Source organism: Vicugna pacos, chromosome 7, assembly GCF_048564905.1.
Source record: "Vicugna pacos chromosome 7, VicPac4, whole genome shotgun sequence".
Taxonomy (NCBI): domain Eukaryota; kingdom Metazoa; phylum Chordata; class Mammalia; order Artiodactyla; family Camelidae; genus Vicugna; species Vicugna pacos.
In genome coordinates, this window is record NC_132993.1 from 23,935,887 (window position 1) to 24,007,975 (window position 72,089).

At 38.2% G+C, this 72,089-nt stretch overlaps 1 protein-coding gene across 3 annotated transcripts; it reads left to right on the top strand.

The window, feature by feature from the left end:
* Positions 1–4,746: 4,746 nt before the first annotated feature.
* On the top strand, positions 4,747–58,834 carry GPR37 (G protein-coupled receptor 37). 3 transcript variants are annotated; one of them, XM_072964569.1, is made up of 3 exons: positions 4,747–6,832; positions 20,898–21,733; positions 58,802–58,834. In XM_072964569.1, the coding sequence occupies exons 1-2, from the start codon at positions 5,807–5,809 to the stop codon at positions 21,714–21,716; spliced, it is 1,845 nt and encodes a 614-aa protein (XP_072820670.1). In that variant the 5' UTR covers positions 4,747–5,806; the 3' UTR covers positions 21,717–21,733; positions 58,802–58,834. The 3 variants fall into 3 exon arrangements, with proteins under 3 accessions (XP_072820670.1, XP_072820671.1, XP_006202309.2); XM_072964570.1 differs by lacking the exon at positions 58,802–58,834 and adding an exon at positions 24,073–24,092; XM_006202247.4 differs by lacking the exon at positions 58,802–58,834 and having other exon boundaries at positions 20,898–22,233.
* The last annotated feature ends 13,255 nt before the right edge of the window (positions 58,835–72,089 follow it).

Consider the following 72,089-nt stretch of genomic DNA (forward strand, 5'->3'; position numbering starts at 1 on the left):
TCAAGTTTCTCTCTGATCAAAAAAAAAAAAAAAAAGACTTGACTATACAGTATAGTTTCCTAAACATACTTTATGTAGCCTAAAAGCTACATTTTTTTCTGGCATAAATAAAGGACTGTTTTAATTATTGTTGTTTCCTTTAAAAATTTAAATACCTTAGTATTGATATTTGATTTTTAAGATAGACATGATCATGTTGATGTTTCATCCCACACAGTACCATTTTTTCCCATTAATTAATTCTAGCTGGGCTCTCATATGTGGAACAGGGAGGGGATGCAGTAGGGAGTCAATTGAGGCTGCAAACTAACAATTAATAATTTAGGGACAGAGAGAGGTTGCAACCACAAACCTTTTGTAAAAAGGCATAGTTTGAATTTCAGAACATAATAATCTACTGGTTGTATGTTATAATTTTTTTTTATTCTCTGAAGAGAATATTCTTTTGAATTCTCTGAAGCCAAACAAAAGGAATGAAAAATTATTTGAAAAGTGAATTGGGTGCCGAGTAAAACTTCTCCTGTTCAATGATGTATCTTAGAACTTGAAATAGTAATTTCTCTTATTTTGTAATGTGTCTTATTTCAGCACACCAAACATTAAATGAAGTGTAATAGGCTGTATAGAAATGCCAAGACAAGTAATAATTTACATGCTCTCTTTTGTATATAAAACAAGTCTATATTATATATTATAAACCTTGTGGAATCCTGACACAGAAAAATCCATGTTCAAATCAGTTCTTGTACAGATAAACAACCGCTGATGTAAACTAGATGATGATTAGCCAACATCTTTTCTGATCTATCTTCCTGAAGCAGAAACTACTGAAATAGATGAGTTTATTTCCATTTAAAAATTATAGTTAAATATAAGATAATCTTTGAGGAGAGATTTGAAAGGCATTTGTTTTTCTTTTGTGGTGAATGATTTCCAAATTTTCTTATATAATAAGCCTATTACTTTATAATTCTTATTTTTTTATTGAAGTGTAGTTGATTCACAATGTTAGTTTCAGCTGTACAGCAAAGCAATTCAGTTATACATATACATACATATGTATATTTTTTCAGATTCTTTTCTGTTACAGCTCAATATTACTTTAGACTTGCATTTATCAGCATGATCTCCTTCAAGGCTTTTATGTTCTTGATGGCATTTAAATTTTGCTAATAGCAACAAATAGTTGAACCACTAAAAGCAATAACACAAATACTGTACACTTATAAAGTCTTTTCATATCGGCCTAATCATCATAACAACTGGGTGGGCAGAGCTGAGAGCAGGTATGAATATCCCTGTTTTACAGATAAGAAAATTGTGTTTCCCAAAAGATAAATGATTGACATTGTCCCAGGCTCCAACAGGGTGTATGAGTATCTCTATTTTATTCATGGTCACAATAAGCCTTTTACTTAAGGAGTCAAAGCATGGCACATCCAAGTTGGAAGACATCATTGTTCAGGTTAAGGAGAGGGTTACTTATGAATAAGAAAGCATCATTGCAGACAAGCACAGGATTTTCCTAAATCATTCTCCAAGCTGGCTACCTCGGTTCTGTTTTCATTTCACAATGTGTAAGGGAATCAAGAATAAGAGAATAGAAAAATAGATGGGGAACTTTTTTCTTTTATAAGGATGGTCAGTGAAAGCCTTTCTAATAAGGCGATTTTTCAATCCTTACAAACACATGTCCAATAACACCAAAGCAAATCTTGACAAATTGAATTCAGCACCACCTGTTTTCTAAAAAAATAGCATAGCATACAATAGGGCTTGCCTCAGGAATGCTAGAATAACTTAATATTTAGAACATTAAAAAAATAATTTATAATATTGAGATATTTAAGGATAAAGATAAATTTATCTCAACAGATACAGGAGAAACATTTGGTTAAAGGTAATCATCATTCATTATTAAAATTGTTAGTAAACTAAAAATAGAAAAGAGGCTTCCTTAATAAATATTAACTAATAAAATACAACAAATATTAATGTCAAAATATCGAAAGTATTCCCTTTAATATCTAAACAAGACATGGATCACCTCTTATAATCAGCACTGTACTGGACCTACCAATGAAATGAGACAAAAAAGCCACATGGTTGTTGTAAAGAAACCAATGTGGTATTATTTGTTGATTAGTTCAGTCTACACATAAAATTTAAAGTTATTAACAGATTTTATAGCTACTAGATGTACCTTACCAGCTATTAACACTTAAATAACTACAGAAATGAAAACAGCATGATGTTGGTATAGGGACAGCCAAATAGATCAATGATATAGAACAGAAAACAGGAAAGCATACATAAACTTTTGAGGGAATCTGAATAAAGTTAGAGAACTGTCATTACAAATGGTGGGAACGGTTGGGCTAGTCAATAAATGGTACTGAAAAATATTGGCCATCCATACAGGGAAAAATAAAAATATATATCCTTCTTCATAGTATATATAAAACTCACCTCATATTAGGGACCTTAATATGAAAGCTAAATATTTAAAATGTTGAGAAGAATTTTTAGTAAAATGTCATGACATCAGAGTAGGAAGGATTTTGTAAGCACAACTCAAGAAGCAAAAGTATAAAAGACAATAATGAGAAGTATGTCTAAAAGTTGTACATTTCTGACCCATAAGAACACCATCAACAAGCTAAAACTCAAGCCCCATTTTGCAGCAGGCTGTGGCACAGAGGGAGTAGTGAGGTCCGGTGTCCATCTAGGATAGGATCAGGGATGTCACAAAAGAGGAAACCCAGATTTCCAATGAAAAATGTGGAAAGATGCTCAACCTCACTAATAATTGCAGAACTGCTATTATAATAACAAGAAAAGCCATTTCACCTCCGTTAGACTGGCGAAAATTAATGAGAATGACAATACCTGAACAACTGTTTGAAAGAATAGGAAGAAAAGGGGGTTCTCATATTCTGCCCTTGGAGGAGAGAGTAATTTGTCAATACCTTAAAAAGTTGATGGTATTGAACCTGAAATATCGTGCCTAAGCATAAAACCTAGAGGAGTACTTCCACGAGGGCACTAGGAAACTTCTTTGCTTGTTTTTAAGAATAAAAAGAATGGAAGAACAACACAAATGTCAATCAATATAGGAATGCAAAAATTAATTATAGCACATTCACAAAAAGGACAAACCAGACTTACCTGTATCAAAAGGCTGAATCTCAGAATTATAAATGTAAGGGAATAAAATAAAATTCTTAGCTATTCTATGCTACCATTTGTGCAAGTCTTAAAAAGCATCCCAAACAGTATGGTAAGTCATATGATCTATCATAAAAATATAAAATACATGGATGGAAAAAATACACATCAACTTCAGAATATTAGTCACCTCAGATAGAGGGATGGGAATGGGGTGGGAGGAAGCTTCTACTTAACTGTAGTATTTCGTTTAAAAAAAAAAATTCCGGAGTGGGTAATCTGGGCTAGTTGTGAACAAGAAAAAAAAAGTTACCAAAATAAAACCAGAGAGATTGCCTCCCCTCTCATCTCACTAATTTGAAGTTTGGGTTATACATGTGAGCTATTTTTCTATCCGTTCTACTCTAGATAACATTAATGTGTCACTAATTTCTACCTCTGCCCAGAAAGGAATTCAAGCTCAACGGGAAAGTCTCTTTTTGTACTCTTCCCAGAAACTCTATTGTAATTGACAGGTGGCTTACAGTGTCTTAGAAATACAAACAAAAAGTCATTATCTTATTCTGGAGTTCAGAAGCCTAAAATGATCAGGCAGGGCCTCTTCCTTGCCTTTTCCAGTTTCTAGAGATCTCCAGCGCTACTCTAACTCAGGGCCTCACTTCACTCAGACCCTCTTACAAGGATCCTTGTGATTTCAAAGGACTCACTTGGATAATCCATGATACTCTCCATCTCAAGAACTTCAACTGCGTCACATCTGCACAGTCCTTTTTGCCATGCAACGTTTTCACAGGGATTAGTGATTAGGATGCGGACATCTTTGGAAGGAGGCCTTCTGCTTTACCACAGTTGACATTATTTCACATTGTATTTTTGCCTGTCTCTCTAAATGTTCTCTTTTTTCAAAATTTTATTTCTTCCTCTATCACTTGCTCTTTCTTAAACAATTTGTCTGATATTTGTCTGTTGTATTAGCTATACCCTGACAGCTGTGGTCGGAGTGTGGGGACTTTATAATATAAAGGCTGGAAAAAGCCTGGGCAGCCATGCTGGAAGTTCTGCTCAAGTTAATCCCCCCCCCCCCGTCATTTCCCACGATTTCAGCAAATAGAAGTACTTTCATTGTGCTCTGAGTGGTTCTAAAGTAACCCCCAGTAACCCTAGGTAGGATGCCTCCTAACTCCCTAATTCAGTGTGAAAGGCAATGACGCATCCTGAGCATCCTCATTCAGCGTCCCACTCCCGGAACTGCTCGTTCGCTAAGATGCGAAGACTCTGAGCTTCCTTTCTTTCCCGTCCTCAGCTCTTGGACATACCTAAGGAGGTGAGGGCCTCACCTTACCACTCCCTCGGGGATCGGGGGCCTGGGAACGCGCATTGGCCACAGAGGATCTGAAACGAACGCACAGGTCTCTCCCCTTCTCCCCGCAACCCAGCTCTGGGACCGGTCGGGCTGGTTCCGACATCTGGGGAATTAACATGTCCCGCCCATCCCTAGCCTCGAGCCGCGCAGGCTCCGCGCCTCCGCCCTTGTTCCCTCGCCGCTTCCAGCTCCTGACGAGTGAAAGCCGCTACAAAGGGCTTGAATGAAACGTGTGTGGTTTTAGTGAGCCGCGAGCCACCAGGCTACCCCGTCTCCCCATAAACCAGCATCTCTCGCAGGAAGCAGAGGAGAGGGAGGAGGCACGGAGCGGAGCGCTGGCTTTCGCCGGCGCGCACGGCGGCTGGAGTAGCGGGGAGAGGCCGGGCCACCTCCCCCTTCCCGGCCATGCACCGCCTCGCCCGCGGCGGTTCCAGGCACCACACTCTCCGCCCAGGCTGCGCCCGCTGTCGCCACAACAACCTCCTGCGGCTGCCGGCACCGTACACGAAGGAAAAGCGCCAGCTCTACCACCCCACCCCCACCACCGATCCCCTTCTCCGCGGGGACGCGCCGCCCAGCAGCCCGCGCCGCCCCCTGGTCAACTTTGAGCGAGCGGAGAAACAACTTTGGCAGTGGCCGCGGGTTTCGAATCCCGCTTCTCCTCGGCCGCAGTAACCTCGCGAGTCGCTGGGGTTAGGTGGGGCAAGGGTTCCCAGGGCATCCGCGCGGTGTCTGGCGGTTTGCAACCTGTTTCCAGCGAGCGGGAACGGGATTGTGGCTACTAGTCATCTGAAGAAGGGGAACTTGTTTTTCTTTCCCTTGAGCGACCTCGGCTTGCTACTGGATAAAGCAGTATCGAAAGGATGTAAATAGGCAGAGCAACTGTTACCAAGAAGGCAACCACCCAAGGCAGGGAGGAGCGTGGGGCTTCGTCCGGGCTTCTCCCAGTTGCAACATTAATCAACAATCAGGTGTTGGTTGCAAGTTTTCAAGGTCAGCCACCGGGAGCAGCTATTCCCTCTCTGAACCTTGGGGATACGCAGCGCTCGGGTTGGATTTGGCTGAGAAATGCACAGGACGCCAAACGAAGAAGGATTGTAGAAGGGGAGAGTTGTGACCCCAAGACCCATCCCCCAGCCTCCCCGTAATCTTCCGTCCCCCGCTGCCGGGGCGTGGGTTAGTATGTGACATGTGTCTAACTCTCAGCGGCAACTTAGGCAGCAGGTGTCGGTCCTAAGCAGGAGCCGCGGCTTCCGGGTGCGCCCTCGCCCAGCCATGCGGGCCGCGGGCGCACCTCTCGCCCGCACCTCGCGGCTGCTGCTTTTACTACTGCTCAAGGTTTCCGCTTCTCCTGCCCTCGGGTCCGCCCCTGCGCCCAGGAACGAAAACTGCCTGGGGAAAAGCTGTTCATCTACACTGATCCAGCGTCGCAGCAGGGACGCTTGGGGACCGGGAAATTCTGCAGGAGACCTTCTGCCAACCCCTGCGCCCAGGGAGGAGGAGCAGGAGGCAGCGGTGCGCGCGGCGCCCTCATGGGACCTACCGGCGGCCGGGGGCGGTGACCCAGGTGCAGGCAGAGGGGCAGAGGCGTGGGCAGCGGAGCCCTCGGGACCGCCAGCCAGGCCACCTGGCGCCTGGAGGTGGAAAGGTGCCCGTAATCAGGAGCCCCCTGAAACTCTGGGTAGAGGGAGCCCCACGGCTCTCCAACTCTTCCTTCACACCTCAGCGGAGAAGGAGAAGGGTCCCAGAGGCGCTGGCATTTCCGGGCACAGCCAGGAGCAGAGTGTGAGGACAGAAGCCGGAGCCAGCGACCTTTATTACTGGCCAAGGAGAGCCGGGAAACTCCAGGGTTCCCACCACGACCCCCAATCCAAGATGGTCAATGCACCGTCGGGGCACGAAGGGCGGATGATTGCACCCCCTGGCAGGGCGCTGGCCCAGAATGGGTCCTCTCTTGAAGAAGTCCACGAACGCGAGGGTCCCCGCCGGGGAAACAGCACGAACCCGCGCTTGCGACTGAAGAACCCCTTCTATCCATTGACCCAGGAGTCCTACGGAGCCTATGCGGTCATGTGTTTATCCGTGGTGATCTTTGGGACCGGCATCATTGGCAACCTGGCGGTGATGTGCATCGTGTGTCACAACTATTATATGCGGAGTATCTCCAACTCCCTCTTGGCCAACCTGGCCTTCTGGGACTTTCTTATCATCTTCTTCTGCCTTCCCCTCGTCATCTTTCATGAGCTGACCAAGAAGTGGCTGCTGGAGGACTTCTCCTGCAAGATCGTGCCCTATATAGAGGTAATGACTTCCAGGGGGTCTCAAGCTGCTGGCTTTCCCATTTCCGGGATTTATAAGCATCAGAACTGCTGCTCCACGCGCCCACATGGCTGCTGAACCCTTTCACTTTTCTCTAGGTCCCTCCTCCCATTTCTCTTGCCAGTCATTTATATATATTGGCATTTATATATGGGTGCAGGGGTGGACCTGAGCAGCTTTGTCCACTCACCTTCCAACTCATCTGCTCCTGGATTATGAAATAATTTAAGATCTCATAATATATAGGATTGTTTAGATTTTAAATTTCTCTCTCTGAATATGGTGTTATATATATTTCTGATTTGGTACCTATTAGAGATTCTAGGGTTAATAAGTGGCCAGTCCATGATTGTCATTATTAGAACCCAGCAAGGAAAAAAAAAAAAACCTGTAACATTTATCTGATGGATTTCTAGTACTCCAAGATTATTACTTTTTTCCCCTTAAATATCAAAATTGGAGTAATATTCTGTTTAATTGAGGAAATCTACCTTTCCATGTTTGCCACTTGGCCTCGAGATGTATTAGTAACCTCCAAAATTAGTTGTGTCTTTGGCTGCCTGCCACACTATCCCATCTAAATTCTTATGTCATCTCTGTTTCTCTCTGTTTTTTTTCTTCTCGATTTTGTAACAATTTTATTTATTTTGTATGAATGAGCTTAAGCAAAAATAACACTTTGTACATCATAGCACATAATTTAACATTCTTGAAGTATGTAATATGTATTTGTCATTTGTTAGGGTAGAAGAGGTCGGCTATTTTAAGGGGTTGACTCTAAGACTAGAAAATTTCTTAAGATGAAAAGGGCATATAATAGTTTCCAAACTTAGGAAATGAAAATCTTTTTGAGTAAAATTTTGCTGTTACGTACTACAGCTAGTGTCCTTACCATTATTGTGGTAGTTGGAATTTGCTCTTTAAATGGCCTCTCTTTAAACACCAGCTCTTGGAAGGAGCCCAAGTGCTTTGTTGCCAGTTGTGTTTTTAGCCAGCTGGCCCTTGATTTCCTCCATTCAGACTGCCCATTTCATTTATGGAAGCAGAAGAAGGGAAACTGTAAATATCCCAGAGCCCCTGATCCTGTCTGGCACCAGGGCCAGTGACACTATGTTCAACATTGTTCCAGGGCCTAAAGCTAGGAAATGAGTAAACAGCAAATAGTACCTACTTAGAAAGACCAAGGCAAGAGACAGCAAGTAAGACCCTCTGTTTTCCTGGCAGGGATCAGATGCAGGATCATTCCATGCTAACTAAATCAGCTGTTGCTACTTTACCAAGATCTAGGATTTCTCTTCTAGCCAAGCTCCAAGTAGCTCTGAAACATCCAATTTATTTGGTAGACAGTTCACTTTTGAATTGCAGAGAAGGTAGCTGAATTTATGGAAAAAATATCTACCTACCAGTTGCCTTTTCAAGGTCAATTTCAATTCAAGATTTCTCTGATTGAATAAAGGAGAAGAAATTGACATATGCAAGAAAGAGACAAAAATAAACTATAAAGTGAACAGGAGAGTTACCTTCAATTAGAGGGAAGCATATTGGCTTGTCTTAAATATACTGGACAGGATGAAACCTTCGTCCCTTAGAGGGAAAAACAAGAAAGGGGGCAGAAGAAAGAAACTGGGGAAAGAAAAAAATTACCAAAGTTCTTGAAAAACTACTCTAAGAGAATCCCATTCAAAATTGGAAAAGAATCCAAAAACTTGGGTTAGTTTAATGAGACTTAGGAGCTTTGAGTGATGGTATTTATTATGTATGTGTTTTAATTTTCTTCTTAATTCTGAGGATTTAAAAACGTACACTTTCTTTCATTTGTATTTCATTTTTAAATTTAATTATCAGTTCCTTAAGAATATTTTGTTTTACCTCTTATTATTACTAAAATGATTATTTTTTTACTCTTTGTGTTTTCCCCTTTATAACTCTTTCTGTTTTTTAGTTATTGGTACGAGGCTTCTTTTCCCTAGAGAAGGCTTGGAAACAAAGATTCACTCATTTTTTTTTTTTTTTTTTTGCTTGAAAAATTAGACTATCATATATGTTTTTTACTGTTAGAATAATGAGTAAAAACCTTAGGATTTAGTGTTTCTATATTCATACTTAATCCTATTCTTCTGAAATAATTTAATAATGTTTCAGCAGGCTCTGTGAAAATGATTGTGGACAGTAGTACCAGCTCCATACTTCCTGACTGTGAGAGCTGGAAATACAGTTCAAATCTCAAAATTTCTGCCTCCAGGAGGCACTGCTGTTTTCACAGAAGTAAGGTGAATCTAATGCCTATTCCGTGTTGGGTTTCTGGAAAAAAAGATGCTAATGTGGAGATTTGCTTCAGGAAGTTTATTGGGGTGTGAGCTCAGGTTTAACACCTGTTAGGGAATGAGGGATGCAGGACTGGGCAGAGGGAGGAGTTGAACTGTGATGCAGATGCTACAGGACCTCAGCTGACACCACAGGGAGCTCTGGAGCTGGAGTGGTCCTACAAGGATGCCTGAATGGAGCAAGAGGGCCTCGCCTCTATATCCCCTAACCCACCCATCCTTGGATGCTCCGAGGAAGGGGACATAACCTTGAGCTAGGTGGAGCTCTTTGCTCAAGGGCAATTCCTAGAGAGGGATGCAGCTAGGAGCCATCAACCACCGATAGTCCCAGCAGCTGGAAGAATCGGTATTTCATTCGTAAAGGGCTTTAGGGAGGAGGCAATCTGGGTGGGGAACCGCAGCATCCACTATGGGGGCTTTTGAATTGTGTTACATTAGAACCAGGTGGCATTCTAACCCAGCTCTCTCACTTTAAAGATGAAACTTGATGCTCAGAGAAGAGAAATTACCATCCTAAGCGTACACACCTAGTCAATGGCAACCAGACCCTTAGTCTCAACCCTTGATGTTGACGTCTGCTTATTAGGCGCACATCTATGAGGCAAAACAATGTCCGATCAGTGTTTTCTTTTTCTTTCTGCTCCTTGGCATCTTTTAAGAAGATTTTTATATCCACCAGACAGGAGAAAATAAGAAGCCCAGTTAACACCATTTGTTATATGATAAAATTTATAACTTCTTACAGTCTTAAATTTCATCTTGTTTCCCATAAGTTGACAGTAAATTCCACAGCTGGTAGCTCATTAAATTAAAAAAAATGCAATAATGTGGGGCAACTGCCCTTTTTAATGTGCCAAACGTGACTATTTTAATGAAAATAAAGTCATTTGGGTTATATTTCATGCTCTTAAAATTACAAAGTGTTTTATATTGGGGAGGACAATCCAAATGTATTATATCTTTGAAAACTTTCTCTTCAATTTGCCTTCATTCCAAATCTCTATCTTCTTGACCAGACTTCTGAAAATTATTTGACATTTTGTCTCCCTTTACTTTTGCCTTTTCTCTAATTTTTAGCCTCCTGTATTTTATTTGTTGGCTATCCTTCCTTCCACACACCCTCCTATTGATTTATAGTTCGATTTATAATAGATTTATAATTATAATAATTGAATTATATTCAATTTATAATTTACCACTTTTCTTGTCATCTTTTTTGCTTTTTTCAATGTCTTTTAAAAAAATTTTTTCTTATTTAAAAATTTTATTCACAATTGATTTTTATTGATCTTTACAAAGTTTCCCTCCCACCTTCTCTTTTGCCTTCTTTTCCTTTCCAACCCCAGTTCTTTTTTCTACAGCTTGAATTGGAGCATAATCTTAAGGAGATAGTAGAATTTCGGGGAGAGTTGAGTTCAGTGTATGGTGAAGTTTACTGAATTTGTGAAAAAATAGAAGGTGTTTCTTCAGCAGAAATTATGGATCTTTGCAAATTGCTTTCAGCTCTTCTTTTTAATTTCAGTTTATTGACATCAGGTTTAAGGAGAATACCCAGCTTCCAGAGTCTACCTCTAGAAAGGGAGTTTTATTATATTTAATATTGCTGGGAGTGGGGACATAGTGGGAACTCTTGTAGTTGATAATTTCTTTCTTTCTATTCCAGGAGTATGGTGTCTCTGTGGCCTAGTGATAAGTCCCCTAAGGACCAAGAGCAGATGGACTGGTAGGAAAGGGGGATAGGAGAGAAGGAAATCTGGGTGGTTGGTGGCCATCCTAACAGACACATCACTTATACACTGGTTTCTCAGATAGTCACCAGAAAACACTATACCAAAAGAATCAATTGTATGTGGAGGGAGCGTCTATGTGTGGGCTGGATATGGAGGTTGGGGATTCAGTAGGAGAATGGCAGAGGACCCTACCACGCAGTTCCCGTATGGTTCCAACAGATGGTTAAAGCCAAGTAACTCGGGCATTGAACATGGCAACTGGAACAGCTCTTTGCTCATGAATTATGGAAGCCAACCAGAGTCAGTTTCTCATCGGATCCAGATTAACTGCTAAACATTTCTTTCTGTTGGAATATTTATTGAAGTTTTGATATATAGGCTTCTCCTTAGTTTAAAGAACTCATAACTTCATGGTGTGTGGTAGGCAAGAAGGCTTCAAATAGTTCTAAGCTAATCAGCTCTAACTGTATTTTTTTTTTTCTGGGATACAAGATTCCTGCATGAGGATGGAGGGTGGATAAAGGAGTGCATCCCACCAGGGCCTCTGGCCCAGGGATGATTTGTGAATGGTCTAGAACCTTTTGTGATGAAAAGAGCCACATTCTTCAATGGCTTCAGTAATACTAATTTTAAACTCAGGGAAGCAAATGGCTTTTTCATTGCCTCCTAGTGTAGTTGGCACTGACAGGTACAGAAAGACGGTAATGAAGCCGAAGATGATATTAGCATAGAGGCATGCGACTCTACACAGTTTCCCCCAAAACTCCTACATTCAATTACTAGCACATTTGTCACAGCAGGTAGTAAATTTGCCTGAGTGATCGATCAGCCATTAGATATTCTGATGGGCTTTTAAGTCAAAACATACAGTTTTGTGAGCAGTTTGAAAGTTACTGATAATATTCTTAGGGAAAATAGACACACTGTATGACAATGGTGCTTAACAAAGTTTTTTGACTTCCTATTAATCCCTTTATAATAATTTTCCCATTACCGCACAAGTGAAAATATTCAGCCAGTAACTCCAGCAGAAAAGAAAAAAAGGTATGGACTGTGCTCGTATGTATAAACTCTATTCATGAACAGTGTATGGTGAAGTTTACTGAATTTGGGTGCCACAGGAGAAATAAAAGCTTTATGATATTCAAATACGAAATTCTAAAAATTTTCTTAACCATTGATTGTAATAAGAATGTCATCCTCTTTTAAAGCTTGTCAATGAAGTATAAACAGGAGCATGGATTTTTCTTTACTTGTCTTCTAGAGATATTAGCTGGCATTCAGCTTTTAAGGATTATGCATAAAAAAGCAGCACCCAATAACCGAGTAATTCATTATTTTCTATAATCCTTTTCCATATATGTCATCATTCATTCATTTATTCACTATCCACTCATTTATCAGACATTTATTGGGCTTTTATTTTATGCTGGATGCTATGTTAGGAGGGAACAGGAGTGGAAAGAGGAGGGGGAGAGGGGAAAAAGTTTCCAGAGATGGATAATGCAGATTCGTTACTGCTGTTGAAGTTATGATGTGGAGAAATAGGAGCCCTCCTACTTGGGAATGTTGGGAATGTAATTTGGTGCAGCCCCTATGGAAAACAGTATGGAGATTCCTTAAAAAACAAAAATAGAGTTACCATATGGTCAGCAATCCCACTCCTGGGCATATATCTGGAGGGAGCTTTAACTTGAAAAGTTACGTGCACCCTAATGTTCATAGCAGCACTATTTACAATAGCCAAGACATGGAAACAACCTAAATGCCCATTGACAGATGACTGGATAAAGAAGTTGTGGTAAAGTTATAGGCAGGTAAAACCACATTCTACAGTCTGGTGAATACTGTACTAGACATTTATACAAGGTCTTACGGAAGTTCAGGAATGGCCCTGGAATGGGTCAGCTCACAATTATACTTAGTTATGACCCAAGATGGCAAAATTCAAGTGAAAACTATGTTCCCTCCCTTCTTTTTCAATCATATTCTTATAATTAGTTTATTTTTTTTATATAATTAGTTTTTATAAATGTCATACAATCTAGAGACATACTGAAAAGTTGTAACTGTGAATATCTTTTAATTCTTGCTTTCTTGCTTTCTTGTTTTCTCAATTTTTCCTGGGATAGGAGGCCAATAAGATAATTTGACAGATAGGACAGTACTAGAAATTTCATTTAGAATACAGAATTATCAAAATACTATTAAGTATTAAATTATTATTTAGGATACAATGCCTGAGATAACCATTTCTGCTTTGGAATTATTAGTCATAAGGACATTAAGTAAATCAAATTTTAAAATTGTACTTAAATGAATGGTTTATTTAGCAATGTACTAGCAGTATATTAAATTGAGTCCTTTTCTTCCCCAAGTCTCAAAAACATACCTGTTATTTAATTTGATCTTAGAGAACCTAGGAGGAAAGACTGACAAGGGCCATACTTGAGACCCTGTTTAGAGTCAGGCAAAGGGAAGCATAAAGAAAGACTTCCCTGAGAATTGGATTAATCTCCCAAGCCCACAGTCAGAGAGAAGACTCACCCTCACTTCCTGAGGGCTGCCAAGATATCAAAGTACTCAAGGTTATATCAACGAAACATCCTTAAACAGCAAGAAAGAAATACTTCTGTATGAGCAAAATAAACCTGAGTTTATGAGTCTACTGAAGGCTGTGGAGGTGAGGATCCACTTTACCCTTCACCCTTATACTGAATGGGCTTTGACAGAACAATCCTACCTTTAATAGCTTTAAAAGTATCCCACTGGAAGCACGGGTATCTGAGTTTGGGATGTGGACCATGTGGGGAGTGAGATGGACAAGTGCCTATCTGTCCATCTTTGCCTCTGACACTGCACTTCTGCTCCCATCCTCTGGGGATCCTTTGTCATTATTTTTACCAAGAATTGACCTGCCAAGGTCCCATAATTAACTCAACCTTGTTGCCAAGACTAACTCTTAAGTATCCTTATGAAAATGGTATTCTTTGTGCCAGAAGAGATGATCTCATCTGAAATTTCAAGGTGGAGTGGAGAATGGAATTGCTACACCCTCAGACATGGGGTCTTTTTATTTGTGAAGTAGGTAGAGAGACTTTCCATAAAACTCCATAAAAAAGGATATAATCACAGTTCCAGACTTATTCTTGAGACAGAATACTTTCAGTCTGTGAATTTATGTTAGTGTTCAGTGTCATCTGTCAGCACACTTGAATGGTTCATAGCGTTAATGAGGCCAAGGTTGCTGATTTGATCCTGGCCTGGAATGAGTCATTTCCATTAGGTCTATGACTGTACTCAAGGCTGCCATTTTTCACTCCATCCTCATCACTCCCTGTCTTCCGGGACTTTCCTCCTACCTCCACTGTCTTCTCCTTGGTTCAAATTTCTCTTGTATATGAAAAGCGTCTATTAATTAATTCACAATAAGATGTGAGATTTAGAGATAACATGCTTTTCATAAGAGGGATGAATAAAGAAGGAGTACTTCCTTAACCTACCACCAAGAGTAGAATTTGGTTAAAAGTAGAGAAATTTTGTCTTAAAATGTGGTTTCTCAATGTCATTCAAATCATAATTACTCAACCACAAACGGATGAGGCCATCTCTGATTTTGTTTTTAGTTTAGGTCATGCAAATCAATGTCATGAGTCACAAGGAAGAATAAGTGAAAATTTGTTACTGTTCTTTGGAAAGTCACCAGAACCCCTAGGTGAAAATCAGGAAGTCCAATTCATTTTAAGATTGATTTAAAACATCCTAATAATACCAAGGGTTGAAAACTGGACTTCAAGCCTGGGGGAGCTATTACATTTCTAAAAGAATTTCTAATTATTGAGAATAAATATGGAATATATAAATTCCTTAAGACCTGTTGATCCCAATAGTGGCTTCCATTTTAGAACAAATGACGTTAATCTTTCCTCATTTGCATTTTTTATACTCATGAGCATTGACACATTTATAATTAAATTATAACATTTTAGATAAATTATAGTAAAATGATTTTTTTTTTTTTGACTGCAAAGGAATGTACTGTGCTACGGAAGTCAGAGGTTGCAGTTGGTAGGAATGTCAAGGTGAAACTATAAAGATAAAGAAAGATTTATAGGATCAAGACAATTTGGGGAATGATATGTTAGCTTTTAAATAGTCTCCATTGTTTTTAAAATAAGTAAGAGCTTGTTACCAAGTTTTAAAAACAAGGAGGAAAGAAGAGAATGAGGCAATAATGACAGTTGATATCTTCAAATTTTTTTTTCCGGTGACATTGGAAATCATGTATAGAGGAAATAGGCTGCGTATAATTGAGATAAATGAATATTTATAATACGTGGGTGTAGCGGGTTAAAGCTCAGTGATATTGGTAAAGGTAAGAAGACTTCTTTTTGATGCTGGAAGAGTTTCCCTGCAAGGCTCTGTTTCATTTCAGAGACGTGTGCGTGCTTGTGAGGGTTGAGGCACATCTCTGCTACTCACTCCGTTTTGGTTTGGAATCACTAAGGGAAGCGTGTCACTGTCGCAGGACCATGATTTGCCTGCGTTCGGAAACGAAGACCTTTTGATAAAGGCCATCTCATTCACAGCGATCCTATAAACGGTGGCTCTGAGCAACACGCTCTCCCCACTGCTGCTCAAAGAAGTTATCTGTTTGGTGGGGAAGTTGCCCCGAAGTGTTGCAAGGATAAGGATTATGGAAAATGCAAGAGGGGGCCAAAGGCACCCCAGCTCAAGCCATTTAGGGTTTCAAAGGAAACTCTACCCTGTGCTCCTCCTGCTTTTTTCCTGACTGATTGTTAGGTCTGCAACCGCAGACTTATAACAGATTATCATTCATGGCCCAAATGAATGGGTTTTCTTAACAATAATGCCCTTGTTTCGAGGGTTACTTGTATACAGAGGCCAGCACATAAATAGATACACTTAAACATCCTTTGAGGTAAAATATAAGCGAGGCTAGAGCACAGTTGTCGTGACTTTGGTTAGAAATTTTCCTATTTCATAAAAATCAGTGTATCCCCATCACTTCCCTGGACTTAAGCATGTAGATTCGATTTCATATGAAAGAATTTTTGCTTGGAAGCACATCGGTCTTCTCTTTCCCCATCAGTGTCATCGCTAATGTGTGTCAGAAGGCTTAGCAACAGACACTGTTTATTTGGTATGAGTTGTACCTTCGCAGGTGCCCTCGTTCATATGGGTCTCTTACTTGTCTGTCTGCAGTAAGCCTCTGAGAAATGGCGCAGCAGCTACAACGGGATTTCCATAAATTGCTGTTTTTCGTAAAGTATCCATGTGCCCTTTCTGTGCATCATTTTGAACGAACAGGGATTTAATGTAGTACTAAGTGAAGATGGTGGCTTAGATTTCCTCACGGCTGGATGTTTGTATTGAGTTAGAAACTTGAACGAGGTGGTGAATATTTTGGCACCAGAGCTGTCACATTCCCACGTGAGGGTCTTCACTTGCCCTGTGCCTGTCCGGTGCCTTGAAGCAATGTTGCAGGTGACCGCAGGTGACTGCAGCTGCCCACAGTGTCCCCGCTCTGGGTGTTGACTGGGCAGGCCCTGCAGGAGCTTATCTGCTGTTACTCCAAGACACAGAGAAAAGCAGAACATTGCTATTGGAAAAAAAAGATTTTAGAGTTGTTTACTTTGATTATCTGGTGTCTATATTTTGATGCCAGTCCTCTCCAAATGCTCAATATCTTTTTTCCCAAATAGTTAAAGACTTCTGCTTCCAGCTTCTCTCTGATCTTGATTCTCAAAATGAATAGTCTTGTCTATTCGAAGTGTTTACAGTTCTGCTTTTGTTGATGTTAATTATGCCTCTGTTGCAGTTTTAATTAATAAGAGATTGCATCTCACTCATTCCATCTCTCAGGTTGTTGCTTCAAAGAACTACCCATCTAGGCTAACGCTTAACAGCTTTACTCTGAAGAGCATATTTCATAGTGATATTGAATTTTAGCAATCAGATATGGTCATTAAATGCAGAAGATCCAGCCTTCATGATGCAATTTTATAATTGTATATAATTGCACCATTCATCTTGGTAGAATTTCTAATGAGCTGTATGTAAACAAGTATCTTTAAAAATTGTGATAGAAATCTTTTCATGTTACCCCAACGTTTAGCAATTTTAATTCCATGGCTAGCTTCCATATCGGAGTAAGCAGAAATTAGCCCACCATCCATTGTCCAGATGATTTTTATCAATTAGTTCCTGAGATACATATGCTGCTAATTCTTTACAAAGGCTTTCAGCCTTCTATAAATAATCCGGGGAAGTATTGAGCGGGGACCATTTACATTTCTTGCTCTTTCACGTCATAAAATTCAGTGCATGAGTGAGTTTACAGGAAAATATCTGGAGTAAAAACACTGCAGGCAGTGGCAGCAGGAGAGGGTAGCTCTCCAGGACTGGCGTTCGGGCTATGGTTGCTGTTGGCAACTGCGTCGTGAGCGCAGTTAATGCTATCTGCATTTGGGGCAGTGTTTGCCTCAGCGGTTCCTTTAACAACTCTTTCTGTAGCTCTTGTGACCTTCTTGGGCAGTTCACCCTGTTTCAGCTGGATCCTGATTGCAGAGAATCCTATCAGAGACAAGGGTAATTTGAAAATAGGAAACTGGACGCAGAAGCTTCCTGAAATTTGTGTATGACAACTGGGAAGTTTCCCTCAATCTGTGATTCGTCAAGAGGATTACAGGTCAAATGTATTTGAGATCTTCAATACTAAAGCTCTTGGGAATATGGCTGAAGAACTGAGCATCTTCAAATAAGATACAGTATAGAAGGATTCCTGAACGCAAAATTGGAACACATGTAAATCTTGCTTAAAATTTGTCCCGCCTTTTTTTTTAATCTTGTGAGACAAATTATACGGAAGCTAGAAACCATCCCCTGCCCCCCCCTTTTTTTGTTTCTTGCTTTTTGAAGCAGTGAATATCTTCTAATTAAGAGTGGATGTGCAGCACAGTTTATGCTATCTATAGAGTGATGATCTAACACACCTGTCTTAGTACCTGTCCACCCACATTCATTTGCTATTTGCTATTACCTCTCATGAAATGCTTTGTAACAAACTTGGAGATAGGTATGCAAATGCTAGCTCTTGTGATAATTGCCCCAGATTTTAAATCTCTAGATTTAAATTTAGGGAGATTAATTGGGAAGAAGATACTTTCTCCTGAGTGTTGTGTTCTTTGTAAGTAATGATAGAAAATTACCAGGCAGAAAGATGTTCCAAGCCTCTAAGAGATTGCTTCTTCTTGGAGTCTAGTATTTTCATATCACCAAGCTGTCCTTTTAATAGAAATGTTATTCATAATTTAAAAAGAATGCACAGCATAAACCTTTGTAGCTTTGTATTTGTGGCTGACTCAGAATACAAAGTGACAAAAAAATGTGCACAAGATTTGCCTCAGTGAAGATGACACAGAAAGCCTTGCTGAGGTTTTGTGTATATTTGATAGCGTGAGAATTTTTTGTTTGTTTGTTTTACATTCCTATAGAGAAATGAATCAAAGCATTTGAAAAGCTAATATATAAACAAAAACTTTCAAAAATCTGTAAAATAAAAGCAATTTCCAAATAATACTGCTTGATGCAGACCTTTAGAAAATCACAAGTCCTTCTCAGATTTCCATTCAAAGTGTGACATTAAAAAAATTACTGACATTTAAGATAATCTGATTTTAAGACAGTTGCACAGTGTGGACTTCAATTTTAGAATTATTTTGAGTCTTCAGCATAGATGCAAAATCCACTTCTATCAAGGTGAACAACTCATTAAGTTGCAAGTTAAGTTTTAAAAAGATGAATGTAGTGATGACTCTTTTTTATGGTTGTCATATGAGACTGATATTTCTTATCCTGATGTTTATGGGAAACATGATGATGATTTTGTAGAATAAGAATTGTGGTTATAAGTTCAACCACAACCTCTTGATTTTCCCTGATCCAGACTTTATTAGTCATATTTCTTCTTCATTTTTGCTTTTCATACAGTTAACCCCTCATCATATATCATTTTCAGACTGTCTCCTTCAACAGTTATGAGAATAGTCAGGGCATGGATGCGGTGTCCTCATTTTATGCGTGAGAACGAGTAGACACTAACTGATGTGTAGTGTGTAAGAAGAGAGAATATTTGACGCTGAAACTCTCATAGAATCCACAAGGCAAGTTGCTATTGTTCTGGGGAAGAGTGACAGCTTGAATGTAGTAGATAAACAACTAATGTTTTCAGAACTAAAATTGTTATGACAAATGGTTTTCCTTTTGTCAACATGATCTCTCTGAGTTCTAAAAATTTAGACATTAATGTTATCTAGATATGTGTGCTTGTGTTGAACATATGTCTCTGTACCCCATTAGGGTTTGTGTATGATTCTCATAAGATTATTGGATGATAGTATGTTCATATTAAAAATATACATTTATATTCCTGGAACACTCTCTGTGTGAAAAAAATCTGGACACATTTTTGGTTCTTAACCTTTAATTGTTGATTTACTTAGCTGTCTGGACCACATGCATATCTAAGTTTGGATATAGTGCTCTCCGTGGTCAGTATCAAAGAGTTTTCTGATCTGAAATTTTCCTATGGCTGGAATATCCAGACATTCCATTTGGCTCCTTTTTACATATTTTTATGGTTATTTTTTGTATCTTTTATTTTCTTTGACATTCTTTCACTATATGGTATATCTAAATCTGATAAGAATTCTTATTTCATGATAAATATACTGATTTTACGTCCGATTCTATGACATGTTTCCTTTGGAAAATACATTGTGTTTTTAATGTGTTTAAGGATATTGTGATTTTTTAATTCTGAATCATGTTCCCTGGAATTTTATCTTTGGAATTTCTCTGGGGCTTGGTTTTAAAATGCATTCTTCTACGAAGGTTTTGTGATTGCTTCTACTAGGTGCCAAGGATGATTTTAAATGGCATTCAGGGTTTTTCTAAGCCATATAGATGGTATGAATTCTGACACTAGTCCAATGAAAATTCTGGCCTGATTAGAATTTGCTTTCTCTCCCCGCCCTCCACCCCAATATGCTTAGATTCAAATCCTCTAACGCAGATAAATTTCTCCACTATCTCCCTCCATTTTTTCTCTTTATATGCTGAAAGATGTCACTATTTGCAGAGTTCCAAATTTATAAGAGGCTCTTGGAACTAATCCGCACTCACATTGGCCCCTTTGTTTCCTACCTCTGGGTGTCTGGGCACCTGGTACCATCCTTCTAGCTAAAGCCAACTTAGAACCCGCATCAGAATTGGCAGATGCCCCTAGGGCAAATGTGCAGCGTGGAGAGGGAGGGGCCGCTGATCTGTTTGGAATTTGTTTTCTTGTTGATTTTGACCTCTGGAGAATTTCCCTTTCTTGCTTTCCATAAGTGTATGCGTTTGAAAATAATCTTACAATACTTGATTTGGCATGTAGGAGAAATTGGGAGATCTCCACTCATCCAGCTTGTTCAAAACAGTAAGTTCTTGAATGTTTGCTGTGTGTCAGGCATACTGTTGATCCCCACCCTGGAAAACATCACATCCTTTTCAGTAACGGACATGGAGTGCACTCAACTGCCCTTACTCCATATCTAGATCATCTGGTGGCAGACCTTTCCATGGCTATGGAAATTCTTGGGGTCACTGTATTCTCATCTCTAATAAAATGGTATTGGACTAGCTGACATTTATGAATCCCTTCAGCTTTAATATTTTTTGGCTCTATGACCCTGAACCATATTTCTTCTTTCTTCCTTCTATTTCTGCTTTATCCTTACAGTGATTCAGTTGAAGTCACCCACGCAGGTTATCCATGCCTCTTTCCAAGAAATTGTGTGTGTGTGTGTGTGTGCGCACGCGCGCGGGTGTGTGTGTGTTTTGGTACTTTTGCTCCTCTACATTTATTGCCTAATGGTTTGATCTTTCAAGGATCACCCAGGATGAATGTGTCCTGTGTTCCTCCCGTAGGTCGCTTCTCTCGGAGTCACAACCTTCACCTTATGTGCTCTGTGCATAGACCGCTTCCGGGCGGCCACCAACGTACAGATGTACTACGAAATGATAGAGAACTGCTCTTCCACGACCGCCAAACTGGCCGTCATATGGGTCGGCGCGCTGCTGTTAGCACTACCGGAAATCGTTCTCCGCCAGCTGAGCAAGGAGGAGCTGGGCTTTAGCGGGCGAGCCCCTGCGGAGCGCTGCGTTATCAAGATCTCCCCGGACCTACCGGACACCATCTACGTCCTAGCCCTCACCTACGACAGCGCGAGGCTCTGGTGGTACTTCGGCTGCTACTTCTGTCTGCCCACCCTGTTCACCATCACCTGCTCTTTGGTGACTGCAAGGAAAATCCGCAAAGCCGAGAAAGCCTGCACCCGGGGGAATAAGCGGCAGATTCAGCTAGAAAGCCAGATGAACTGCACAGTCGTGGCTTTGACCATCTTATATGGATTTTGCATTATTCCTGAAAATATCTGCAACATTGTAACTGCCTACATGGCCACAGGGGTTTCCCAGCAGACAATGGACCTTCTTAATATCATCAGCCAGTTCCTTTTGTTCTTTAAGTCCTGTGTCACCCCGGTCCTCCTTTTCTGTCTCTGCAAACCATTCAGTCGGGCCTTCATGGAGTGCTGCTGCTGCTGCTGTGATGAGTGCATCCAGAAGTCTTCAACGGTGACCAGCGATGACAATGACAACGAGTACACCACGGAACTGGAGCTCTCGCCTTTCAGTACCATCCGCCGGGAGATGTCCACCTTTGCTTCTGTTGGGACTCACTGCTGAAGAACAAAGAGCCTTTGGTTTGCTTACATTTGTTTATTTGATTTTCATATCCTGTGAAAGTTTTTACTTCATATTTTTCCTTACTGGGAAAAAAATGCAAAAAAAGGAGAGAAATATTAACTACTGTAGAACTGATTTTGCAAATTAATATTTGTGCTTTGAAAAAAAAGTTTATATTTAGTTATTTAAGAAGAATGAAGAGGCCAATAGTTAGATCATTTTATCTGGTATGGTGCTAATATTTTATTTGAAAAAAAGTGACTGCACCTTAACTTAATTGCTAACTTCCTTTCGTTCTTTTAAAAATATAATCACTGTATATTGATAATAGCCATGTGATTCTGTAGGTTATTTTATGTTTGAGTTGTGACTGAAAGTATATTGCATATGGTATCGTGAGATGAGTTGTAGTTAAGAAGCATTCACAAAGTAGCACCAAATAAATGACACTTTATTCTTTACTGTCACTGTCAATCTACTTTTAACCAACATTCAATAAATCTTTTAATTGCCTTAAGTACACAATTACTGATTCTATGCACAATTTAAAATCGTCCTTAGTGTTTTATAATTCTGTTTCCCTTTGAGGCAGGAAATAACTATGTTATAAAGAAGTTTTCCTCACAGTGCTATTTTATATGCATGATTCATAAAACTATATTGTATGTTAAAAATTGTATTTTTAATATTCAGATAGAGATGTAAAGTTACTTCCAAATATTTATAAACTATGAATAAATAGAGTAGGAAGAAACTAACTTTTTTTAAAAAAAATTCATCTCTGAACTAGCATGTAGAGTTACTGGTTTTCCCATTAGGAATTATAAGCAGAACCAAGCACTAAAAAAGCAATGAACTTGTCATCTGATTTCATCTAAACACTGACCTTTGAAGAACCGTGAATTCTATGTGAAGCCCTTTGAATTCAAATTTTTCTCATCTTAAAAAATGAACTTGATTAAATCTGTGTGACTTAAGAAATAAATGACAGTGATGGAATGATAAAATATTTATATTTCTTAATTAGGACACTTGAATATTCAAATACTATCTTTAAATTGATATTCCATAAATTCCTAACAAAAAACTAACCCTCTGCATTTGAATTATATGAATCCCTTAAGGAGTTCGAGTTAAAGTAGTTGTGTAGGAGGCCTGCCATGCAGGACACGTGTTTAAATCAGGCGGCAGAAGCAGTAACCCAAGTGACACAGTGTGGTTGCAATGCTGCTGTCTTAAGAAGAATCATACAGGGGAACCCAATTTTCTGACTGGAAACTGCCCCATGTGTTTTCTGCTTGTCAGTTTCTGTTCTGTTCAGCGTAACCGAGTAGCACCTTCTTTCTTCCAGACTCTAGTGCTAGAAAAATTAAAGGTACTTAGTACAACCACTCGTCTTCTGCATGAAACCCAGATTAACTAAATGACAGTGCCCGGAATATCTCCTTTTCCCCAGTCCAGTACTCTTCAAAGGGATTTTCCCCCTACTCTCTGTATTCTGAGGAATTTGAGAGAGAATAAGAACAAAGCACCATTGTCCTCTGACAGATCCCTGTAGGAGGTCTTTGGAAAACTGAGGATGCCTAAACTAGGTTTTGGCATCAATAATGATAATTCCACAATGTCTCTCATGATATTTGGTTAACTTTGTAAGTCAAAAAACATTGATTCAGCACATGATGTAGGAAAGGTTCTGTGCTATAACCTGCAGTAGATAAAAGTAAATAGACCTTAGTGTCAGAATTTATAAAACCAGGCAGGGGTAGGATGAGAAGAAGGGAATAAAACAAAATACACAAACAACTTCAAATAGGCTGGTACTCATTAGGAAGGTGTAAAGTCCTGTGATAATTCAGAGAGAGCACACCAGGTGAGAGGAAATCATGAAAAGTTTCAGGAGATAACTGGATGGACAGGTCTTCAGAAGGAGTTGATAAAAGAAAGTGTGAGAAGCAGACACTTCAAGAGGAGAGAGATAACCAAAGAAAGAGAGGAAAGCATCACGGGGTGTGACTGAAGAATAAATAAATACTCCAGTTTGGTTCCTATGCTATGTGTGAATAGAAGCCTCATGGAGAATACTGATGATCTATGTGTTGGGACCATGTTATACAGGGGTATAGCTTTATGTCTCTGGCATTCGAAATGTTCTGTGTTCACAGGAGAGGTCCTGCCCTCCCCCCAACCCTGTGCTTTCATACAACGTGTCCCTTAGTAACTTCCCTTCCCTTATATTTACACCTGGTCCTGAACTTAAAAATGGGTTGGTAGGGAGCTTGAATCCTCTAAGAAACGATGAAGATACTTCTACCAAGACATTTTCGTCTCTGATCTTTCCCCATCATTTTAAAAATAGATGCAATTTCCCAAGTCTTCAAGGATTCTCCAGGATAACAGGTGAAGGATTCTTCCTGGTAATTTAAATTCATCTTGCATTTTAAAGTACTCTTCAGTTCCTTTCCATTGGTTTGACTTTCTCTGTTCTCTTTCTAGGCAGCATATTCCCAGTATGTCTGATTCTGGCTAACCCTCTCGTAAAGAAAGAGGAAGGAAAAGCATATTAAAAGTTTCTATAATTTAACTATTATGGTTTATGAGTGTTCTCTCTCTCTATACATGCTATATTTTCATTGTTCCATTCTTTTAGTGAAAGCAATTAAGGAATATTTACTGAAGCCCGGTTTTGCTTTGCTATTTATATTTGTCAGTTTTTGAGCTCAAATCATTCAACGTGGTGCCTGCAATAGGCTGACATTACATTACTTTAGAGCTCAAAGTGATCTCAAAGTCTTCCAGTGCTACTTAACCAGCTCTTTCTTTATTCTTAGGTACAAAACTGATTTTCTGAGAAGTTACCTGAGTTAAACAAGGTCACATAATTTGACCCTGGTGGCATATTGACTTAGTATAAGAATTCTAAGAATAGAAAGTCTCCTTCTAGGGATTATAAATAATAATTCTTTTCTACTTAATCAGTACACCCGCAGCAATGTATGAAATGCTGTCTTGATTAAGATAACACATAGTAGGTGTTCAAAAAATACTTGCTCAGTGAAAGGGTAAACAAGTCTTTCAATGAAAGAACACTCAGGAACTACAGTGTAGCAAAAATACAGATGGAAAACCAGGACCGAGTTAAGAAGCAGTGACGAAAGGAAAAGAAAATAGGGGAGTCCATAAATTAGCAGTCCAGCACTAATCAAATGATGTAAATATCCATGGCCATATCAGGGTGCATATATGTTCTAGAGAAGTTACAAAGACTGGGTGCTACAATGGTATCTTCAGACTTCTCTATCCCAAAGTCACTAGGTCCAAGTCCAGGTCCCTAAAAGCCACTATAATCCTTTGGACATTTTATTTCTTCAGTCATTCACTCCATTCATTCAGTTAAACACCTACTGCCAGCTTTGCTAAATGACAGCATCCTTGCCAGTGAGTTTTATCTGAGGCACGATGACTGCTAACTGTAAACACCTGCATGCCAGACATTGCTAAATCCCGGGGACATGATAGTGAATGGTTTAGATACACTTCAATCCCTTTTGTATTTATTCATTCATTCATTTTTTAGATTCCACATATGAGCGATCTCATACGGTATTTTTCTTTCTCTTTCTGGCTTACTTCACTTAGAATGACATTCTCCAGGACAGTTCAGTCCCTTTTGGAGTTTACATTACGTGCCATGCCTACAGATATTAAACATTATTCCCTCAGTCAAGTATTTAGTGAAAATGTGAGTAGTGCTGAGAAAGAAAAGTTCAGAAAGAAAAATGCTCTGAGAGTCAGTTACAGGGAACCCTGACCTACTGGTGCTGTCAGAGAAAGTTCCCTTGAGGAAGAGCCTGGGTAGGGGAAAGTAGTGTATTACGGTTCTGTGTGGACACAGAGCAAGTTCAGCAACCAAGAAGGACCAAGGAGTTCTCACACGCAAAAAGCAAAGGCAGGCAGGGATGAGCGTGAGACCAGAGTTTGTATGAAACAAATTGCTGTTCATCTACAAAGGGTTTCAGTTCCCTGCAGGTAGAATCACTTCACTTTCTAAATGTGAGACTGCCCTTCTGTGGTTCACGGGAGACTACTTACCATTGTTACTAGAAAACTGACTTCCTTTTATATTTTAATCTAAAAGCCCCACAATTTTGTCTTGATTTTTCATTATATTTTACTGAATTGTGTTTCCACACTTTCACCCCAAATATTGCAATATGAAATAGGATCCTAAGTCATTAATTAAAGAGACTGTGATGATGTAAGTAGAAGATAGTTGTTACTATCAAGTTACGAGATCTCTGATTCCTAGAACTCTGATGCTAAATCAATGTTCCACTGCATTTATAAATTTGTAGAGGATTAGCAGTCTTTTGGCTCAAGTGCTCAGAATTTAAAGATTGATTTAAAAAAATAGTATAGCTTAATCAACCTCAAAGTGGTCATTCTCTTGAATTAGTAATACTTTAATCAATTGCAGGACTGTTAAATGACATTTTCATTTCCTGTTGGTCCAATTATTGTCAATTCCACAAACAATTCAATATTTTTCTTCAATTTTTAAGAGACATAAATAATTTATATGCAGTACATCCTGTGAAATCCATAGAAACCTTCTGAGTTGAATGCCTTGCTATAGAGACAGGCAAGTGATTAGTTTGTTTTAGTCTTTTTATATATATATGCCAAATTTAAGTATTACCATAGACATTATAAAATTTCCTGTTTAATATTTATTTTCCTAAGTTTTAAGGGAAAAAGTCTTTCGCAATTTTATTCCTTTTATCTGTATTTTTATTGCTAATGTATTTAGAAATTTAGGCCTACCAGAATTTCTTTTCCCTAATCAAATAAAGTATCACGAACGTGATAAAATTTGAAATTTTGCCTCAGACAGAATTTGGAAGTTTAAGGGAACAGTGTCTCTGAGGAGAAAAAGAAAGAGCAAGAGAGAGGAGAGGAGTGGACTTTTGGGGTGTCTGGAAGAAGTTGTGATGGTTATGAGGGAAGCTTTCAAAGGAGTTCATAAAAACGACATAATCATATTTTTCTTATACCTTCTTCTTCTACTAGTGACTTTCATTCCTGAATATCTTACTGTTTCTAATTCTATTCACCAAGAAGAGTGGGCTCTGATCACCAGTGCTTTCAAGGCAATGGAAGAGTGACTTAATCATGAAGCATTTTGCTAATGGAGATGTTATTCTGGGAGGTATGACTATATGCTCTAGTTATTCTAAAAACACATCTGTGTTTTTATTGAAAAATGCATTTCAAATATGTAGACACATTTAAAAGCTCTCTACAGCTTGTTTCTGTCACATTGACTCTACAAGTTTCAAGATTTTAAGAACAGTTGATAAAGACAAATATGTTCTTTTGTGAATTATCTGTACATGAACAGGAGAGACATCAAGAATCACATTTAAGTCCCTGAAAGTCATGTGAGTCATGTTTTCTCTGATTTTGAGAAGATGCTCTTGTACCAAATAGTGAGGCTATTGTGGGCAGAGTTCCATTCTATTAAGTTTTAATCTTGCTTTCACTACTCCTAGAAAGAAGAATTTTTGGGGTTTGTTTCTCTGTGTTTGGCTTAGCCTTAGTGACTTGGTGTCGGGGCAGCATTCTGTCCTGATTCACTCTGATTTGAATTCCAAATTGATTGCACAAACCCCATATTAACAGGTTGGCATTATTCTATGGGCATAATACAGTGATTGTTGGCGAAGTGTGGCTTCAAAGTCCACCCAGGGTGTCAGATAGTAAATGGGCCTTTTGTTGGCTTTGGGGGTTGGATTATTTTTCTTTGTCTTGCTGATTTTGAGATTGCTGGACAGAAATATAACTTTTTCTTTTTTTCATTTTGGCAGGAGATTAAAAAATCTCAATAGTAGTTCTTTGAAAGGCTTCAGTGACTTCCATCAAACTTTGTTTCTGAATTAACTTTTATCTCCTGAAAACTGTTGGACAGGACAAGCCAGGCATTTACACGGCATTTGCAACAATTAGAAAGTTCACTGGTTGGGACTGATCTTTGGTCACCGAATTTAAAAAGATTGGATGCTGTAATGCCAACTGATTGTGTGATTGTTTAAACTTCACTTGTAAAGGATTTTAGCTGAAGAGTCTTTGTCTAGAGCAGGCCTGTGAGATCCAGCTGCATTGGTCCCGGAATGAATGCCTTTGTGTAAATGGTCAGCTCCCTCTGATATCTGATCAGCCCCTATTTGTCTGGCAACCTATTTCTACATCAGCAAAGTGTGCGTATAATGATGGGCTTTGTAATCGACTTGAGAAAATGCATGGGTGTTCGGAGATTTCCCCTACACTGTCACCTTTGGATGATTAAGTCTATTGGAAAGAAGTGTTATGTGAATAATTAAAACAACAGAATGACTCATCCAGACAAAGCTGAGTTAGAATCGTAGAACCGTGACTTTGTTTCCAGTGCTGCAATTTCCTGTGGCCAAGGTGAGCTATCTGACTCGGCCATTTTGATCTATCAAATTAACTAGAAAGTGTACGAGATCTTTAGTTCATTTCCTCCAGCCCCAAGGACTATGTCATCAGGCTGCGTTCAGGCTCTCTTGAAGAAGAAGAGAAAATAATTTTTATGGTTAGAGCCTCTTAGAGAGTAAACAAACTCATACAAAGCCAGTTACACACACACACACACACACACACACACAAATACACACTGCTACATACAATGAAACAGAAGTTGAAAGTTAAACTGGTCATACTGTTTCCTGATCTAGCTGTGGTAAATGCACTTAGACCTCCAGTGTCTTGCTGTCTTAAATCATAATTTCCGAAAGTCACCAGCAATCCTTACATCAGAAGAGATTGGGAGTAGTGTTTCTCAACAGAAATAAAACTGACACAGGACAAGACAGTTCTTTGTCCTTGTTGTGTGTGACTTTCCCAATATTGCAGTATGTTTAGTGTACCTGACTCCCTCCGCCCTCCTCCCCCAAGACCTAGATACCAGTAACATCTCCCAGTAGTTGTGACAAGATAAAGCTCCTCCCTTGTCATCCCCACCCCCTATATTTCCAGATGTCCCAGGGAAGCTATGGAGAGGTGGCAGATCAAGCAGATTGAGAACCTGGGTAAGGTATTATTGTTACTGAAATATTTTGAAAAATACAGAGGCATAGCCATTAGCCATGGTAAACTATGTTTCATGAATATAAAAGAAATATTTATTCCTAAAATTGTAGAATACATACAGACAACTCCTGACTTTAGAAATATTATCCCAAGGCAGTTTTTATTTTTTTAACTAGTTATTTGTAAATTTATACACACTTTTCCATAGAAACTGTTAGGCTACATCTCCAAAGTTTATTTAACAAATTGTAGACTCCTTCTGAGTGCCATTAGATACGAGGTCCTACAGAGATGAATGTGCCGAAGTCCAAAGTCTGTCTCATGGCCTTGAACTATTTCAGTATAAATCGAGGGACAATGTTCCCTGGGTTCACAAACTCACCGACTGAGATGGGGTAGGATATCAACTGATTCATATATTTGGGGTGTATACACATTCTCATGTCTTCTATCCACAGTGCTGTGTCCTGCATCAGGGACTTGAGGGTTTGCATTAGTAGTCACCACGTGGTTGCTTGGTGAGTGAAGGGAATGGCAGGTCTGGATGGCTAGTTCCTCTTGGCCATGGCAATATCTGGGCAAAGTCTCTTCATGACTGAGATGCCCATGTCCCTCAGATTCTCTCCTCTGGGAGGCGGCAAATAAGCTGCAAGACTTTACTTCTGTGTTAATTTCACTCATTAAACTGAATGCTGTTTCTAGCTAAGTTTACTGGTCCTACATGTCTAAGAAATGATCTGTTACTTCCTATTTAGGGTTGACATTAATTTTACCTTCAGAGGGAAATAGTCTTCCTCACATCTCCAGGTTCCTCTGGAAGAAACTCAGAGCCATCTCAGATACTGCAGATCCTCATTACAGAGATAAAATATTAAAATAGCATTAACAACAGCACATGTATATATTTACTATATGCCAGGAGTGGAAGCTTAAGGCATACACAAGTTAGAAAACAGGGCTTTGTTAATTCACAAACATTTAAAGAGCTCTTGAAAGACTTCAGTGAACTACAGATTATATAATACAGGTAAACAAGTCGCTGCAATACTTTTTCATGAGTTTATGGCCCTATGTTGTTCTCTCTAGGTAATAAAAACACTGTACCTCCACAAACAGTTGGTCATACTTGCATCTCAGCCTCATTTTTCTTCCACCGAATCATTTTTTCCTCTATTAGGCATCGAGCAAGCAGTTCCCAAGCATTCAACATCACTCACCTCATTTCAGACAGGTCCTGTGACGAATTACAGCCTCCTCAGACATTGAAAATACATTGATCAAGAGAAGTTGTAAGACGCAGAACAAAAATTAATCCATGCCTCTGTTAGAACAGAAGAAATCACATTTCTGAGTAAACTTTGAGCTGGACAGACCCTGGACTCTTAAAAGTATCTGTCAGTTTCATGTCCCATCTGAGGTCAGTGCATTTAATAGTGTGTATTGCAGACGGCCCACCCACATTCTATTCTTTGCAGTGTCAGTCTTGGATCATGTGCCTTGCTTCTCCCAGCTACAAAGGTAGGCTCATTCATTCTTATTCCATCTTTCTCTCCAGAACAGTTTGTTTGGTTACATTACTCATGCCTCAGTCACTAACCAGCTTGTGTCATTTCCCTCGCCACCGGGATGTGTTCCACAGCAGGTTTAAGTTGGTCCAATCCACGTGTCCTAATTCAGTGCGTTAGTATTTCATGGCTATTGTAATGAATTACCATACATTTAATAGCTTAAACAATATGAGTTTATTCTGTTACAGGGTCTGTAAGCCAGAAATCAGACACCTCTGTCACTGGGCTAAGGTCAAAGGGTTGGCAGGGCTGAACTCCTTTCTTGAGATTCTAGGGGAAAATCCCTTTCCTTGCCTTTGCCAGCTTCCTAGAGCCTGATCGCATTCTTTGGCTTGTGGTGGCCCCGCCTCAATCTTCAAAGCCAGGAACCCTGCTTCTCTCTAACTCTTCTCCTGGGGTTATATCTTCCTCTGATGACAGCTGGGAAGGCTTCTCTAGTTTTAAGGACTCTGATTAGATTGGGTCCATTTGAATGATCCACGATAATTTTCCATTTTAACATTCTTAACCTTAATCGCATCTGCAAAGTCTCTCTGCCACAGAAGGTAACATATTCACAGCTTCTAAAGACCAGAACATGAACATGTGTGGAGAGGGTCATTATTTCACCTGTCACATCCAGATTTTGGTTGAATAGCGGGGAAACACTTTGTTCTGGACAGTTTTAATTGTGAGTTATGACCTGAACCTGCCTCAACCATTTTGCTATCCTAAAGAAGGCCAACCTGGATATAAAGTCGGCATGAGACAGCAGCAGAGCAGAGATACAAAGCAGAGAAATTACAAAAGACTCATTTAAGTGCACACTCTTTCTCTAGATTTCGAGTAATGTGAGCCAATATATTTATTTCCCTTTGTGTCTAAGCTGGCTTTTAGTTGAATATTATATTATCTTCACCTGCAGAATCCTAATATATACACACTCCAAGTGGTTCATTTTAGTTCAAGTTATACCATGATTTTTGAAACATGTAGGGAATAAATGAGTTCAACTCTCTAGCAGCAAACTAAAGATTGTCACAAAGGCAAATAAACAGTCGGGTACTGATGCAGCAGAGGAGCATCCCCCTGGCACCGGCCCAGCAGAGACCTTTCCAGGAAGGACAGTCCAGGATTGAACAGGGCAACCTGGACCCAATGAAATCTTCTCTCTGGGCTCTGACCTGCTGGGGAAGCAAATGGATGGCAGATCACTTGAGCTCAGATCACTGCACAAGCTTGCTCTCCATCCTAGTCTTAAAAGTTTTGCAAACATCAGGACCCAGAAAATTTTAGGCCCATGAGGCTATTCTATCTTACTGCAGAACAGGGCATGCCATCAGTTTCCAGACTTGTAGGTGCTCTGTTGAATTTTCTTACTTATAAGTGTAAGGAAACTCACAAACACATTTCTCAAGACTTTCCGTGTAGGTTGAGTTTACTGTTTCTCTTGGTGTGGGCCACACTCAGTGTTCACACTTCTGCATTTCAAAGGGTCCCATTGTTTCTCTCTCTCTCTCTTTAAAGTAGGGGCACTTAAGTCTTTAAGTCGTTCCTGTAATGTAACAAAATTTACATATAATGATGGCTCATGCCTGTGATCATTACGTATAAAACTGGCTTTTGGACTAGGTGGAAGAGTTCTACTAAAAATATTTAACTGCATCTACCACCCTACCCAGCTTTTCTCCTATTTTATTATCTGCAATTTAAAATTTTATAAAACTTAAAAATATAAATCTTAATATGTAGATACTTCTGGGAGAGGTTAATATATGGGATTTAAGGTTATAGATCTTTTCTCAGAAACAGGTTTGGATAGGAGGAGAAATAAAACAATAAAAACACAATGAATTCCCAGATTTAGATATTAGAAGGTTATTTCCAAATGTAAGGAAATGGCACAAAAGGCAAAACACTTTGTTTAAAGCAAAATGCTGCCACGACCAACTCAGAAGAATGAGAGCTCATTGACACTAGTGGTGTCTGTCATATTATACAACCTCAGGTAAAGGGAGATTCTTTTCACCCCTGGCATGAGAACACAAGAAGAGCCCCAGAGAGAACACATCACTAGATTCAAAGGAGAGACAAATGGACATCGAACAAAAGATATTGACATAGACATTTCCCTAAGAATGGCGTTTCTTCTCATGCAGTCATCCCTCAGTATCTGCAGGGGATTGGTTCCAGGAGCCACTGGATGCCAAAATCCCAGGATGCTCAGGTCCCTCATGTAAATACTATACCATTTCATATAAGGGACTATTTGCTTATAACCTGCCCATATCCTGCTGCAGATTTAAAGTCATCTCTACATTACTCATTATACCTAATACAATGTAGATGCTATGTAAATAGCTGTAAATACAGAGTAAATGCTATGTACATAGTTACTAATGCAAGGCAAATTCAAGTTTTGCTTTTTGGAACTGTCTGGAATTAAAAAAAAATTTTTTTTTGATCTGTGGTTCATTGAATTGTGGATGCAAAACTCACAGATAAGGATAGCCCACTGTACAATTTAATTAAAGCAATCAAATAAAGTCTTAGCTATAACATATGAAGAACATAGTGCCAGAGACTGAGCAGTATCAGTGTACTTCCTTCTGATACTTCAGATCACTGGGGAATTTGGTTTTGTTATAATTTGCAAAGTGGGTATCATAAAATTAGGTCAACATCATTTGGAAAAAGAGAAATACAGAATTACACTTTCGAGCTAAATTCTTCCTCCTCTTTGTTTTATTTTCCTTAGGGAAAAATTTTAAACCATCAAAACTGATAATTAACAAGGCAGGGTAAGGAAATAATGAGAGGAAAACATTACTTAGGAGTAAGAGGGATTATTATTAACGTCAGAAATCACTGGTTTTCAACTGTTTTTAATCAAATGAGAGAATAGAAATTACAATCATATGTTAAAAGAATAAAGTAGAAGTGCAGGTATTTTTAAAATCTTTAATAATAAAAGTGTATAATCATCTCCAACATATCTCAGAAAACACACTAGTAAAATATCACCAAAAAAATACTCGTGAGTTTCTGTAATTTTTGTTTCCTCATGCAAATTATTTCTTCATCTAAGATCCCTAATAATTTTCTGTTGACTATGACTTTAAGCTTAATTTTAAGTTATTTTTACTACTTATAATATAACATTGATTTTGTTTCCCCCAAGCTAGCTGAGGAAGATTAAAATAAATTATCAGAAGTTCTACAGGCAGGAGTCTTACCATATGATTCAAACAAAATTTTCAAAAGATTTAAGTCATATAATGCTTAGAGTTAAACTAGGTCTTAACACTTAATACTTTAAAATTCATGCTTCTTCCCTCTTAAAAATAAGTTAAATATATGGTGGTTTAAAAATAAATATCATGAAAATAATGATTGCATAGGCAGGTATTTAAGCCTTGAATCTGTTGTCTAGGAAGACACACTTTTTTATGTTCTCTTAGAATAATATGTCTGCTTTTAATTAAGTATCTGAGAAAAACTGTGTCTTGTTTTGTTCTATTAACAAGAACGTGAACCTTGCCACAATAGTCAATATCAACTATATAGACAAGAATAAACACTGAAACTGTCAAACTGAATAAAAATATTCTCTTCCATAGGAATTCAACATGTTGCTTTAAAAAAAAAAAAAACAGAGATGCAGCCGGGCAACCTCAATATAGAATTTTTATTAAGTTTGGGTAAATTTAAAATCAAATCAAAATTGCATGAAAGGATTCCATTTTGTCCCAATTCTCTAGAAATGCTCTTGACAGACAACCAAAGGGGGACTTCTTTTCTTGGAGAACCCTAAAATTTCCTTGAGCTCTGTGAGGAATAGCTCCCAGAAAAGCTCCTGGCCCTTCAGAACCCCCATGTGAAGCTCAGAGAGGCAGTGAACTTCACTGTGTAGTTACCAATTCTTCATTCATTTTCTAGCATTCCTTTTATTTCTTTGAGCAGCTGAAACGGAGGGCATTAGGATCGGTTTTTGTTTGAAATGGGTACAGAAGAGCTAGGAAAAGAATTGCAAATCTGAGCAACGTGATGCTTCTGAAGGCTGAGGATCAGAGCTCACCTTCATTCTGAAATTTCTGTCTCTGTATTCTTTTAATCATGGCTTGTCTCTAACCCAGAATGTCTGTATCTTCAGCTGCAAGACTCAAAGGGGTGGGGGAGGAACTCCTCTGAAGGACCACTCATTCACACACCTGGCTGTTGCTGGCTGTTGGTAAGACGATAACTAGGCAATGGGCTGGAACACCTTCTTGGGACCTCTTTATGTGACCTGAGCTTCTTCACACTAGGCGAGGCTGAGTTCTGAGGGCCAGTGTCCTGAGTGGAGCCAAATGGAAGCTTTTTTATAACCTAGCCCCAGAAATCACATAGTGTAACTTTCACTCTATGCTGTGGGTTGGAGCAGTCACAAACCTGGCTAAATTCAAGGATTAGAGATCTTCCTCCTGATGGGGAGGGCAGTTTTGGACCTGGGTATGGGTCTTGGGGAAGATATAGGACCAGGAATAATACTGCGGTTGTTTTGGAAAATACAATGTTTCATATCTTGTAGAAAGGCAGCTCTAATCTCTAAATCATTTTGTCATAGAGAGTCTAAATCTGCTTTAAAGCAGCCCGTTCACCCTGACCCTACTATCTGCATATGAATGGCGTAAACAGGGTATTGCATGGCAGCTCTTTATATACTTAAATCGTCGCTTTGAAGCCTGCTTTTCTTTAGTTAAATTCTCCCGTTTTCTTTTTAAATTCCTATGACTTATCAGTGTCCTTAAGATGTGATATCCCAAGTGAACACAGTATCCCAACATTTTAGGTGAGGCTTTAGTAAGAAATAAAATAAATTGTGAACCTCCTTATTCACATATTATATATAGCTTAGATAATGTAGCCTAAAGTAACTAGCTTTTTTTTAGTAATCACACTATTATCTCAAATTGGGTACATTGCTAACTAAATCTGGTATTTTCTTCTGTTGTGAAAGTTCCAGCTTGAGTGATTTCTGTTTTATTCTTTTTCTCTCTTATCCCCTTTCTCCCTCCCTTCCTCCTTCCTTCTTTCCCTCCTTCTCTTTCCTTTTTATTTATTTTTCCCTGAGTTTAGAATGTGAACAAGCATTATTTTCTCCTCTAAATGTTCTTCATACCAAATTTAGGACAAAATTTATGTTAATTTAGCCTATCAATTTCATTATGAAATTGTAACACTTACTGCTCTACTCTCAACAAACCATTTTCTCAGGTCATGTATCTACTGGTTCAGTTCTATGTCCAGAGCAAATATAAAATGCCTTCTTCCTATGGGCATGAAAATTAGAAATGAGAAAAGGAAAAAAAATTTCTGTCACTCAAGGAGGGAAATACATAATGAAAACTGAGTAGCAAACACTGCTTTAAATCCTTTTGAAAAGCCTGCCAGGGCTTGGCCTATTGGAATGACTCTTCGAATAGTGAAAGTAATAATAAGAACATAAAACGATGACAACTAATACTACAGTCGTTTTTAAATACTTACTTTGTGTATATTATAGAAATAATTTCTTATAACAATCTGGAAAGATGAGCATTAGAGTGTAGCTATCCCCATTTTACAACTAACAAAACTGAGCTTTAGGGAAATAAAATAACTTGTTCAGGATTAAAATAAGTAGCTGAACTTGGGATTCAACTATTGATACATCTAATTCCATATCGTATGCCTATCTAACTGTGTCATGGATTTGCCCTTCTAAAGAATGCAACTGATTTTTTCAAGTCAGTTATCTCACAATAACACAAGGGGTTATAGCAGTGCAAGGTTTCTCCAGCTATTTTAAATGAAAAAATAAATTTATTGAAAGGATAAGGGTGCTTACACCTAAAAATACAGAAACCACAGTAGCTCTGGGATCCAGATTAGGAACAAATATGAGGTCTTTTCTGGGAGGCATTGTGTAGATGAATCTGACCAAGCCTTTTTTCTGTGCTAGTACCACTGTGCTAAGACTCAAACCTTCAGCTGAGCTTCATTGGCCTTGGTTGGGTAATATGCCCACCCCGTGGCTTATGGGAGCGTACTGTGACTGACAGCCCTGCCAAGATTGCCATAGTTGAGTTTGGAAGGGGTGGGCAATTCACTCAAGGGAAGCAGGGATATTATTACTAAGAGAAGGCAAAAGGACCCTGGGCAGCTAAAAACAACAGATATTCCCTATGTTACCTTCTAGGTTTGTTAAGGAAATTGGATGAAATAAGAAGTATGAGATGGCTGGGACATAGTGCTCTAAAAGTAGTTGTCTTTATTATTATAACCATCACTTAGGTAAAACACAACACTCAGTGCCTGACACATCAAACATGCAATCCAGGAAAAATCAATGACATTCATCAGGTGTTCTGTGTGGTAGGAAGATTTACCCCATGGCTGATGCATATACTCCTGCACATTCAGGGTTGTCAGGCAGGATGCCGATCAGCTAAGCACTTCAAGTGCAGAAACACCAATGACTGGCTCTCTTACTCCTTCCCAAGCCAATGCCTAGACTAGGACAAGCTCCACTACAAGGGAGGCTACCCCAGGTAGGCAGTGGCTATAGGTTTAGAGCCAGCGTTTCTTTGGAGACACCTGAGCAAGACAACAGTTGGTTCATTGGATGATGCTCAAAGGCACATAATGGTCTCATTGGGGGGATTCATATCAAATATCGACAGGGGCTAGAAAAGTGGTGCACGATCATGGAGCCAATAAGACGGATGTGTTGGAAGCAATTTGGAGAGAACTGCCTGATCTAGGAGGGCACCCGATACTCTGTTCCGACTAGTGTAGTGAGGAGGGGGAATGCAGGTTTAGGGTTGTCAGATGGCTTGATCTGCAAAAGAACTAGAAATCCTGATTCTTAGGTGAAGTTAGTTTGCAATGAATTCAAAAAGTTAAAAAAATATTTTGTAATCTAATACTACGCAGGCCAAAGAAAACCTATTTGTGAATAACATTTGTCTCACAGTGGTCTGTTTGCCATTTCTGTTCCACCAAAGGTTATCAGCCCATAACCTCGTTGCAGGTAAATAAGTGCACTCTACTCACAGCTGTGCCCTCCACAGGTTGCTGCATTTTCTACATTATTTTTCCACTCGTGCTGCCATTCATTGCTATGCATATTAGCATGAGTTTCATTATAGAGGGGAGGTGTCGGGGAGAAGGCGAGTGGAGCACTGCGGAGAACTTCTCAGGCAGTGACTCAACACTGCTGGACCTATTTCTCAGGCTTAGACTACCAAGCTAAATTACGCCCAGAAATGAAGAGGGCTGAAGAGGATGGCTGCGCACCATCTTGGAAGAAGGAGGAAAACAGGATTCTCCTTCCAGCTCCCAAATCTCTTCAAATGCTTACCCCATAAAATACTTGTAGAGCTGAGAGTCGGGGTAAGAGACGTTATTATGGCTAGGTTTTTCTTCTGTGACATTTCCTCCCTTCTTTTTATTGGGCGGCTCTACATGAAGCTATTCTGGGAACCTCTGCTTTCTTAATAAGGTCTCTGCTGGGTTTTTAGACAGCGGAAAACACCAAAGGCTCCCATTATCCTCTGCTTAGATTTTTGCAAGCTGCGAGTTTTTACTTCTGGGCAATTTTCTTCCAGCAGCTGGGCATTCCCAAATGACACTGCGAGATCTAGAAGGGTCAAGGAAAATTGGATATTTTCTCAGCAGAGGTTTATCTTATGCTGTAATGCTCCACAGCACCTTACTTAGTACTGGTCACAGAACAAATGTTTCCTGATTGATTTATAACAGGCGTGACCTTCCATAGGGCAGAAATATAGGACCATGTCAATAGGGTGCTTTGAAAAATTCCTCAAGATACCTACTTGTAAGTATCTTCTCCTCTCAGCTTATTAAGGTACTTAACATCATTAGTCACTCTTTTGGACTTTCTTCTGAAGATAAAATGTAATAATTACCAAGAAAAGTGTGCTTTATTTTATTAGCTACTGTTATTTTAAACAATAAAATAATTGTAAAATAATATGTACAATTCAACATGGATGCCAAAACCCCATTCAGGACAATGGCTGCTTAAGGCATGAGAAGGACCCTGGGACTCTAAAGGGTAGGTGAAGGTCACTAGGAGACAAGGAGAGGCTGTCTGGAGGGAAATTGTGTCGATGAACATTTGTCTTCTCTTAGAACTTGGTCAAGATTTTTGGTCTCAGAATAGTTTCCAATGGATCTCAGAGCTTCAGAAAATTTGCCAAGGTTCAGGTTCCACCTCTAGTTATTTCCAAGAGAACAATCTGCAACCTCCGGAATAGATGAGCATGAAAGAGTAACAAAATATCCTGTGGTTTGTAATCTGTGTATGATTTAAACTGTTGAGGTTTATAGCCTCTCTCACTGATGTCACCTTCAGTAAACTCCACATATGAAAGAGGAGAAGGGTCAAGTGTACTTCTGATTTTAAATGGTTTTCTTGAGGGTTCTTAATTTAATAGAGTATCTAAAAAGCATCTTGAGAAATCTAAGTAGGAGGGAGCAAATACTCAAATATACTTGCCATATTCCAATGGAAGCTGACTGCTTAAGTGATTTAATGGTAGTTAAAAACACTATCAGCAAATCTGTCACATCTCATTATTAGTTATAAATTATGCTTTGCTTCTTCAGATCTAAAACTACCTATCAGAAGTTCCTTATGACCCTACAGATTTAGTGACCATTTTCTGGTGTCAGGCTTCTGTCTTCTCCCTGTGTGAGCACTCAACTCTCATCTTGGATTTATTCAGCCTTAAGACACATCAGATGGATAACTGACCCAAATCCTCAGGTTTTTATAATATTGCAAAAATATACACTCAATTAAAGAGTTCAATAACTTTATGAATGTACATTTTTTTTAAAGCAAACATCTGAGTATTTCAGAGCTGCACTGCTGGGTTTTACTGGAGCTGCATGTGCGTATAAGATTCCATTCCAAGTAATAATGGAGCTCTGCTCTACACCTAGAAGCTTGAGGATGGAGATGGAAGTCATGCATGAGACTGTTGGAACATCTTGGCAGAATCTGCCAGTATCATTAAATTAACTTTACAAATGCAAGCTAACCTGGAATAAGACTGGCATCAACCTGTACTGAGACTATATATCAGGGGAGCATATTTTTGGACAGAACACATCCAACCTGATGGCAGGACTATTGGTAAATGCTCTACCAGTGATGAAGTCAAGTTTAAGATCCCAGGACCACAAAGTATATACACATGACTAAACAAACTATTCCATAATGCAATTTATATTTCTTTAATGACAAATGTTAAATTATCAATGATTGATTTGTCTATATAAATCAATGAACTAAAATGATGAATTGAAACTATTATTCAATACCTTCTAATCAGTGATTCTACTCAGAGGAAGCAAAAAATTATAAATGCACTTATACTGTACCTGTAAGTTTGTAGAAACATTTCATTTAATCACAGCCATGGGATCATGAAATTGTCAATTTTGGAAATAAAAAACTGTCAAATATTGGCAGTTTCATACAGCTCAGCCTGAGAGTTGAGAAAGCCAAAAGTTTGAATAATTAAATAATTTGCACAAACAAACAAACATAGTTTGTAGGGCAGAGCCAGCTTTGATCCAAAGTCTGTCTACGCACACCTCTCTTGGCCACTCCACTTTGTGTTCAGTCCTGCTCCAGTGTCTCAGTGACCTCCCCAGCTACACGACAGCTACACTGCAGTCAAGACCACTCGAAAACAGAAGCACTTCCACATGCTGGTGGGACACAGGGGCACATTACAATCCATTTCATGCCTGAACCATTCCCGTCAGCATCAATCAATTTTCTTCCCTTTCAATAAGGTCTTGTTCTTGGTTATACATCCCAAGTGAGCAATGAAGCAGTCAAGAGGAGAACTTATCCCACTTTCTTTAGAAACCAACTGGCCAGTATATTCAGGAGCAAACTAACCAAGTCCATTAAAAGACAAAGTTCATACATACACCTTTTATAAGCCAATCACACTGAGTTTAATTAATGTTCAAGTGCTCCCTGAAACACTACACTATTGTATGATACGTATATCCTCCCCCAACCCCGCCACACACACACATGCTATTTGAAGCGGGAAACATAAATAGCCTTGGGTCTTATCATAATTCATTTCTTTTTATTATTATGTGCTTGAATCCATTTGACATAGCTGGCTTCCTTGTTTGCTTCTTTGCACAGTAATTCAAAATACATTGCACTAAAAGAAGTTAATTTGAGACTGAAATTTAAAAAAGAATAAAATTGTTTTGTTTTCCTTCTAGGAGACTCAGATATGTATGCATATGTTTTTTCTTTCTCCTTCATTTCTCTTCTTTCCAACAGTCTCTTGTATCTGTGACATTTTAGTGGTGTTTTATCTTGAACTAATAAACAGAGACCTAATTTGGCATGGGCTAGTGTTTTCCAGGTGGAGAGATGTTAGATCATGTCAGCCATGATTTCATTTTCTGAAAACAATTTTACAGATCCATTTCTGTTCTGCGGTGGCTACTGTTATCTCGTTCTTTCCTTTATCTCATTGAAGTTTTTATCTCTTGGTATTTGTGGGGAACCAAAAATAAACATATTTCCATTTTTTTAAAAAAGTTCATTTTAACTATAACAGAGAAAAATGGGCTTTGAATATCCTACAAAGGTAGAACATTTATTTTAGTTTCTTCTTTTTTTTTTTTTATACATCTAGCTCTACAGAACTAGTGTGGGAAATTATTTAAAAAAATGGATATTAAGTCCAGAGTATAAATATTGTTATGTATTTTATTTCATGATTGTGGTAAGTTGTCAGATGGAATGTTGATTTAATTAATATAGTATCAAAATATGCTATAATGATAGCTGATAATATGGACTTATATGGATATGACTTTAACTGGAGGTAATATCTAAAGCAAGACTTGGCAAATTATGGCCCATGGGCCAAAATCTGCCTGCTGCTTATTTTTGTAAATAGACATAATTACTTATTGGTTGATGTATTGTCTATGGAAGTTTTCCTGCTACAGCAACAGAACTGAGAAGTTGCAATAGAGATCGTATGACCCACAAAGCTGAAGACATTGACTATCTTGCCCATTCATCCTCTGGACCCCAGATCTACAGCAAAAATATTTAGGAAGAAGTCCTATGAAATGAATTCAAGGCAGAAGATGAACTTACAGTCCTATTTTATGTCTAAATGAAAGGGTAGGGAAGACATCTTCCTAGGGTCATCGTAGGCTAAACTGACATTCCTTTAAAGGACTTGCAATTCAAAGAAAACCCAGTGAGTAGAGGCGGGTGAGTATATGAAATGTCATAATCAGTCAAGAATTGCTTTTATTAGACGCAACTTTCAGTAAATAGTGGCACTGAGTGCTATGCTTTACTAAAGATTATTAAACTAATAAAAAAAAGTAAACTTCAGTGATAAAGTTGCAAAATGCTTTATTCTAACATAAACCTCCCTGCCAACATAACTGTCCACCAATTTTGATGCCAAGGAATTAAGGTGTTTCTTTTGTGTATGCCAAGTCTTTGGGGAAGTTGGAGCTTGCCTTACTCAGGATAGGCTAGGTTATGGTGCAGCAGTAAACAACTTCCAAATGTCAGCAATCTCCAAAGGTGCCCCCTTCCCTGCCCAGGCTCCTGTCCTCCACGGGATGGCTCAGCCTGGCATCTCCATATTAAAACATGGGTTTATAGCAGCCACGGAGGAGAGTTCTGAGCATCTCCAAGGGCAACTAAATGAGTCTGCTCAGAGGAGACACAGATCACCTGCACTCACATTCTATTTTCCAAAAAAAAGTCATATGGCTATTTCTAACCTTAAGGAGGTAAGAAAGTGTAATTATCCCATGTATCCAGAATGAAGATTAGGAGATTTTGAGAAACTGCACAACAGTAGTTTCCCGTATCTTCCCTCAACCTCCTCTCACCAACTCCCCAGGACTGCCTCCAGATCATATATTTGGCCTTTCATGAATAGGAGACAACCAGTGGGGAAAATGTTGGTACTCAGAGTATACGCAGGTAGGCAGGTACATAGGTGGATAGTGTTGTTGCAAAGATTAAATTAGATTTCTGAATTCTTAGTTGTTGTGTATTGTCGCACTAGTCCGCTGCCCTTCGCTACCAGTGTTTGGCAGAAAACAAAGGTCCTTCTCTGACTGGGTTCCAGGGCAGCAACTAATTTAAAATAACGCTTATCTCTGCACCTACAAGCTCAGCTTCAAGGAAAGCAGGACAAAACAAAACTGCACAGGTGGCCCCTCACCCTGACTTCCACATGCAGTGCATTCTAAACCAGGTTTTTTCTTATCCTTCAACCCAGGGTCAAACTCCATAAGCCGTTCCTCCAGCAGTTTTCTCGGCAGACTCAATTCCTCCTTAGCTCTATTAATATTCTTGAATCAGTGGCTTTGTTCTAATTCACATTTTTCCCTTGGATAATTCTCTTTGGTTATAATACATTTTTGTTTTGGTTTCTCCCATGAATCAACAGCTGTGTTATAGATGGAATGTTTGCATCCATATTTTGGAATCTAATCTCCAGTTTGATGGTGTTTGAAGGCGGGGCTTTTGAGAGAGATTTAAGTCATGGGAGGGATGTTCTCATGAATGGAATTAGTGCCCTTATAAGAAGAGCCTGGAGAGCCAGCTCCCTCATCTCTCTATCATGTGAGGATACAGTGGGAAGTTAGCCATCTGCAATGCAGGGGAGAGCCCTCACCAGAATGCTGGCACCATGATCTCAGGCTTACAACTTCCAGAACTGTGAGAAATAAACCTTTGTTGTTTAAAGACACACAGTCTGTGGTAATTTGTTACAGCAGCCCGAACTGACCAGGGCTGTTTCACCACAAATGTGTAACATCGTACAGTATTCATGAGATAATGTTAGTCTCCCCACATGCAACTGGAGAAAAGCTATTCATGATGGTTATTTTACTTACTACATCAATTTTAGTAAGGTTTTGTTAGAACAGCAGGTGATTTTATTTTTGGAGTTTTTTCATATTACAGATGGAAATAATGGGTGGTGGGCCATGTGTTCTAAACACACGCTATGCCTGTCCCCACCCACTCACACATATTTGTAGTGTTCATCAAGCTTCCTTTTCCCCACATCGCTTACATTTTTCTCTAATGTGATAAATTGTTGTTTGGGCCTCTTAGTGGACACACATTGTAAAATGGTCCTCAGTTTCTTTCACATTAAATTTCTTTTTCTAAAAATAGCAAATGAAAATGCTTTCCTTAAACAAGATTAGTCATTGCCATGTATGGACTAAAGATTAATTCTGGAGATCTCACAGTACAGGCAATTCCCCAGGCTTTAAGTTGTGATCCCTCACAAAGAAGATATTGGAATTGTGCTGGCCAGTGGGGTCCACAACTGTTAATCAACATTACTATGTTTGGTTTGTATTTCTCAGTTTAGCCATTAGACTTGAGATAGAGCCCAAACTAATTGTATCTGTTCTGCTGTTTAGTTTTCAGCACTTCAATATCAACTTAGATCCCTCATTAATCTGACACATCCCTTCCCTAGTATCCAATTTGGAAAGGACTAAACCATCTGAAATTAAAACTAGGTGACAACTGATTAATACCTTGCAGGGGTCTCAAGGTGCAGCCTGTAGAGATCTGTTTCAAAATGGCATCCAAAATTCATACGTCTTTGTCTCGCCATGGAGCAGATCAATGACCATCACCAGTGGGCAATCGAGCATAAGCCTGACGGTTTTCTATTAACACTGGGTGTTATAGATGACGCCCTCTCACATCCAAATATTCATGTCCTGCACAAGTTGGCATCTTGCTGAAGATTAATGGCCCAATGTGAAATGATGGGTTTGTGATGGATTTCACTGATGACTGTTTTTTGACTATTTTGATTAACATTTTTCTCTGGCTGGAAATTCACCCGCTGGAGTCACTGAACTCATTCAGTGCAACATTTTAAATGTGTACACGTTTACCAGTCACATCTTTTCAAAACATTCTTTCCTCTGAAAATGTGAATCAAAGAAATAAAATTGGTTTTTTTCCTCATGCAGCCAATGGAAATTGTTCTTTTGTAGGTAAAAATCACGCAGTGACTGTTTCAAGTTTGAATTAGTTACAAGGTATGCTTTATAACTTAACAAATTTGTATAACATGCTAGTCACAGGCAGGTCATAAAGTCCCATTCTTAATTGTTTAAAGAAATATAAAAGAAAGCAAGACAGTAATTGGGAAAGGAGAAACGTTTTCAAAATTGTGATTGAGTGTTCAATAAAAATAAAAACAGAAGTTTAAAATCAAACCAAACAGTTCAGTAAAACTTGAAGATTTTTAGCTCTGGCTTACAGTCTTTTACAATACTCTTCTTATTTTGATTCTTGTTGACTGATTTCAGTGTAACCATGTGTGATATTCTGGCCTCTCATATCCTTGACTGTCTATCAGTAATGTCCTTCATACAACCTCAGCCACTTACTGCCATACCTAGACATTGAGCTCTCTCTCTTCACCCCTAGATGACTACTTCTTACCCTCACCTCTTTCCTCACATGACCACCTCTGCTTTCACTGTCCGTGCTCTCCAATGAAAACCTTGATTCCTGTTTCAGGAGTTAACAGGAACAAAAAGGAAACAACTTTCCCAAACCATATGACTCCTCCTCACCTACATCACCACAGCCCACATCCTCTGTCTTCCCGTCTTCATTGTGGATCCATCATCCTGGCTCCTGATTTTTTTTGTCTCTCTCTCTCTCTCTCTCTATATATATATATATATAGTCAGTTTACAAAGTTGTGTCAATTTCTGGTGTACAGCACAATGCTTCAGTCATACATGAACATACATATATTCATTTTCATATTTCTTTTCACCATAAGTTACTATAAGATACTGAATATAGTTCCCTGGGCTATACAGTATGAACTGGTTGTTTATCTATTTTATATATATTAGTTAGTATCTGTAAATCTCGAACTCCCAATTTATCCCTTCCTATCCTCCTCCCCCAACCGGTAACCAGAAGTTTGTTTTCTATGTCTGTGAGTCTGTTTCTGTTTTGAAAATAAGTTTGTCTTTTTTTTGATTCCACATAGAGGTGATATCATATTTCTTTCTCTTTCTGGCTTACTTCACTTTGAATGACAATCTCCAGGTCCATCCATGTTGCTGCAAATGGCATTATTTATTATTTTATGGCTGAGTAGCATTCCACTGTATGAATATGCCACAACTTCTTTATCCAGTCATCTATTGATGGACACTTAGGCTGTGTCCATGTCTCGGCTATTGCACATAGTGCTGCTGTGAACCTGGGGTGCACGTGTCCTGGCTCCTGATTGACAGCTGCTTCTGTTGTGCATGAGCTCCCACCCTCTCTCATCTAGTCAGTTGCTTTGGCTGTTACGTCCTGCCTCACCCATCAGTTTTCCCTTTCTGCTAGATCATGCCCATAAATATTAAAAATTGGTTAGTTTTCCTTATTAAAACAATCTTCTCTTGACCCCACTTCCTTTCCATCTACTGTCTTTTTAAAGCAACTTTTCAGAAGTGTAATAATCTCTGTCTGATTCATTTCCTCCCCATCTCTGTTAAACTCATTATGAATAGACATTTGTCCCTTCCACGACACTAACATTTTTCCTGTTATGGTCACCAATAACCTTCCCACTGACTCAATCAGCAGATCCCCTTGGATCTAGCCTCACACTGTATCCTAAGTCCCATCATTTTATATCACTTCTATTGCTATCACCCTGGTCAGGTCACCTGGATAGTAAACCACCTGGATTACTGCCATAGCCTCCCAACAAGTCTCCCTGCTTCAACGCCCACCATCATCCCTCCCCACATCACCTGTTTTCAGCACAACAATGTGATCTGCTAAATTGTACAATGAAGCTAATCATTGTTTGAAATGTTCCAGGGCTTCCCATCTTCTTCAACGTAAGAGTCAGTGTCCGTATAATGGCCCATGGGACTGAATCCCCCTCCTTGAGTTTTTGACCCTTTTCTCCTACTAATCTCTCCATCGTTCACTTTACGCCAGTCACCTGGGCCTTCCTGATTGTTCCTTTGACACCGGGGATTTTGCCCTCATTTTCTGGATGCATTCACCTACACACTTCACCATGTTCACCAGCTCATTTTCTTCAGTTCTTGGGTCAGATATCTCCTTCTCATTAAAATCTTCCCTGAGCATCATTTAAATTTGTCGCCCCCGCCACCTACCTTGCTCTCCTGCTTAATTTTTTCCTCAACATTTATCATTGTCTGGAATATTGTCTGTTTTACCTTGTGAACTTCTGGACTCACCTCCCATCACTGCACTGTTACTCCAGTGAGGGCAGGGGTTTCAGTCATGTCCCTTAGTTGCCATTTCTCCAGCAGGACAGTGCCTGGTGCACGATAGGCCTTTACTAAAATGTCTTACATGGTAAACGAATGGTAATTCATAATCTGCTTGGCTGGAATTATGTGGCAGATGTGGCAACACCACTAAGGCATTTCTTTACAAGTGTTTCCCTCCACACTCCAGCAGGACACTCTATTAAAATTGATCTCAATCCTTTATCTGCCTCCCGAGGACATATTTTGGTTTCTAGTGGGCACGTATGGTGATTTTAGTTTTTATATTTTTACCACCTAGAAAAAGGGTGTACACAATAGATGCTGAATGAGTAAATATGTGAAAGAACAAAGGATACCTTGATGGAAAGCAAAGACCCAGCTATGTCGGTGTTCTGTAAGCCAAAACCCTGCCTGAAGACTGAGGCTGAAAAGTCCTTGTCAATAGTGTCATGAGGACGATCACACTTCAGATTACTCTCTGACTGCAAAGAACATTCTGTGCTTCTCTGAAGCTAGTTCAGAAATGAACGTTGTAGATAGCCTCACTTGCTACAGGAGTCAGGTAACGCCAAATGAGTTTGATTTTAAAATAAGTAGTAACAGAGTTGGCTTTCAAGGTTACCAAAGTTAACTTCAGTTTCCTCATTTAGGCACAAACAGCTAATAGCTGTTTCCTAATGTCATAAACATCATCACTGTCATTTACACATACCAATCAGAATCCTTTTAATTTCTTTAGCAAATATTGATCATTTACTACGTATTTGGCATGATAAGAGGCAGAGGTGATACAACACAGCAAGGAAGAAAAATCAGACGTGGTCCTGGTCTGTTAGAATGGCTACCGTGATAAAGAATGGGGTACTTTTCAAAACATTGTTTTAATTGAAGTATAGTTGATTTACAGTGTTGTGTTAGTTTCTGGGGTACAGCACAGTGATTCAGTTATGCATATATAATACATGTAGATTCTTTTTCATTGCAGGTTACTACAAGCCATTGAATATAGTTCCCTGTGTTATACAGTAGGACCTTGTTTATCTATTCTGTACATAGTAGTTTGTATCTGCCAATCCCAAACTCAAGAATGGGGTATTTTTTAAATCTTAAAAAAAAAACCCAGCTTTACTGGGACATAATTCCCATAACTATGAAGTTTGCCCTTTTGAAGTGTACGTTTCAGTGTTTTTTAGTAGAGTCACAGAGTTATTCAACCATTTCCAGAATCTGAGACTATTTTGACATCTCAAAAGAAACCCCAGTACCTAGTTACTTCCCAACCCCTACTCTTGTCACCCCCCAGGGAACCAATACTCTACTTTGTGCTTCTATGGCTGTGTCTACTCTAGACATTTCATGTAAATGGAACCACACTATGTTTCATTTGTGACTGGCTTTTCTCATTTAAAATAATGTTTTCAAGGTTAATTTACATTGTTGCATGTACCAGGACTTTATCCCTTCTTATTGCTGAATGATATCCCATTATATGGATGTACCATATTTTGTTTAACCATTCATCAGTTGATAGACATTTGGGTTGTTAACCATTTCTGGCTGTTATGAATAACGCTGCTATGAATATTCATGTACAGGTTTTTGTGTGCACATAAGTTTTCATTTCATTTGTGTTTATACCTAGGAGTGGAATTGCTGAATCATATGGTAATTCTACATTTAATGTTTTTAAAAATTGCCAAACTGTTTTCCAACATGGCTGCACCATTTTCGATCCCACCAACAATATATGAGGGTTTCAACTGCTCTGCATCCTCAGTGACACTTGTTATCTGTCTTTGTTATTTTAACCCTCCCAGTTGGTATACAGTGTGTCTAATGTGGTTTTGGTTTGCATTTCCCTCATGACTAATAATATTGAGCATCTTTTCATGTCCTTATTGGCCATTAAGAGTGGTATATTCTGAGAAAATTTGTTTTTATTTTATTAAATATGAACTAGAAGTAGGATTTAGCTGGGATGAGCATGACAGAAAGAACTCTCCATACTTGGAGCACAGCTGTTACAAAGATCCTGAGGTTCAAAGGCACTTGATTTTTGGAGGGGCTGAAGGAAGGTTCGTGCGGCCAGGCAGCAGTGAGGTGGAAGGTGGCAGTGAGAGGTTTCAAGAGATCAGCAGAACTAAAGTGTGCAAACACTTCTGAGGACATAATTCAGCGAATTAATTTCATTAAGAGGGTATAGGGAAGGCAGCAGATTTTTAAGCAAAGAAGTTAGATAATCTGATTTATGTTAATAATAGCTGATGCTACATAGCACTCACCATATTCTAGGCACCATTATGTCATATTAGAACAAGCCTTTGCTTCTTGAATTGTTGATTAGAACTCTTCTAAACTGCATATGTATTAAGATATGTTCTGAAAATAAGAATGTTCTATGAAATAAAACACATATCTCTACTACCGAAAATGTTGATCATACTGTTAAAAAAATCTTTGTCTGCAAAAGAAAAATTTACCCATAGTGATAGCAAAAGTGTTTATGTGTATAAATTTATATCTAACTCTATCAAGTATATAATATGATTTAAAATCTGACTGAGATCTTGATGAAAAAGAGGATGATAGAGGCTCATCTTAACTGTTGTATTTCTATCTGTTTAATTACAGCTTCCTTGAGAGCCCTGAAGGCCACGTAAGATGACAAGTCAGGTCATGCCGTCTTGTCTGGCATGGCAGGGGGAGTTGGAGGGGTTTCCTGCAAAAGTGGTTCTCTCTTCTTCACCCTTAATCTGCCTCATCTCATGCCTGAGTGTAACTCAGTGCATGGGTTTTTGATGTTGTGGCACAAGTCAGGGCTCAGAGTGTGGAGAACTGGGATTCAGAATCAGCTCTGCCTTCAGTATGACCTTAGAGCAGTCCTTTAGCCTTTGGGGGACCTAGTTCACTAAATTACAACCTGCAAGAACTGGACTGGGTAACACTGAATGTCTCTTCCTGCATAGTGTCCACGCTTTTATCAGCGACATAATTTTCCAGGAATTAATTATGTAACACACACTGATACGGGTTCGACGTGGTCCAGGGGCGGCCAGCACAGGGTCATTCATTCCTACTCCGCATTCCCAGGGTTGGGAAACGTCTGCCCAGATGCTGAAATCCTGCCCCTCCCCAGTGGCAGCCCCATGTTTTCTTGGTTTTCTTTGAACTGTGTCTTCTCAGACTCTATTTGTTTCACTTCCAAAGAAATTTAAGCTCTGCCCCTAAACTCTACTGTTCACTGAAGAAAACAGTTTTCTTCCCCTTGGTTTTTTATTTCTCCAGGATGGAGAAAGTAGCATAAGTTCTTAAATCCCTACACCTTCTATGTGCATGTCTTTGTGGGCCCCCACGGGGTCAGATACCCCCAGTGTTTTCTGTTTCACTGGTTCTAACTTTTGGCTTCTCTTTTTCATTCCTCTTCTTACCCCTCCCTTTTTATGACCACGTGTGGGTTTCTCCTCTCTTCTCTCTCTCTCTCGCCATTCATTTTCTGCATCAGCCAGTTAACCAAGTCAAATGTCCTATCCTTTACAAATTAGCACATTTAAGTTGCTTCTTCTCTAGAGAAGATGTATTTGTGTACCGACTACTAGCAAATTTAAGGGCATTAAAAAGGGCCTATCCTCACCCATTTCCACACCTCAATGATCAAATAAATACTTCATGGGTTTTGCAATTAAGATGATTACAGCTTCAGAGTGAGAGGATGAATGGTCAAGTTATTAGTATTTTTAAAATGAGTTCTAATTAAACATTCCATCTGAAATAGCAAGAATAATAAGTTTTTTCATGTATCAGAAAAATTTAAAGCCAGCTGAAGATACCATGTGTTGTAAAGTTTAGAAACTTTCAGAAGACTAGAATTCATCTGTCTCTTCTTTGTTAACATAGCCTCCGTCTGTTCCAATGACAATTCATAATTCATAAATATAAAATTTAGACTAGAAAAGAATGTTTCTCTTCAATGAAAACCTATCTTGGCTACTTAAGGGATACATTCCAGACAGAGCCTTGCATGGTCCTTGAACCGGCAACATGACCGTCATTCAGAAGCTTGTTAGAAATGCAAAGTTAAAGGGCTAATAGATCAGATTCTGCATTTGAAAAGCATCCCCAAACAATTCTTATGCACATTAAAGTTGGAGAAGCACTGCTGTAGAAAGGATTAATATTAAAAAAAAAGGTCAGAATAAAATATCCACATAGATGTGAAAATATAAGCACGTTTTTCATCGATTAATTTCTAAAACTTACAGGGGAATTAGATTCATATTTATATGTAAAAATCACTCCGTTTTATAAAAACCACACTATTTTTATTACAGATAATCTCAGCCATCTCCAGGGAAAATTGAAATGCAGAGGTAGCGCGATTTACAGGTTTCCATCTGACCAAAATATGTGATAATTTCAAACAAAACATTAAAGGTCCTGGTACTCGGGAGGTGATATATAAGGAAATTTATTTTTTGACGCATTGATATAAGTAATGCAAGTAAGGTAAGGAGTGCTGTGTACTGAACATCCCACGGTTTAAAACCAAGCTGCCTTTATCCTATCCTCATTTGTTTCTCTTTATTGTGACCCCCACTTCCATTAAGGGAGTTTTCACAAAGGCTTAATCACATGGTTCTCTGTGTCTCCCACCTAATTATAATCACACTACACTATTCAGTAGAGGGCTAATTGTTTCAAAAGAGTTCTGAAGCAAAAGCCTCAGGTGTATAGTTAAATGAGCTGCTAATTCGATGGCAGATGCATTAACTTGGGAGTAAGAAAATCAAGGGGATGATGGTTACAGACTCAGTAGAAGGCTAAAGGGTCCCTTTAAGAATTTCCACTTTTAAAGGTATATATTTATATAGTTTTGCAATCACAGGACCTGAAATTTATGGGAGGTCTGGGAGGAGTCAAACTGTGGTCAAATGCTGGCTGTAATAAGAAGTAGAAACAGAACTCATTCCTTTTGTATGGTATTTTTCTGTTGACTTGTGCAGAGCAGGGACCCAATTCGAGGGTTACTACGACTGGATTTCCTCTACCAATACCCCCTGCCTTTGTGCCCGTCCCATTCAGACCAGTCCAGGTGGGGGTGTTTGCTGCCTTCTTTCTCAACTTCAGCACCTCTCCCCGAACCTGCGTATGTATCTGTGTATCCACCAATGGTCATAACCACTTCCTTATCACAAAATGGGTGCTTCTTTTGCCTGAGACATTTGCCACTTACCCTCCCCTACTCAAGATATAAGAGAAGAGTGAATTTTAGGGGCGGCCAAGGGAAAGGGAACCAGAAATAGAGGGCAGGAAGAATTCAGACTGGTGTTGGGCATCACAGCAACCTCTCTGAGCCAGCCCCTTACATCTGTCTTTAGCCAGTCAGTTCCTGTGGTTACTCGATCTTGCTTGTGCCGATACTACAGATTTTTCAGTGTTTTCAAAGATGGCTGCTAACTACCCTGATTATAAAGTTGCCTGGGAGGTTGTTAAAAATGCAGAGTCCTAGGTCTCACTTGGGTCTTTCAGAATCAGAATCAATGGAGAATGACCTTCAGAAACTTATCTTTACACAAAATCCCTGTGGCGGTTAATTTGATCACTGAACCACTAGTTACATCCTGGTACAGACAGGACACTAGGCTCGTTCAGTCCATTGTCAAAGATTGCTAAAACAATTCCCTGCCAAGCATCCTTCTCGGTCTCTAGAAAAACCAGCAAGCAAACCAACAAAAACCTCACTTGTTTTAATGTGTTAAAAAAAAATGTAGAATTTTTACTATGGAAAAGATAGGTGAAAATTGTATAAGGCTTATTTTTTTAAGAATACTCTCCATTAATGCTTAAAGTGGGTATCTTTAAGGACTTTTCAGCAATGAAATAGAAATCTAACAGAACCACGTAGCAGTGACACTCTGTAAGGATGACTGATTTAACTGAAAGGTAATGCAAAGGTAGGTTAATGTCTATGTCATCAGCTTTTCACAATACGTATTTCATTCACACCAATGTATATAAGATAGAGATGGTACTTATTCTAAAAAGAAAAGCTTTCTGCCTTCATATGTCATGATATGTAATAAACATGGGCTGCATAGAAACCATAAATGTCCATAAGGCCACGGAAGAACATAAATGTTGGAAGAAAATGAGGAAGATGATGAACTGGAGTTCCATCTGAGTCAGCAGTTGTAGATTCAATCGCTGTAACGTTTGGGGGCTAATTAGCAAGGTCCATAGGGTGTGGTTCCTGCAGTGAGTGCCCCAGGATATGGAAAATATAATAAGGTTTTCTAATTTAAAAGGCAAGTGAGATATTTAAAACAGGCTTACTTCTTTGGTTGTTCAGAAACATTATTTTGCTAATTAAACTGTTGATTGTTAAAACACCGTTCATAAGTACTAAAACTTACTTGCATGACCATAAAAAAATGACATATGCTAGAAAATCAGATTATAGGAAACTGTCTGTCATTTTTATTCCCTTGGTACTCTTAAGAATTTGCAGCAAACCCTAAGAAGACTATATATAATTCATTAAAACATGTTAATTTCTTATGGAAGTTTCGGTGTGTGTAACATAAAAACTTTATTTTTAACAAGATCACTAAAATGTGACTGTTTTCTATAAAAAGGAAGATGCTACAATATGGTCAATTAAGAGAGAAAAAACTTTTATTACTGATATTATAAAGATTCAAAGAGCCCGTCACTGATTATTAACTGCTAGTTAAATGCCTTTTGCAAATTGACTTCAAAATTTTAGCTGCCAGACTGAATTATGTTCTTTTGAGCCTCGGAAAGAAAAATCATAGAGCTTTTCTCACATAATTAGAAAACCATTTGTATCAATCTATGCATCATTCTTACTGGGTAGAATTGGTTGACTTAAGGACATAGATTTCATTTATTTGTCATTTCCTTCCTGAAATTATTGCAAAAGTATATGTTCTAGCCAAATTTATCTAGGTGTATTCAAAGCAAACATGAGTTTGAGACAATTATTTATTAACTACTACCAAAAGCCTCATGGAAATCTGAACACCCACACAGTTTTGCCCTTATGTCAAGTATATTACTGGCCAAACCGCTTGTATAGAGTAATCAGCATTCATGTGGTCTCCCTCTGAAGCGAAAGTTTTCAAATGTGTATTTTTACCACCTGTATCTTTATGCTATAATGGTTGATTTTCTACTCTGGAACTTAGTAGAATGAGTTGATTTGAGCTTTATTTTATGATTGTGCAAAACGCGTCGAGATAGAAATGCTTTGTACAGCTTTAAATCAGTAGCTTTGAAATAACTCCTAAATTGGGCTCCATAACTTGGTCCCCAATTTTATTCTTTTTCTATTCTTTGTCTAGAGGTTTTTTTTTTAAGACAGATAGGGCTAAGAAAATAATTTGTGGATGACTAAGCAAGAGATATCAATCAAAGGTTTGGAATTAGGATGTTAAACAAAGATTAAAGTTAAGCTATTTTCACCAACTGTTTATTCCCTGACATAATTTTTATATGTTCAGGTATGTTATCTCATGTTTTCAGCAGAATCAATTTGCAACAGTGATGTCCCCGCAACACCTAATATTATTAAGGCTATGAAGCAACTGGAACCCATATATGCTGCTACTGGGAGTGCAAAATGGTCCTGTCACTTTGGACAACAGCTTGGTAGTTTCTTATATGGTTAAATATATATTACCTAGCAATTCCACTCCACATACAAGAATTTACTTAACACACAAGAAAGTATGTCCCCCTAAATTGTGCAAGAATGTTAAGAGAACTTTATCTTTATTTTTATAACAATGAAATCTGAAAACAACCCAAATTTTCATCAACAAACAAATTGAGGTACAACTATACAGTTGTAGACTACTATTGCAGACTACTCTTCTGCAATAAAATGAAACAAGGAAATAGACAAATTAAGGTATAATCACACAACAGCATACTACACAGCAATGAAAAGGACAGGCAGCTACTACATGGATGGATTTCACAGAGATTATGTTGAGTGACAGAGGCCAGAAACAAAATAGTACATACTACAACCTTCCATTTACATGAAGATTACTAACATGCAAAACTAATCTATGATGCTAGATATCAGAAGACTAATTGCCTCTGGTGGTGAGATGGTGCTATGGAAATGACTAACAATGGATACGCAGGAACTTTCTGGGAGTAATGGAAGTAGTCCTTATCTTGATTGGGTAGGTGGTTGCCCAGGTGTACACATTTTTCAATACTCATTTAACTGTGTACTTAATATCCATGTATTTCACTGTATATAAATCATGATGCAATATAAAGACCCACATTCATGCATAAATACATAAATGGGTGGATGAATGACCGAAAAAAAAATATGCTCTGGATTCAGAAAGTCTAAGTTTAAATCTTGGCTTTATAACTTCCTGTCTGTGTGACCTTAAACAAGTCACTTTATTTCTCTGTGCTTAAACTTAATTTGATAATAATAGAAGATTGTGAGGATGAAGTAAATTAATACATTGAAAGAACATTGGACAGTCCTAGGAATGTAGTAATGCTTGAATAATTCTTAGATATTATGATATTTTTCTCTTTGTGATATGAAGACATCAATTTGATTGTAACTCAACACTGATGTTCTGTTTCATATATACTGTGTTTTTCTGGAAAGCAAGATAATTTATAGGCCAATTACCGGTATGCCTTCTTGTTATACAAGCAATTATTTTTATTATAAAAATGAAGGTACTAAATGATGACATGCTATTTTATTATGTTGAGCAATTAGCTAGATCTGTCCACAATTAACTATTGTAATCTTAGCTATCAGTGTGGCAGGTACAAGACCAACATATAAAATTTAATGGAGACCACTGAAAAATTTGGCCCCACATTACTTATATGTTTTTTATGCTGAATTCCAAAATTCTTAGTTTAAATGAAGAGCCCTATGAATAAAAGTCTTAGACACTTTCATATCGCAGACAGACAGAAAGCCACTACTTTTCATAATTGAAATAGCAGAGTTAGCAGGAGTGACTATAGCTCCCAGTTCATTCAATCCACTCACTGAGTAAAGCTTCCTTTAAAAACATCAGGAAAAAGAAAAAAAAAAAACCTTCAATAATTTAAATAACCCTTTCCTAGGATTTATCTGTTGCTGAATAGGTCTTGAATCTCTTGTTAGGAGAGAAAGGCATTAAGGATGCTCGAGCCTGCCTGACTTTAATGTCTTCTATTTAGTGCTGCATATGTGAGCAATAAGGAAGTCATCCTGTCATCTCCCAGGACAGCTATAGTCACAATGAATGATCAGGGAAAAACTGATTTCTCCCACTGAGATCATTCATAATTGCCTGTGACTTCTTACTTCTAAGGTGGCTAGAAAGTCACTGCTCACGTTGTTAGACTCTTAGGAGAGCAGTTAGAAAAGCAATAGACTTAGCTGGTAGTGTCCACACTTATTGAGTCATTGGATAGTGTCTCTGTCCCTTTATTAATTGTAATCTCATCAGACTCCTTATCTGAGCCTTGTTTATTAATGTAAGCATATGCAGTTTTCTATTCTACTCAAAGAGGTAAGTTATCCATCTTCTCTTTAAGGAAAAGTTTAGACAATTGATTGTCTTAAATTCTCCTATTCATTTACGTCAAACCTGTTAAGGAAGCTCTAATTTTAATCCCTGTTTGAGTTACTTAATACCATTCCTTATCTGATCATATAGGTTGGCGTTTGTACAGGGTAACAGGATAGGGGCTGATTGACCATTACTCAAAAGCAATTTAGGGTGGGGGAAGTTAATTAGCAGTTATTCCATGTCCATTTGTATTAGACACTATAATACTGTATAAGCACTGGGCATCTTTTGTCTGATTCATTTCATTTTCTACCCACTTATTACTTTAACAACAGTAAAGTCTTTTTTTATATATATATATAAAGAGTAGGTGGAGTTTCCATACCTCCTACTTCTAGTAAAACTTTTCCTGGTCTTATGAAGGAGGCCAGTCACTGCAGACTTATAAACATGTTGCCTGATTTCTTAGTCCTACAGGCACTGGCTTAACTGCAAGTTAAGTGGCAGTTCCTGAAGTCTTGATACCTAACCATTACGTCTTGGACTGGAATGAACAACTCTTTTTATGCAGATAGAAAAAGTTTTCTAAAAAAGGGCTACAGCCACGACTGGTTGTGGGAACACAACTTCAGCTATCACAATATTTCATTAAATATTTGTATCCAAATGATACCAGACTCCAACAAGATTAGTTGAAATATCAGGATTTTCCTAAAAATATTCCTCACATCCTATTGGCAGATTCCTTACTGGATGCACACTGAGGTATCAGGTATCTCGCCTTTTGGCTATTGGTAGGTTGTTCAAAAGGCTTTTGCTAGCACAAAAATTCATAAAGGGGCATTAAGGAAGAAATTGCTAAGCACTAGAGAAAAATGGGTAAAAATACCCCATATTTTGAGTAGGCTTTTAAAACCTTGGTTTGAAAACTGCAGGGAAGTTTATTGCAACATCTCAGTATGATTATTCAAAAGCAAAATAAGAGTCTTAATCCTATGCCTCTGTAGGGAGCCTCTTCTAATGATGACCCTCTAGTTAAAAAGGAGATGAAAGCAAAATTTCCCTCCGATGGCATCCAGATAGCTCAAACTGTAAGTTGTACACCAGAATATGGCTAAAGCAAACATTTTTTTCCCCTAGAATTTGAATTTAAAAAATTTCAATTTTGTAGTTAAATATCTCCTCTTATTTTCCTGAGTTCATTCATTTTTGGGGGGATAGAAATAGTCCTTTTTAATTCAATTCCAGTCTGTCTATAAGACGTTGATTGCAAAGATAATGACAACAATAACTAAATTCATCAATATAATTTAGCAGTTGGCTATAAATTATGATTAGAAAATTTAACCTTTATTCTCAAAACAACCTACAAAGGTTAAAAAATTATAATCTTTATAACATGTTTCTTATGTCTCCAATTTACATATGTTTATATAATTTACATGTACGTATATAATATATAATGGTTTCCTTGTTTGGCCCATTTTGAGAGAATTCTCTCATGATTTATATGAGAGAAGAAATAAAGGTTTTCTTCCAGGCTCCATGGGACCCTTCCTGTAGCTGCTTCACTTGCATTGTAGCTAAGGCAGGACTTGTGAAGCAGGAAAGAAAGGGCACCACTGATGCCTGGACTGAGGCATGACTGATAAGGTGGATGGAACCGACCCAGCAGCAGATGATGACTGTAGATTACAGCCCTGAGAGTCAGGCCTCCATATACGTTCAGTTCTTGCTTCCGGTCATAAGCGTGGAGCAAAATAATGGCTGATACTCAAGAGTCAGCTAGCACACCACCATTCTTAAGACTGGTCTATAGGCTGCTGGTTCCAGTTCCAGACCTGCAAAAAGAAAGCAGGTCTCCAGCGCCCCTGACTACCAGGCTGGAGTTGGTATACGAGTTCACTGAAGAGGCCGGGATTCAAACTAGGAACTGTGGCTGAAGATAAGGCTGGCAGGCAGCAGGTAAAACCGGACTGATGAATTATAATTATGTTAATTTTAATCATGATTGGACCTGAGAGAGTGACAATTACTCTGTTTTGTTTGGTAATTATACTCTGTGATGTACGTGTTTTTAGGAAAAGGGTAGAAAGGGCGAATCTCATGGCCATCTCCTTCTTCAGACAGGGTTGCCATGGGTCATGGGATAATTCTGAGTCTTCCAGTGAGAGCCTTAGCCAACATCTGTTTCCTGCGAAACAGATGCTGGAAAAAAGACAGGTACAAGGAAAGAGGCAGGAGATAGGACACACAACTTTCAAAAGCTCGTGATGGGGCTCTGTCCCGGGACTGGGAGCGCTTACTTTCTCAGGGCTTAAGATACAACCATCTTGAGAGTCCCTTAACTATTTCCTTAATGTTACAGCTGTTGGCTACATTTTAGACATGCTCTGAACTGGAAGTAAGCTGTGGTTCAAACAAACGAAAAAGATATGTTAAGTAAGATTTAAGACTAGATTCTTTTCTCTCGTAGAATCTGTGTTGCAGTGTACACAGCAGGATGGAGAGAGCAGAAAAAGTACCCTATGTGGGGGGCATGGATGCTGTTTTCTGCAAGCATGGCTCTTGTAATTTGGCCAAGGGCAAAGAGAACGATAGGAATATGGACACATTCCAACTCCAATGAGTAAGTGCTAATTTAAAAAAAAAATCACATTTCATAGTAGTATGTCCTCAGCTCTTTTCAAGTTGGATGAACATGGCTCTGAGGGAGTGACATGCCAGACCACAAAACAAAAGGCAAATATGTGCCTGAAATTAAAACGTAGTTTTACGTTTTTAACCTGGCTTTAAGGCATAATTTGTTACTCAAGTAAACAATTAATATATTTATGCGACACTTAAGTTGAGGATAATATAGGAATTTACTAGTTGTTCCTTCCCTTTCCAGATGGCTATTAATTGTGTAACTCTGAAATGTTTTCTATAGTAATAGCTGGGACAGTGGAACAGTTAATTGAATGATGAAGGTTATCTCATTGAAATTCAGTACCCTGTCTTGCAGAGAGAAAAGGCGACTTGTTTGGCTCCAGTGGAAAGTGCCACAAGATATACTACTTGGACACAGAAACAAAGAAAAACACTCAAAGGAATTCAGTGCAGTGGATGGTACTTAGGATCGTAGGGGGTCAGCTTACACTGAATGCCCCCGGGGCAAAGACTTTCATGTTTGTGTACAGGATAAACTCATCTTGCGGGCTCGACAACAAAAAGGAAGTGATAACATTAATTAATTATAAACACATGATATCAAATACACCAATGTGAAATAGTGTCAGATTTTTTTTTTCTTTGAAGCTAACTCCTTGAAGAAATGGATGTTCAAATACTCAACAAATCCGTTCCAATAGCTATTTTGGAATTCAAAGAAAAATATGCAATGTAACTATTTTCATCAGGATTTGAGTGCATGTTATTTCTTGATATCTTGAGAATGGCAATGATAGGAATTGGCTTCCTTTTTAAGATTTGCAGGTGTGGTTTTTCTGATTGTTCTCTAGAGAGATTTCTGTCGTAATAAGTTGTGGCTTGTTCATCATTTATTCCAAGTGACTTTCAATAGAGCAGTATTTCCAGATACTAGATATCAGATATAGTTTCGTCTCAAGCCTAGAGATAACAATAACAATAATAGTATTATGTGCCGTAATACTGAATATATAATTATATATAACAATATCATAGATATCAATCAGTATATAATACAAAAATAATAATAGCTATTATAAATTTTGAGCCTTAGTGCAAGTGATCTTAAGTGCTTTTTAAAAAATATTGTCTCATATTATTTTCAAAATAATCTTATAGGGGTTGGATTTATTTTTCCCAACTTTACAAATGAGGAAACTGAGTGGTTAAATAATTTGCCAAAGACCGTATAGCTAGCAAATGACAGAGCCTTAGATAGCTCAACACTGCATCAACTTTACTCGCCTACCCAAGCAACCGAATCCATTAAGAGTGGCACACAACCGGGTCACCAGATGCAAATGCACCTTTAGCACTGCCTGCCAATCCTCCCATATTTCTCTCTTTAATTCACTCAGCCAACTCTTCGCTCTCAAACCTCTGGCCCTCCCTCCTACCCTCTCATGCTAAGCAGATGAAATTGCCTCTTACTTCAAAGAGAAACTGAAGTAATCAGAGAGGAACTGCTTAAGTCCTATTCTTTCACCTCTATGACTCACCTCATCAGCACGCATTCTCTTTTCTTCTTCCCTCTTGTTATGGGAGAGAAGGCACCCCTCCTCCTATGGCTGCCAAGCCCCAGCCTTCTCTTTTTGCACCTCCTGGGACCACCATCACATGCCCTTTCTCTCCTGTACATTAAATGTGACGTGAGGGTGACAGTTACGCTCAGCACTTAGGGTCATCATAAGGATCAAGTTAGACTTATATGAAAAACTGTCTGACATATAACGAACATGGCTGAAGGATGAAGAAGATGAGGAAGATGACCCTACTCTCCAGCCATCCTTTTGGTCGTTGGAAGCTATGGTCCCTGTATCACTTCCTACATTGACAAAGGGATTAACAACAGAAAAAAAATTTTTTTTAAGTACAACACATCTGTGCAAGCCTTGGGAATAGCGGTGGCAGGAGGGTGCTTAGTGACTTGAGAAACAGGTTTAATATTCTTTCATTGCAAAAAATACGATCATATAAATCGTCTGTTGCAGACAATAAACCTGAGTGGGTATTTTGTGAGCTAATATGATGCCAAGGAATTATAAACAGATTTCAGACTCCTTAATATTGTTTTTCCTCTAGATTTGCTCCTGTATACTCTCAAGGTTTCCTGGCCCATGAATTTGTGTGCTAGTTTTAGCATTTCAAGAGGAAATTGTACAATTTTTATTAGGGGCATCTCTCTGGGGCCACATAATTTTAATAAAGTATAAAGTAAGTTCAGTGTGAAGACAGTCGCCTGGAAATTTTTCCTCTCCCAGTTATTTCAAATAATTTATTTTCAATAAGTAGTAATGAACCAAATTCACTTTTATTAAAAAAAAGACGTTTGACATTTTAAGTGATATTATTTGAAAGTTCATTTTTTGCTCATTTTCCTAAATGGCAGGACAAACTGTGTTTTCTTATCTCCATCATTCTCTTTCTCCATTTGGTTTCTTTTTCTAAAAAAAAAAAATTATCAGATCTTTTGATGTGCCTACAATATTGCGACAATTCACTACTAGGTGATTTAATAAAAAATTTTTTTGTTACCACTTCAGTGAAACCCCAGGTCATCAAAAGGACCAGAATCAGAATTGAAAAGAGTATGTCCGTTTGGCTGGAGAATGTTGTAACTGAATAAAATATGAAATGATCTAGTTCAGTACTTTAATATTAACAATTTGTGGGCTGAGGATGGAGAAGATGAGTTGTCTTCACCCCAAGTACCCCAGGTGGTTAAGAGACAAGAGTGCACTGTAACACCCAGAATGCTGCCTCCCATCCAAACAGGGTGAACTCTAGAAATGCAGGAAATGTAAAATTTATTTCCCTAGTCATGCAGAAATTCTTTAAAGCAAATATTCTAGAAATAAATTTATGAACATTTTCTAATTAATTCATAGTTCAGCTGAGATTTATCTTTTGATCTTAAAATATAATTTAAAATACATTAGTTTGCTTTTCTACCCTAATAATAGTAGGCACAACTGACCCCTTATTTGTTGCATGATCTTAACTGCTTCTGATTCATCTTCTTAAACATAAATGGTGGTGTATAATGAAAAGGCACTACTGTATAAGGTAAACAAATGCTGACTTTAAAAGACTTGTATTTGAATTCTGTGCAACTAAGTTGGCCAACTTAGGGTTTCTGCCTCTCAGTTTAAAACTGAAGTTATATATGTTTTGCTTTCTTTGTGAGATTCCTGAATCTCAAAGGAGATGACCTATGTGAAGATGTTCTTTAAATTATAAAATATTATACAATTTCATGGTGACATTGGGAGACTTGATGAAAGTGACAGCAGCAAGTAAGGATATATTCAAGGGAGGATGCCCAGTTTTCTAAAGGCTTCTGGGGTCAGTACACGGGTAATTCACCATGATGTAGCATTTAGTTCCCAGCCTTTGTATAAGCAGAAACCCAGACTGATTGAACTCAGAATTGACTGGCAAAAACTGAACTTAAAATCTATTGATCTATAAACCAGTAAGAAAATTCCTGAATTTGAATGACCAGAATGCTCATGCTTCCTCTCCAGCACATCACCTTCCTGGCAAGGGAACTCTGTGAAGAGAAACTGAGTTTCTTCATTTACAAAATACATTAGAATGTGGTTTCATCCATCCTTCCTTCCTTCCTTCCTTCCTTCTTTCCTTTCTTTCTTTTTCTTTCTTTCTTTCTTTTTTTTCTTTCTTCCTTTCCTTCTTTTCCTTCTTTCCTTTTCCTTCTTTCCTTTTTCTTTCTTTCTTTCTTTCTTTCTTTCTTTCTTTCTTTCTTTCTTTCTTTTTCTTTCTTTCTTTCTTTTTTTTCTTTCTTCCTTTCCTTCTTTTCCTTCTTTCCTTTTCCTTCTTTCCTTTTTCTTTCTTTCTTTCTTTCTTTCTTTCTTTCTTTCTTTCTTTCTTTCTTTCTTTCTTTCTTTCTTTTTCTTTCTTTCTTTCTTTTTTTTCTTTCTTCCTTTCCTTCTTTTCCTTCTTTCCTTTTCCTTCTTTCCTTTTTCTTTCTTTCTTTCTTTCTTTCTTTCTTTCTTTCTTTCTTTCTTTCTTTCTTTCTTTCTTTTTCTTTTTCTACTTGTTTTTATTATTTTCTTTCTCTCTATATAAACATAGATATGTATATAAATTTTCTTCTAAACCATCTGAGAGTAGGTTATATACATTGTGACCTTTAATCCCTTAATACTTAGTGTATACTAAGAACAAATATATTCTTTTACATAATCTTCAGTACAGTTATCAAATTCAAGAAATTAAACAGTGATACAACACTTTACTATTTATACTCCAATTTTGTCAGTTGTCTCGATAAACTTTTAAATATTTTTTCCCCTTCAGTCAAGAATCACAGATTGCATTTAGTTGTCACGTTTCTTTAGTCTCCTTTGATCTGGAACAGTTCTTCAGCTTTTCTTTGTCCTTCATGACACTGACATTTTTTATGAATATAGGCCAGTTTTTTCTTTCTCCCTTTTTCCTTTTCCCTTTTTATTTTTTTAGAGACTCATCCTTATTTGGGTTTGTCTGATGTTTGCTCATGATTAGATGATGTGTGTCTGGCATGAATCTACACGCCACTACTGATAATAGTGTCCTCAGGATATCATATGTGGAGGTACCCATCAATGGTGATATTAATTTTGATCACCTGACCAAGGTGTTACTTTGTTTCTCCACTGGATAGCAGCTGTTGTCCCCTTAGCACTCACAAATAATCTATGGCGAGACACTTTAAGCCATATTTTGCTCCTCATTAAACTTCTCCCTCATGAGTTATCATACATTGATGATTCTTGCCTGCACCGTTTTCAGACTGCCGTTGTAGTAAATTTTAAGTGACTGCTTGAACAGTATGGCGGTTCTCCTATGAGCTATTTTATCCAGGCTCTGATAGACTCAGTGACTCCTCCTCACCTCCCCAACAGCAGGCAACTATTTGGTGACTCTTCCCTCACACAGCACTGCATAAACATTGCCAACTTCTGTCTCTTTCAGCTTCCCTTTTCCATGCTTCAGGCTAGCTATCCTTTCTGTTCAATCTTTCTCTTGACAGGGTGAAACACAGTTTCTTTCTTTTTTGCTTACTGTCTGCAAATACATTTCAGACCTGTCTTTCTGCAATTACATTTTGATAACATTCATTAGAGTTTTAGTTGTTTCCAAACTCTTAAGTCACACATTCAAAGACAGTTCTTTAGTTAATTAGGATAATCACATCTGTTGTTTGAATTCTGTTAGTTTACAGTTCAAAGGGCAACTTACTTTTTCTTCTTTTCATGTTCTTGAAAGTCACTTTGTTGCCTTGTTCTCATACTACCTAAAGATGTATTATTGTACTGATGGCTATTATGAATACTGACAGTAATGTAGATGTAAACAACTCCAGAATAAACTCAAGAATTTTTTGTTTAATTATTGGCATCTCCAAAACTGAAGTCCATAAAAAATTATACAGAAATATGATCTGGAACACTTAGAGTTTTGCTTAAAGTATTAATGTCTAAATTGACTTTGGGTTTTCCCAGCAGAATAAAAAATTGACCGTCAAGGCTAAAGTATTACTTGTCATGGAAAAATGACTTGTAATATGTATATTTTTAATTTGTCTTGGACATGTCATAGAAGTTTCAGTCTACAAAAATGTCTTAAGGAATATTACTTTACCAACTCCTCATTTTATCAGTGGGGACTCAAAGTTCAGATGATTTTAGTGTCTTCTTCTTGGCAAATCTGGCAATTCCCTTCGCATATTCAGTCAGTCTCCTTTCTTTTTCTCCAAAAGTGCTGCCAGTTTCTTGGATCTGGCCTTTGTAAATGATTATTCAAGAAGCTCAAGAAGCTTCTGAAATAGAATCTTTGCCTTCATTCTTATTCCCCAGTAATGAGGACACAGGACATGGAAACTTAAACTGAGGAGGAGGTTGGGGAAGCCCAGAGAAGCTTCTTGAAGGTGACTCTTAAGCTTGAGTTTAAAGAATGGTCAAGGAAATCAGAAACAGGAAAACTCTACCTGGTCTTCAAGACAGCCTTAGGTGAAATCCTCCGTATGTTCCCAAGGCACCTTAATTTACTTCACAACACTTAGCATCACGTTATACTGTAATTGCCTGCTTACCTACCTATATCTCAGGTGGATTACAAATTCAGCTGAAGTTGGCACTGCTGTCTTATTCCTGTTGTAGCTACATTACTTGGTACAAAGTAGGTACTCCATAAATATTTACTAGTGATTGAAGAGATGAGTGAATGAACACCATGAAGAATTGTAACAAGAGATAACTCTAGACAAATTACGGTGATGATCCAGTTCCTCTTTCAGCAAACTTCTCAGTTAGATTGAAGCTTTCCAGTTAGAGTGACTAACTGTCCCAGTTTGCTTGGGACTGACCTGATATTATCACTGGAAGCTTCTCAGTGCCAGACACACCAGGATGGTTGGTCGCCCTGCCTCTCACGTCTTCTCACTGGTGTGCTGGCACTGCTTGTCTTGGATCATGAGAGCCAATTTTTCACACTGCTTCCCAAAATTTTGTTCAGTGACATCACACTGCAGCTTGAAACAAGACATGGTGGAAGAATTTATACCATGAAAATTGACAAACACTAGAAATCTGGGGGTTTTTTTCCCCCTTAGGACGGGTAGTTAAACATTTTTCCAGCACACTACAGCTTCTACTCCTTCTTAGTTACCTTCTGAAGTGCGTCCACTGACTTCATGAAGTCCACTGCCTGTGCAAGATTTACCAAAGGCACCGTCATGTTCCTGCAGCACCGTCTCCCCATCCACAGAACTGACGCACCTGTTGCACTTTGGCAGGGCTCCACTTCTTGCTAGGCACCTGATAAGTGAATCACTCTGAAGGGTTACTGTTCTTCCCAGGTTGCATAATTTCACCTAAAGAAGGGTTTTGTAAATTGACTGCTTCATTCAAAGAGCTTGGTAGCTGGCATGGTGGTTCTTTTCGTACAAAGAGCCCATTTTCTCTCTTTCACATACAATCTACTAGCAGTTCCCAAGAGTGCATCCAGACTTTGAGGGTCATCATCCTTATGTCATTTTGAGGTCCTCTTTGGAAAACTCATTCTAAATTCTCCTCTAGCAGTGGTGGCTCTTTTCCCATTGGTAGTTTCTGATACTACTCTCCTTTATTTTCGTGAGAAATACCAAGGGGCACTTGATGACACAGTGGTGGAGGAGTTAAAACACCTGGATTCTAGTCATGGTTCTATCTTGATTTGCAATCTTGGGAAAGCCACTACACATCTATGAGCCTTTATTTCTGCAAAATATAGTTGATCCTCATTATTCCTGGATTGTCTATTTGCAAATTTGCCTATTTGCTAACATTTATTTGTAACTCCCAAATCAATACTCATAGCTTAGTCATTAACAGATGTGTGCAGTGGCAAAGAATTTGAGTCACCCCAAGTACACATTCCCAGCTAAGGCTGAACAAGCAAAACATTGCCTTCTTGTTTTAGCGCTCAGATTATAGATGTGTCCTTTTTGCAGCTTAGCCTCATGTTTTTTACATTTTTGTACTTTTTCTTTGGTGACTTTGCTGCTTAAAATAGCCCCCTAAGCATAGTGCTGGAGGGTGACTAGCACAAGAAAGCTGTGACGTGCCTTAGACAGCAAATAACGTTGAGTTACATAAACTTCATTCAGGCATGAATCATAATGCTGTTGGCCATGAGCTCAATGTTAATGAATCAGTAACACAGTACATCCAGGAAAAGGAAGCTAAAATGTGCTGATCTGTACGTGAGGCCACTCCGGAAAGTGCTAAACTAACATCTACACTGTGTGATGACGCTAAGGAAAAGACGGAAAGTGATTAAATTTGTGGATTCATGAGATAACGACTGATATTTTAAGAAAGTACATTAGATAGTGTTTTTGTGAGTCTGAAAGTCAAAGAAATTTATAGTCACATTACTCAGGGTGAGGACAATATTAAACCTTTCTTGGTTAATGTTTTATTATAAAGAAATAAACTGACCATACTTCAATAAAATATATATATACACATTAAAAAAGAAATACTAAATATAATTATTTTATTTATAAGAAAGATATATTAAATAAGTGTCTCTACACATCAATACACCAAAAACAAGGTTATATTTGATAGGTTGATGAAAATGTGACCAGAGGCTCAAAGGAACCTGGACCTTGTATGACCTGACCTAGGAGCTATGATTAGTATTTGCTAATTCAGTGTTTGTAACAACTTTATAAAATGTAGCTCTCACAAATCAAATATTCAGACTTTGTAGTTATTTTAAGCTGGTGCCCCAAGGACACCTGTAGTTGAGAGAGGAATGAGTGGTTGAGTGGTAGTCTTAAAAGAGGGTTCATGGAGTTCTTGTTTGCCTTCTGTAATAACAGTTGTGTGTTTCTATTTTGCGTTAAGTTCTTAGCAAAATTTTATTAGATAAAAAGAAGCTGAAGGTTTTTTTTTAATTAAAAATTTATGGAAATTCCTTAAAAGACTAAAAATAGACTCATCATATGATCCAGCAATCCCACTCCTGGGCATATATCCAGAGGGAATCTTGATTCAAAAAGGTACATACTCTCCAAAGTTCGTAGTAGCACTATTTACAATAGCCGAGACATGGAAACAATCTAAATGTCCATCGACAGATGACTGGATAAAGAAGTTGTGGAATATTTATACAATGGAATACTACTCAGCCATAAAATGTAAGAAAATAATGCCATGTGCAGCAACATAGATGGACCTGGAGATTGTCATTCAAAGTGAAGTAAGCCAGAAAATGAAAGAAAAAAACACTATATGATATCACTTATATGTGGAATCTGGAAAAAAGACACAAACTAACTTATTTACAAAACAGAAACAGACTCACAGACATAGAAAACAAACTTATGGTTACCATGGAGGGAAGAGGGGGTGGAAAGGGATAAATTGGGATCTATATTTATAGATACTAATTAATATATAAAATAGATAAACAACAAGTTCATATTGTTTAGCACAGGGAACTATATTCAATATCATTTAGTAACCTATGGTGAAAAAGAATATGAAAACACATATATGTATGTTCATGTATGACTGAAGCATTTTGCTGTACACCAGAAATTGATACAACATTGTAGACTGACTATACTTCAATAAAAAAAAATACACATAAAAATTTAAGAACCACTGGAATTGAAGATGGTTTAAATATACAAATTCTTAATCCTGACACTGAACTTCAGAATTCTCTTAAGAAAGTTAAAATCTATTTCAGATGATTTGTTGCTTTCCTATTATGCCTGCAAGATTTTTCTTTTAAGCAATGAACAATTGCTACCTTTAAAAATACTTTTACGTACATAAAAAAATCGAACGTTTCATTGAATTAAACACGTCTGGCATGTGAAATTCTCAGCACAGCAAGCTTCTTTCTAATCACCCTGATGGTGATGAGTCAGTGTAGAAGTATTTTAATATCAGCTTTGGAAGGTATTTGAGTGGCCATCAGGGTGAAATGTATTTACATTTTGCCAAGGAACTCCTAAACGTTAAACCTAAGCCATTAAATTCTATGAGCTCTAACAGCAAGTTATTCCACTAAATAATAAGAAATACAAATTAATATTGTTGACTAAGTGACTACTGAGTAAAATTTTTGTTTTCTCCTAAAATAGATGACTCATATCATCCTGTTTTTCCATTTTTCTTACTTGCCTCTAACTTTTTCTACTTCTCGTTGACATGATTTAGTGAAACCCAGTGGTTAGCTAAAGTTTTACCTTAAGAGTCAGTTTGAAATATTTTTTAAGTGACATAGGAAATTATGTGTGTGGTTTTATTTTATTTTATTTTTTACAGCTTTTCAAATGGATTATATAACTGTCAACTGGCACCAACCCAGCAGTTAATTGCACTGCGTATGATCAGAAGACAATTTAGCCTCTGATTATTTTGGCCATTTGAAGGAACAAACTAGATCAACAATTAGTGTTGCATGTAGTTACTTGTTTTAATGGTTTCTAATTCTTTGTGGAGAATTCTGTCAAAGATCCTCCATATCTTTGATATATAAATTTCAAAAATTTGTCCAGGTTCAAAAGTGTCCATCTTATCTCCAGGCAGAATAAACCCTATCCATTATGAGGATAACTCCTATCACCACTTCTGAAACATGGTAGGCATTCAACAGAGGCTTTTTGAATGACCAGAGGCAGCAAGTGAATAAGAACATAAACTTACATAGATATTATTATCACAATACAGTAATGTATTTTTTATCTATTGTCTTTTTCATAAAAATGATCAAGCTTTACTTTTTTTGAACTGAAACACAAACATGTTCTACCTAAACAATACATGAAAGTAACTACAGTTGACCTTTGAACAATAGGGGTTTGAACTTCAAGGGTCCACTTACATGCAGATTTTTTTTCAATAATAAAATTTTCACTACAGGATTCTGAGGTTATTGAACCTACAGATTGGGAGCCACACATATAGAAGAACCACAGTTGCATACAGGGAGGGCTGGCTCTAAGTTGTACAAAGATTTTCCACTGCACACAGGGACACTGCCCTGAATCTCCCTTCCCTGTTGTTCAGGGATCAACTATATATTTTTATTATAACAACAATTCTGCATTATTTCAGGCTTTCAAATCTGAACTGTGATACATTTTGCCCATATCAACTAGCTGAAACCTCATAACAACAAAAAAAAAAAAAGAGAGAATCTAGACACAGATCTTATAGCCATCACAAAAATAACTCAAAATGGATCATAGTTCTAAATGTAAAAATGCAAAGCTATAAAACTCGTAGAAGATAACATAGAAGAAAACCTAAATGACGTTGGGTATGATGGTAGCATTTTTGATATAATACCAAAGGCTTGATGCATGAACGAGATAATTGATAAGCTACACTTCATTAAAATTAAAAGCATCTACTCTGGAAAGGAAATGCCCCCAAAATTAGAAGACAGCCACAAACTAGGGGAAAACATTTGTAAAAGACACACCCTATCAAGGACTGTTACCTAAAATATACAAAGAACTCTTAAGGCTCAATAACAAGAAAGTAAACCCAACTAAAAAGTGAGCTAAAGACCTTAACAGGCACCTCATCTAAGAAGATACAGAGATTGATCATAAGCATACGAAAACATGTTCCACATCATATGTCATGAGAGACATTCAAACTGAGACAATGAGATGCCACTAAATACCTATTAGAGTGACCAAAATCTGAAACACTGACAACACCAAATACTGGTGAGGATGTAAAGCAACAGGAACTCTCATACACTGCTGATGCAAAATGGTATGCAATTATTCTGTAAAGAAAAAATGCATGCATGTATAAATTCGGCACATTCGTTTCTTTTTTTTTTTTTTTAAATATTTACAAGTTTGGCTTTTTGCTCCAGAATTTCAGGCATGGATTGTTTCATCTTTGGATCTTAAGTGATCTCTTTTTGTTTTTCTTTGACAGAACTGAGAATGAAAATAAATAAATAAATAAATAAATAAATAAATAAATAAGACCTGCAACTATTCAATTTCTTGCATTGACCAAAATGTAGATTTTATAATTTGACTGATAAACTGTCTTATGAGAATTTTAGCTTTCTCAATCAATGTGGCTGCAATGTCTTAGAATCTCAGTCAGTCACCAGATACTTTATTAAAGGTCTCTATTTGACAAGCATAGTTCCAGCTGTACACTGGAAATAGTGGTGGATGAGGCCAAGGGTCCTGGTCTTAACAGAGTTTACAGTCTATGAGAAAGATGAATATTAAACAAATCAATATGTGATGAGGAACATAGGTTTTATAATGGGAGGAACACTTTACTGTAGGGAATTTAGGAAATAATATATAAGCTGGAGTCTGAGGAATCAGTAGAAGACATAGGCCAAGCTGGCTGAAGAATGTCAAAGTGAATCAAGCATACAGAGGGCTCAAGGCAGAAGGAAACCTGAAATGTTGTCTCACTGAGAGAGTTTTGGCAGGTTGGGAGTGGGAGAGATGTGACTGAGTAAAGGCAAAAATGAGTCATGAGGTCTCCTACAGCAGGGAAAGAATGCTCCATTTAAATGGAAAAGCAATGGGAGTTCCCTGGAAAGGCTGAAGTTGGGAAGTCGTATGATCAGATTATAGTTTCAAAACATTCTGACTTCAGTGAAGCGCAGAGTGTGGATGGGCAGTGGTGAGCAAAACTGATGTGAGAAGAACGTGATCAGTCTCTAGGAGAAGGATAAGACGAGTGGCCTGGATTGGGGTGTGATCAGTGGGGATGGAGAGAAGAGCATGGATTTCAGACAAATGTAGGAGATACAGCTGACAAAATTCGGGTCAGTGCTGCTCCATAGTAATAGAAAGGGGGCAATGTGGAAAATTTTAAGTTAAAGGGAAAACGTGAAATTCATTTTAATGATTTATTTCACTTAATCTTATATCCAAATTTTATCATCTCAACATACATCAATAAATAAAATAGTAATGATATATTTATACTCTTCAAAATCCAGAGTGTAATTTACACTTATAAGACTTTCAATTTGGACAAGCACACTTCAAGAGTTCTACTGTCACATACGGCTAGTGGCTAAATATTTGGAGGAGCTGTGGGTCAGATCCTGATGCTTGTCTTGGTACATTTAATAATGTTCCATAAACCAGCAGCCCACTCCAAAAACCTCACTGCATCATTGTAATGATTAAGTGAAATAATGTACATGAAATGAATGATGTTCAATAAAGGATTATTTAATATGAGAAACTGATAGTTGTCCATCTATTTATTATCTTTATGATGCTACAATAACAGGTAATTTATTCAATTCACTGAGGAAAAACATTTAGACCAACTGATTTTTTAAAGTAAAGATGGAAAATAGAAACAGTTGGTTGCTTACTAGAGATAAATCCTAACGTAGAATCATTGGCATGGATTATATCCTTAGGTAAAGGGTAGGCAATAAACAAGTAGGGTGATGAATCCTAAACATATGTTTAAAGTCATTAATAGTGTTCTTTCAGAAAAAGGTGACCTACTGGGGCACAATAAATTGTGACATAATATCATTTTTCATGT

Coding starts and splice junctions, on each gene's coding strand:
- GPR37 (XM_072964569.1), top strand. CDS start 5,807: ATGCGGGCCGCGGGCGCACCTCTCGCCCGCACCTCGCGGCTGCTGCTT. Junction 6,833..20,897: donor AGATCGTGCCCTATATAGAG/GTAATGACTTCC, acceptor TTCCTCCCGTAG/GTCGCTTCTCTCGGAGTCAC.